Raw genomic sequence first — 72,089 nt, forward strand, 5'->3', positions numbered from 1 at the left:
AACCTACGCCTAACTTGTGTTCTTATTCTTCCGTCCTCACACTCCTTGCCCAAAGGGCATCCAGTTTGGGAATTCCGGAGCCACAAAGCAGCACTCTGCCTGCCCTCCAGAAGAAAGACGTTGCCCTTGGGGCAACCCAGAAACGCTAAATGAGGATCAAGCTGCACGGCACTCCACTCTCCCCCAATTATACAATATACCCTGTAAACTTATGCCTGGTCTGACGCAGCCTAGGCCTGAACCTCCCGACCAACACTCAGCGAGCTGGCTCCACACTGAGCACGTCGGACCTGACATGGACTTAAGTCGCCATCTCTTCCCAAGCTCGGTTTTCAGACTACACAACCTAGACCTTAACTCCAATCACGGCCCAGCGGTGAAAGAGATGAAAAAATCCGATATACTACTTCCCCATTGCAAGAATACATGGGATTGGCATGGAGCCCAACGTTCAGTGTAGGAGCAACAGTGTGGACCATGATTCCCGCCCATGCTTGAGCACCTAGGAAGCATAAACACACATTGTGATCCTCAGCGTGAGTTCTGTCCTCAAGGAAGGCCTCTCAGTGGCTGGAACTAACCATAGTTCGGTTTGTCCATTCGCCCCTCCCCAGGGCTCTGCTTTGAAATCTCTCTTTTGGTGGGACACCTGAGGTAACCAAACAGAAATAACTCCTCCCATCCCCAAGATGGACCCAAAACAATTGGGTTCGTGCCAAATCCACAGAGAGGAAGACTCATCCATGGCCCTTGAGGCCTCCTTGACATTCCACGGCCATTGTTGACACAAAATCCAGAGACAAAAGCCTGAATAAATGCCTCACACTCACTCTTTCTTCATATCCCGAAGAGTTCACACGGTCTGTAGATCGGGCCTGCCATACTTATGTCCCCAAACGTAAGCCGAGTTAGTGTTTTCAGATCTATCCCCAGTCCTGGCACACACACCCTCCAGGCGGGGCCCCTGGAGCCACACATCAGGTCTGTGCCTGCCCACTCCACTGGAATTCTGCCCATTCACTTGACCACATGCCTCCAAATTAGGAGAAACCTCCACAGTCCCTGAAACCATCGCAATTGTGTAGGCCGCCCGGGACAAACAAGGGCGTCTGGCAACAGCTGAGCATCTACCTCCACTCATACCGTAGTTGGATGTCACCAGGGTAGTAGATTGAACCTCACAGGTCCCTAGGCCGTAATCGGATCCATTCCTTTGGTTTCCAGGCATCTCTCCTCAGAGGCATGTTTTCAAATACCAGCATGCGTGGGTTTCCGGAGGCAAATCTCGTCTCGACATGGGAAAATAGCAGGCTGGAACTCTGTCAAAACTTCCGGTTAGGAGAATCCTTCAGGGCCCAGTGCCACCACCCCTTTCCAAGGTCTCCATGGACACAAAACCACATTAGGATCCATCCGCAGGAGAGTCCATTTCAACTCTGGCTTCTCGGATGCTCCCCCAGAGCCAGCAGATAGAACCTGTCTTGTCACTAGGAGACAATTGAGATGTGAGGCGGGTTGCCCAGGGCTCCGCCCTTAGAACCCTGCTCTGGCGTCATTCCATATGCAACGTCCTGGACCCATCCAAAAGGTCTCACATGTCCTGCAGAGGGAATCCTTGCGTTTTGGAGCATCTCACAACACCCAACGTGGGAAAACCGTGATGGTTTTCTGAAGTGCCCACCCCATTTCTGAAGGGGAAATCATGGACAGGAACTCCAACCTGAGCCATAGTCTGATCCTCACCCTGAATTCAGATGCACGGCATCTCGATTCAGCTCTGCAGAGTATGCCGGCCTTGCCCACACCCTTAAACCTATGTGAAACTTCTGTTCTCCAATGTCCGTCCTCACACTCCTGGCCCCCAAGACCTCACGTTTGGCAATTCTGGACCCACAAGCAGCACTCTGCCTGCCCTCCAGAAAAAAAACAAAATGTTGCCCTATGGAGCTTCCCAGACACCCCAAATGAGGATAGACCTACATGGCCCCCTTCTGTACACAAATTATATCGAGAAATCTGGGCACTAATAAAATGTCTGACATAGCCTGAGCACGGACTTCCTGACCAACACCCAGATAGCTGACCGTACACTGAGCACAACAGACTCGCCATGGCATAGCTCGTCATCTATTCCCAACCTAGCTTCTCAGGCTTCAGAACATAGACCTTAACACCACACGCCGCCAAGTGGTGAATGTGATGTAGTAATCAGAACACCTCCTTCCCTATTGCAAGAAACCTTGTGTTTGGCATGTTGTCCCACGTTCAGTGTAGGAGAAACCAGCATCACCATGAGGCCCCGCCCATCCTTGAGTACGAAGAGGGCACAAACACGCATTGTGACCCTCAGCGTGAGTCCTGTCCTCTAGTAAGACCATTAGACGTCATAATGGGCTTGCCATGCCCCTCGGCCCCAAGTTTTAACCAGATTTCTGGTTGTCCAGTCGCCCCTCCCCAGGGCTCTGCTCTGGAAACTCTCTTTTGGTGGGACACCTGAGGTAAAAACAAAACCAAACGGACTCCTCCCATCTCAAAGAATAGCCCCAAACTCTTGGGATTGGGCCAAATGCCCAGAGAGGAAGACTCGTCCATGGCCCATGAGGCCACCCGGACATTCCACGGCCATCAGTGACACAATATCCAGAGACAAAATCTTGAGCAAGTGTCTAACACTCGCCGCCTTGTTCAAACCCTGAAGAGTTCTCCTCACGGTCTGTAGATCAGTCCTGCAATACCTATGACCCGAAACCTAAGCCGAGTTTGTGTTTTCAGACAACTATTCCCACAGCCCTGGCCCACAAAACCTACAGGCACAGGTTCTTAGAGCCAAACCTGAGGACTGTACCTGGGAATTCTGCTCATTCCATTGGCCACAAACCTAGAAAGAGGATGATAAACCTCCAAGTGCCCGGGGCCATCCCAATAGTGTTGACCAGCCAGGGAAAACAAGGGCGGTCTGACACCAGCTGAGCCTCTACCTGCACTTAGACCCGTGGACAGATGTCCCCTGAGGTAAATTGGAATAAGCAGGCCCCTAGATCCTAATCGGATCCATTGCTTTGTTGTCCAGGCATCTCTCCTCAGCGGCCTGGAAACCAATAGCAGAATATGGCTGTTTCTTGAGGCACCCATCAGAACAAATCTCGTCTCCACGTCTGTATCTTGCACGGTGGAGCTGTGTCAAAGCCTCTGGTTAGGAGAACCATTCAGGGACCCTGTGCCACTGTCTCATTCCAAGTTCTCCATGGACACAAACCCACATTAGGACCCATCCACAAGAGAGTCCATTTCAAATCAACCCTCTTGGTTTCTCCCCCAGATCCGACAGATCTAACCTGTCTTGTCACTAGGACACAAGAGGAATGAGAGTCGGGCTTCCCAGCCATCCATCCATAGAACCCTGCTCGGAATCGATCTGTATGGGAAGTCCTGGAGCCAACCAACAGGTCTCAATAGTCCTGCAGAAGAATCTTTACGGTTTGGAGAATCTCACAACTCCCATCATGGGAAAAAATTCCATGGCCTCGTGATCCACCACCTCTTCATGAAGAGGGACATAAGGGACAGAAACTCCAACCTGAGCGTTCGTCAGATCCTCACCTGATTTCAGATGCACGAGATCTCGATTCAGCTCTGCAGAGCGTACCTGCCATGCCCTCGCCCAGAAACCTAAGGTTGCTTGTGTTCTCAGACTTCTGTCCTCAACTCCTGGCCCACAAGCCCTCCAGTCTGGCAATTCCAGAACTATAATGCAGCCCTCTGCCAGCCCTCCATAAGAAAAACCATTGCCTTCTGGGGTAACCAGAAACCCCAAATGAGGATCAACCTTTTTGCCACTTGACTGTACCCCAATTCTGCAGGATGCCCTGGGCACTCATGCCCTTTCTGTATCAGCCAAGCCTGGACCTCCCGACCCACCCCCTCCAGCTGGACACACACTGAACTTATCGGACCTGCCAAAGCCTTAGGTTGTCATCTCTTCCCAACTTCGGTTTTCAGCTTCAGAACCTAGACGTTTTCTCCAATCACTCCAGGGTTGAACATGAGGCAGAAATCAGAAATCCTTCCCCATGGCAAGAAATCTTGTGGTTGGCGTGTTGCCCAACGTTCAGTGTAGTTGATAGCAGTGTGGCCCTTTGACCCCGCCATGCTTGAGGGCCTCGTTGGTCACAAATACGCATTGTGACCCTCAGCGTGAGCCCAGTCCCCAAGTAAGGTCTCTCAGAGGCTGGACCAAGAGACAGAATATTGGGCTTGCCATGCACCTAGGCCCCAATTTTTAACCATAGTTCGTGTTGTCCATTCGCCCCTCCCCAGTGCTCTGCTTTAGAATGAAGTAACCAAACTGAAAGGACTCCTCCCATCCCACAGATTGGCCCCCAAATTGGGATCGGGCCAAATCCACAGAGAGGAAGACTCATCCATGGTCCAGGAGGCCTCCCCGACATTCCACGCCCATCGTTGACACAAAATCCTGAGACAAAAGCCTGAATAAGCGCCTCACACTCGCTCTTTCTTCATATCCCAAAGAGTTCCCCTCACGGTCTGTAGATCGGGACTGCCATACCAACGTCCCCAAACAAGCCGAGTGTGTGTTTTCAGACTTCTATCCCCACATTCCTGGCTTCCATACCCTCCAGCCTGGGGACCCTGGAGCCACACATCAGGTCTGTGCCTCTCAACTCCACGGGAATTCTGCCCCTTCCATTGACCACAATCATACAAACTAGGAGAAACCTCTAAAGTCCCCAAGGCCATCCCAATAGTATAGAACGCCCAGGACAAAAAAGGGCTGCCTGGAACCAGCTGAGCATCCATCTCCACTCATACTGTAGATGGATGTTCCCAGAGAAGGAGATTGAACGGGACAGGGCCCTAGGCCCTAAGGGGTCCATTGATTTGGTTTCCTGCTATCTCTCATCAGAGGCCTGGTTTCCAATATCAGCATGTGGGGCTTTCCTGAGGCACCAATCAGATCAAATCTAGTCTCCACATGGGAAACTTGTCTTTTGGAGATGACGCAAATCCTCTGGTTAGGAGAAGCATTCAGGGTCCGTGTGCCACCGCCCCGTGCCAAGGTCTCCATGCACACAAAACCACATTAGGACCCATCCGCAGGAGAGTCCATTTCAACTCAGCCCCCTCCGTTGCTCCCCTAGAGCTAGCATGTCAAAAATGTCTTTAACTAGGAGACAGTTAGAATCGAGTCAGTCTGCCCAGGGTTCCATCCTTCGATCCCTGCTTTGCTGTCGTTCCGTATGAAACATCCTGGAGCGATCCAACAGATCTCAATGGTTGATCAGAAAAAATCCTTGTGGCTTGGAGCATATCCCAACTCCCCTCCTGGGTAAACCTCCATGGCCTCGAGATGCTGCCCCCTTCAAGAAAGGGCCATAATGGACAGAAACTCCAACCTGAGCCTAGGTCTGAACCTCTCCCTGACTTCAGATGCACGAAGTCCCGATTCAGATCTGCAGAGAGTGCCTGCCGTGCCCTCGTCACGAAACCTACGCCTAACTTGTGTTCTTATTCTTCCGTCCTCACACTCCTTGCCCAAAGGGCATCCAGTTTGGGAATTCCGGAGCCACAAAGCAGCACTCTGCCTGCCCTCCAGAAGAAAGACCTTGCCCTTGGGGCAACCCAGAAACGCTAAATGAGGATCAAGCTGCACGGCACTCGACTCTCCCCCAATTATACAATATACCCTGTAAACTTATGCCTGGTCTGACGCAGCCTAGGCCTGAACCTCCCGACCAACACTCAGCGAGCTGGCTCCACACTGAGCACGTCGGACCTGACATGGACTTAAGTCGCCATCTCTTCCCAAGCTCGGTTTTCAGACTACACAACCTAGACCTTAACTCCAATCACGGCCCAGCGGTGAAAGAGATGAAAAAATCCGATATACTACTTCCCCATTGCAAGAATACATGGGATTGGCATGGAGCCCAACGTTCAGTGTAGGAGCAACAGTGTGGACCATGATTCCCGCCCATGCTTGAGCACCTAGAAAGCATAAACACACATTGTGATCCTCAGCGTGAGTTCTGTCCTCAAGGAAGGCCTCTCAGTGGCTGGAACTAACCATAGTTCGGTTTGTCCATTCGCCCCTCCCCAGGGCTCTGCTTTGAAATCTCTCTTTTGGTGGGACACCTGAGGTAACCAAACAGAAATAACTCCTCCCATCCCCAAGATGGACCCAAAACAATTGGGTTTGTGCCAAATCCACAGAGAGGAAGACTCATCCATGGCCCTTGAGGCCTCCTTGACATTCCACGGCCATTGTTGACACAAAATCCAGAGACAAAAGCCTGAATAAATGCCTCACACTCACTCTTTCTTCATATCCCGAAGAGTTCACACGGTCTGTAGATCGGGCCTGCCATACTTATATCCCCAAACGTAAGCCGAGTTAGTGTTTTCAGATCTATCCCCAGTCCTGGCCCACACACCCTCCAGGCTGGGGCCCCTGGAGCCACACATCAGGTCTGTGCCTGCCCACTCCACTGGAATTCTGCCCATTCACTTGACCACATGCCTCCAAATTAGGAGAAACCTCCACAGTCCCTGAAACCATCGCAATTGTGTAGGCCGCCCGGGACAAACAAGGGCGTCTGGCAACAGCTGAGCATCTACCTCCACTCATACCGTAGTTGGATGTCACCAGGGTAGTAGATTGAACCTCACAGGTCCCTAGGCCGTAATCGGATCCATTCCTTTGGTTTCCAGGCATCTCTCCTCAGAGGCATGTTTTCAAATACCAGCATGCGTGGGTTTCCGGAGGCAAATCTCGTCTCGACATGGGAAAATAGCAGGCTGGAACTCTGTCAAAACTTCCGGTTAGGAGAATCCTTCAGGGCCCAGTGCCACCACCCCTTTCCAAGGTCTCCATGGACACAAACCCACATTAGGATCCATCCGCAGGAGAGTCCATTTCAACTCTGGCTTCTCGGATGCTCCCCCAGAGCCAGCAGATAGAACCTGTCTTGTCACTAGGAGACAATTGAGATGTGAGGCGGGTTGCCCAGGGCTCCGCCCTTAGAACCCTGCTCTGGCGTCATTCCATATGCAACGTCCTGGACCCATCCAAAAGGTCTCACATGTCCTGCAGAGGGAATCCTTGTGTTTTGGAGCATCTCACAACACCCAACGTGGGAAAACCGTGATGGTTTTCTGAAGTGCCCACCCCATTTCTGAAGGGGAAATCATGGACAGGAACTCCAACCTGAGCCAAAGTCTGATCCTCACCCTGAATTCAGATGCACGGCATCTCGATTCAGCTCTGCAGAGTATGCCGGCCTTGCCCACACCCTTAAACCTATGTGAAACTTCTGTTCTCCAATGTCCGTCCTCACACTCCTGGCCCCCAAGACCTCACGTTTGGCAATTCTGGACCCACAAGCAGCACTCTGCCTGCCCTCCAGAAAGAAAACAAAATGTTGCCCTATGGAGCTTCCCAGACACCCCAAATGAGGATAGACCTACATGGCCCCCTTCTGTACACAAATTATATCGAGAAATCTGGGCACTAATAAAATGTCTGACATAGCCTGAGCCCGGACTTCCTGACCAACACCCAGATAGCTGACCGTACACTGAGCACAACAGACTCGCCATGGCCTTCGCTCGTCATCTATTCCCAACCTAGCTTCTCAGGCTTCAGAACATAGACCTTAACTCCACACGCCGCCAAGTGGTGAATGTGATGCAGAAATCAGAACACCTCCTTCCCTATTGCAAGAAACCTTGTGGTTGGCATGTTGTCCCACGTTCAGTGTAGGAGAAACCAGCATCACCATGAGGCCCCGCCCATGCTTGAGTACGAAGAGGGCACAAACACGCATTGTGACCCTCAGCGTGAGTCCTGTCCTCTAGTAAGACCATTAGACGTCATAATGGGCTTGCCATGCCCCTCGGCCCCAAGTTTTAACCAGATTTCTGGTTGTCCAGTCGCCCCTCCCCAGGGCTCTGCTCTGGAAACTCTCTTTTGGTGGGACACCTGAGGTAAAAACAAAACCAAACGGACTCCTCCCATCTCAAAGAATAGCCCCAAACTCTTGGGATTGGGCCAAATGCCCAGAGAGGAAGACTCGTCCATGGCCCATGAGGCCAACCGGACATTCCACGGCCATCAGTGACACAATATCCAGAGACAAAATCTTGAGCAAGTGTCTAACACTCGCCGCCTTGTTCAAACCCTGAAGAGTTCTCCTCACGGTCTGTAGATCAGTCCTGCAATACCTATGACCCGAAACCTAAGCCGAGTTTGTGTTTTCAGACAACTGTTCCCACAGCCCTGGCCCAGAAAACCTACAGGCACAGGTTCTTGGAGCCAAACCTGAGGACTGTACCTGGGAATTCTGCTCATTCCATTGGCCACAAACCTAGAAAGAGGATGATAAACCTCCAAGTGCCCGGGGCCATCCCAATAGTGTTGACCAGCCAGGAAAAACAGGGGCGGTCTGACACCAGCTGAGCATCTACCTGCACTTAGAACCGTGGACAGATGTCCCCTGAGGTAAATTGGAATAAGCAGGCCCCTAGATCCTAATCGGATCCATTGCTTTGTTGTCCAGGCATCTCTCCTCAGCGGCCTGGATTCCAATAGCAGAATATGGCTGTTTCTTGAGGCACCCATCAGTGCAAATCTCGTCTCCACGTGTGAATCTTGCAAGGTGGAGCTGTGTCAAAGCCTCTGGTTAGGAGAACCCTTCAGGGACCCTGTGCCACTGTCTCATTCCAAGTTCTCCATGGACACAAACCCACATTAGGACCCATCCACAAAAGAGTCCATTTCAACTCAACCCTCTTGGTTTCTCCCCCAGATCCAGTAGATCTAACCTGTCTTGTCACTAGGACACAAGAGGAATGAGAGTCGGGCTTCCCAGCCATCCATCCTTAGAACCCTACTCGGAATCGATCTGTATGGGAAGTCCTGGAGCCAAACAACAGGTCTCAATAGTCCTGCAGAAGAATCTTTACGGTTTGGAGAATCTCACAACTCCCATCATGGGAAAAAATTCCATGGCCTCGTGATCCACCACCTCTTCATGAAGAGGGACATAAGGGACAGAAACTCCAACCTGAGCGTTCGTCAGATCCTCACCTGATTTCAGATGCACGAGATCTCGATTCAGCTCTGCAGAGCGTACCTGCCATGCCCTCGCCCAGAAACCTAAGGTTGCTTGTGTTCTCAGACTTCTGTCCTCAACTCCTGGCCCACAAGCCCTCCAGTCTGGCAATTCCAGAACTATAATGCAGCCCTCTGCCTGCCCTCCATAAGAAAAACCATTGCCTTCTGGGGTAACCAGAAACCCCAAATGAGGATCAACCTTTTTGCCACTTGACTGTACCCCAATTCTGCAGGATGCCCTGGGCACTCATGCCCTTTCTGTATCAGCCAAGCCTGGACCTCCCGACCCACCCCCTCCAGCTGGACACACACTGAACTTATCGGACCTGCCAAAGCCTTAGGTTGTCATCTCTTCCCAACTTCGCTTTTCAGGCTTCAGAACCTAGACGTTTTCTCCAATCACTCCAGGGTTGAACATGAGGCAGAAATCAGAAATCCTTCCCCATGGCAAGAAATCTTGTGGTTGGCGTGTTGCCCAACGTTCAGTGTAGTTGATAGCAGTCTGGCCCTTTGACCCCGCCATGCTTGAGGGCCGCGTTGGTCACAAATACGCATTGTGACCCTCAGCGTGAGCCCAGTCCCCAAGTAAGGTCTCTCAGAGGCTGGACCAAGAGATAGAATATTGGGCTTGCCATGCACCTAGGCCCCAATTTTTAACCATAGTTCGTGTTGTCCATTCGCCCCTCCCCAGTGCTCTGCTTTAGAATGAGGTAACCAAACTGAAAGGACTCCTCCCATCCCACAGATTGGCCCCCAAATTGGGATCGGGCCAAATCCACAGAGAGGAAGACTCATCCATGGTCCAGGAGGCCTCCCCGACATTCCACGCCCATCGTTGACACAAAATCCAGAGACAAAAGCCTGAATAAGCGCCTCACACTCGCTCTTTCTTCATATCCCAAAGAGTTCCCCTCACGGTCTGTAGATCGGGACTGCCATACCAACGTCCCCAAAACAAGCCGAGTGTGTGTTTTCAGACTTCTATCCCCACATTCCTGGCTTCCATACCCTCCAGCCTGGGGACCCTGGAGCCACACATCAGGTCTGTGCCTCTCAACTCCACGGGAATTCTGCCCCTTCCATTGACCACAATCATACAAACTAGGAGAAACCTCTAAAGTCCCCAAGGCCATCCCAATAGTATAGAACGCCCAGGACAAAAAAGGGCTGCCTGGAACCAGCTGAGCATCCATCTCCACTCATACTGTAGATGGATGTTCCCAGAGAAGGAGATTGAACGGGACAGGGCCCTAGGCCCTAAGGGGTCCATTGATTTGGTTTCCTGCTATCTCTCATCAGAGGCCTGGTTTCCAATATCAGCATGTGGGGCTTTCCTGAGGCACCAATCAGATCAAATCTAGTCTCCACATGGGAAACTTGTCTTTTGGAGATGACGCAAATCCTCTGGTTAGGAGAAGCATTCAGGGTCCGTGTGCCACCGCCCCGTGCCAAGGTCTCCATGCACACATAACCACTTTAGGACCCATCCGCAGGAGAGTCCATTTCAACTCAGCCCCCTCCGTTGCTCCCCTAGAGCTAGCATATCAAAAATGTCTTTAACTAGGAGACAGTTAGAATCGAGTCAGTCTGCCCAGGGTTCCATCCTTCGATCCCTGCTTTGCTGTCGTTCCGTATGAAACATCCTGGAGCGATCCAACAGATCTCAATGGTTGATCAGAAAAAATCCTTGTGGCTTGGAGCATATCCCAACTCCCCTCCTGGGTAAACCTCCATGGCCTCGAGATGCTGCCCCCTTCAAGAAAGGGCCATAATGGACAGAAACTCCAACCTGAGCCTAGGTCTGAACCTCTCCCTGACTTCAGATGCACGAAGTCCCGATTCAGATCTGCAGAGAGTGCCTGCCGTGCCCTCGTCACGAAACCTACGCCTAACTTGTGTTCTTATTCTTCCGTCCTCACACTCCTTGCCCAAAGGGCATCCAGTTTGGGAATTCCGGAGCCACAAAGCAGCACTCTGCCTGCCCTCCAGAAGAATGACGTTGCCCTTGGGGCAACCCAGAAACGCTAAATGAGGATCAAGCTGCACGGCACTCGACTCTCCCCCAATTATACAATATACCCTGTAAACTTATGCCTGGTCTGACGCAGCCTAGGCCTGAACCTCCCGACCAACACTCAGCGAGCTGGCTCCACACTGAGCACGTCGGACCTGACATGGACTTAAGTCGCCATCTCTTCCCAAGCTCGGTTTTCAGACTACACAACCTAGACCTTAACTCCAATCACGGCCCAGCGGTGAAAGAGATGAAAAAATCCGATATACTACTTCCCCATTGCAAGAATACATGGGATTGGCATGGAGCCCAACGTTCAGTGTAGGAGCAACAGTGTGGACCATGATTCCCGCCCATGCTTGAGCACCTAGAAAGCATAAACACACATTGTGATCCTCAGCGTGAGTTCTGTCCTCAAGGAAGGCCTCTCAGTGGCTGGAACTAACCATAGTTCGGTTTGTCCATTCGCCCCTCCCCAGGGCTCTGCTTTGAAATCTCTCTTTTGGTGGGACACCTGAGGTAACCAAACTGAAATAACTCCTCCCATCCCCAAGATGGACCCAAAACAATTGGGTTCGTGCCAAATCCACAGAGAGGAAGACTCATCCATGGCCCTTGAGGCCTCCTTGACATTCCACGGCCATTGTTGACACAAAATCCAGAGACAAAAGCCTGAATAAATGCCTCACACTCACTCTTTCTTCATATCCCGAAGAGTTCACACGGTCTGTAGATCGGGCCTGCCATACTTATGTCCCCAAACGTAAGCCGAGTTAGTGTTTTCAGATCTATCCCCAGACCTAGCCCACACACCCTCCAGGCTGGGGCCCCTGGAGCCACACATCAGGTCTGTGCCTGCCCACTCCACTGGAATTCTGCCCATTCACTTGACCACATGCCTCCAAATTAGGAGAAACCTCCACAGTCCCTGAAACCATCGCAATTGTGTAGGCCGCCCGGGACAAACAAGGGCGTCTGGCAACAGCTGAGCATCTACCTCCACTCATACCGTAGTTGGATGTCACCAGGGTAGTAGATTGAACCTCACAGGTCCCTAGGCCGTAATCGGATCCATTCCTTTGGTTTCCAGGCATCTCTCCTCAGAGGCATGTTTTCAAAAACCAGCATGCGTGGGTTTCCGGAGGCAAATCTCGTCTCGACATGGGAAAATAGCAGGCTGGAACTCTGTCAAAACTTCCGGTTAGGAGAATCCTTCAGGGCCCAGTGCCACCACCCCTTTCCAAGGTCTCCATGGACACAAAACCACATTAGGATCCATCCGCAGGAAAGTCCATTTCAACTCTGGCTTCTCGGATGCTCCCCCAGAGCCAGCAGATAGAACCTGTCTTGTCACTAGGAGACAATTGAGATGTGAGGCGGGTTGACCAGGGCTCCGCCCTTAGAACCCTGCTCTGGCGTCATTCCATTTGCAACGTCCTGGACCCATCCAAAAGGTCTCACATGTCCTGCAGAGGGAATCCTTGCGTTTTGGAGCATCTCACAACACCCAACGTGGGAAAACCGTGATGGTTTTCTGAAGTGCCCACCCCATTTCTGAAGGGGAAATCATGGACAGGAACTCCAACCTGAGCCAAAGTCTGATCCTCAGCCTGAATTCAGATGCACGGCATCTCGATTCAGCTCTGCAGAGTATGCCGGCCTTGCCCACACCCTTAAACCTATGTGAAACTTCTGTTCTCCAATGTCCGTCCTCATACTCCTTGCCCCCAAGACCTCACGTTTGGCAATTCTGGACCCACAAGCAGCACTCTGCCTGCCCTCCAGAAAAAAAACAAAATGTTGCCCTATGGAGCTTCCCAGACACCCCAAATGAGGATAGACCTACATGGCCCCCTTCTGTACACAAATCATATCGACAAATCTGGGCACTAATAAAATGTCTGACATAGCCTGAGCCCGGACTTCCTGACCAACACCCAGATAGCTGACCGTACACTGAGCACAACAGACTCGCCATGGCCTTAGCTCGTCATCTATTCCCAACCTAGCTTCTCAGGCTTCAGAACATAGACCTTAACTCCACACGCCGCCAAGTGGTGAATGTGATGCAGAAATCAGAACACCTCCTTCCCTATTGCAAGACACCTTGTGGTTGGCATGTTGTCCCACGTTCAGTGTAGGAGAAACCAGCATCACCATGAGGCCCCGCCCATGCTTGAGTACGAAGAGGGCACAAACACGCATTGTGACCCTCAGCGTGAGTCCTGTCCTCTAGTAAGACCATTAGACGTCATAATGGGCTTGCCATGCCCCTCGGCCCCAAGTTTTAACCAGATTTCTGGTTGTCCAGTCGCCCCTCCCCAGGGCTCTGCTCTGGAAACTCTCTTTGGTGGGACACCTGAGGTAAAAACAAAACCAAACAGACTCCTCCCATCTCAAAGAATAGCCCCAAACTCTTGGGATTGGGCCAAATGCCCAGAGAGGAAGACTCGTCCATGGCCCATGAGGCCACCCGGACATTCCACGGCCATCAGTGACACAATATCCAGAGACAAAATCTTGAGCAAGTGTCTCACACTCGCCGCCTTGTTCAAACCCTGAAGAGTTCTCCTCACGGTCTGTAGATCAGTCCTGCAATACCTACGACCCGAAACCTAAGCCGAGTTTGTGTTTTCAGACAACTGTCCCCACAGCCCTAGCCCACAAAACCTACAGGCACAGGTTCTTGGAGCCAAACCTGAGGACTGTACCTGGGAATTCTGCTCATTCCATTGGCCACAAACCTAGAAAGAGGATGATAAACCTCCAAGTGCCCGGGGCCATCCCAATAGTGTTGACCAGCCAGGAAAAACAGGGGCGGTCTGACACCAGCTGAGCATCTGCCTGCACTTAGACCCGTGGACAGATGTCCCCTGAGGTAAATTGGAATAAGCAGGCCCCTAGATCCTAATCGGATCCATTGCTTTGTTGTCCAGGCATCTCTCCTCAGAGGCCTGGATTCCAATAGCAGAATATGGCTGTTTCTTGAGGCACCCATCAGAACAAATCTCGTCTCCACGTGTGAATCTTGCACGGTGGAGCTGTGTCAAAGCCTCTGGTTAGGAGAACCCTTCAGGGACCCGGTGCCACTGTCTCATTCCAAGTTCTCCATGGACACAAACCCACATTAGGACCCATCCAAAAGAGAGTCCATTTCAACTCAACCCTCTTGGTTTCTCCCCCAGATCCAGTAGATCTAACCTGTCTTGTCACTAGGACACAAGAGGAATGAGAGTCGGGCTTCCCAGCCATCCATCCTTAGAACCCTACTCGGAATCAATCTGTATGGGAAGTCCTGGAGCCAAACAACAGGTCTCAATAGTCCTGCAGAAGAATCTTTAAGGTTTGGAGAATCTCACAACTCCCATCGTCGGAAAAAATTCCATGGCCTCGTGATCCACCACCTCTTCATGAAGAGGGACATAAGGGACAGAAACTCCAACCTGAGCGTTCGTCAGATCCTCACCTGATTTCAGATGCACGAGATCTCGATTCAGCTCTGCAGAGCGTACCTGCCATGCCCTCGCCCAAAAACCTAAGGTTGCTTGTGTTCTCAGACTTCTGTCCTCAACTCCTGGCCCACAAGCCCTCCAGTCTGGCAATTCCAGAACTATAATGCAGCCCTCTGCCTGCCCTCCATAAGAAAAACCATTGCCTTCTGGGGTAACCAGAAACCCCAAATGAGGATCAACCTTTTTGCCACTTGACTGTACCCCAATTCTGCAGGATGCCCTGGGCACTCATGCCCTTTCTGTCACAGCCAAGACTGGACCTCCCAACCCACCCCCTCCAGCTGGACACACACTGAACTTATCGGACCTGCCAAAGCCTTAGGTTGTCATCTCTTCCCAACTTCGGTTTTCAGGCTTCAGAACCTAGACGTTTTCTCCAATCACTCCAGGGTTGAACATGAGGCAGAAATCAGAAATCCTTCCCCATGGCAAGAAATCTTTTGGTTGGCGTGTTGCCCAACGTTCAGTGTAGTTGATAGCAGTGTGGCCCTTTGACCCCGCCATGCTTGAGGGCCGCGTTGGTCACAAATACGCATTGTGACCCTCAGCGTGAGCCCAGTCCCCAAGTAAGGTCTCTCAGAGGCTGGACCAAGAGACAGAATATTGGGCTTGCCATGCACGTAGGCCCCAATTTTTAACCATAGTTCGTGTTGTTCATTCGCCCCTCCCCAGTGCTCTGCTTTAGAATGAGGTAACCAAACTGAAAGGACTCCTCCCATCCCACAGATTGGCCCCCAAATTGGGATCGGGCCAAATCCACAGAGAGGAAGACTCATCCATGGTCCAGGAGGCCTCCCCGACATTCCACGCCCATCGTTGACACAAAATCCAGAGACAAAAGCCTGAATAAGCGCCTCACACTCGCTCTTTCTTCATATCCCAAAGAGTTCCCCTCACGGTCTGTAGATCGGGACTGCCATACCAACGTCCCCAAAACAAGCCGAGTGTGTGTTTTCAGACTTCTATCCCCACATTCCTGGCTTCCATACCCTCCAGCCTGGGGACCCTGGAGCCACACATCAGGTCTGTGCCTCTCAACTCCACGGGAATTCTGCCCCTTCCATTGACCACAATCATACAAACTAGGAGAAACCTCTAAAGTCCCCAAGGCCATCCCAATAGTATAGAACGCCCAGGACAAAAAAGGGCTGCCTGGAACCAGCTGAGCATCCATCTCCACTCATACTGTAGATGGATGTTCCCAGAGAAGGAGATTGAACGGGACAGGGCCCTAGGCCCTAAGGGGTCCATTGATTTGGTTTCCTGCTATCTCTCATCAGAGGCCTGGTTTCCAATATCAGCATGTGGGGCTTTCCTGAGGCACCAATCAGATCAAATCTAGTCTCCACATGGGAAACTTGTCTTTTGGAGATGACGCAAATCCTCTGGTTAGGAGAAGCATTCAGGGTCCGTGTGCCACCGCCCCGTGCCAAGGTCTCCATGCACACAAAACCACATTAGGACCCATCCGCAGGAGAGTCCATTTCAACTCAGCCCCCTCCGTTGCTCCCCTAGAGCTAGCATGTCAAAAATGTCTTTAACTAGGAGACAGTTAGAATCGAGTCAGTCTGCCCAGGGTTCCATCCTTCGATCCCTGCTTTGCTGTCGTTCCGTATGAAACATCCTGGAGCGATCCAACAGATCTCAATGGTTGATCAGAAAAAATCCTTGTGGCTTGGAGCATATCCCAACTCCCCTCCTGGGTAAACCTCCATGGCCTCGAGATGCTGCCCCCTTCAAGAAAGGGCCATAATGGACAGAAACTCCAACCTGAGCCTAGGTCTGAACCTCTCCCTGACTTTAGATGCACGAAGTCCCGATTCAGATCTGCAGAGAGTGCCTGCCGTGCCCTCGTCACGAAACCTACGCCTAACTTGTGTTCTTATTCTTCCGTCCTCACACTCCTTGCCCAAAGGGCATCCAGTTTGGGAATTCCGGAGCCACAAAGCAGCACTCTTGCCTGCCCTGCAGAAGAAAGACGTTGCCCTTGGGGCAACCCAGAAACGCTAAATGAGGATCAAGCTGCACGGCACTCGACTCTCCCCCAATTATACAATATACCCTGTAAACTTATGCCTGGTCTGACGCAGCCTAGGCCTGAACCTCCCGACCAACACTCAGCGAGCTGGCTCCACACTGAGCACGTCGGACCTGACATGGACTTAAGTCGCCATCTCTTCCCAAGCTCGGTTTTCAGACTACACAACCTAGACCTTAACTCCAATCACGGCCCAGCGGTGAAAGAGATGAAAAAATCCGATATACTACTTCCCCATTGCAAGAATACATGGGATTGGCATGGAGCCCAACGTTCAGTGTAGGAGCAACAGTGTGGACCATGATTCCCGCCCATGCTTGAGCACCTAGAAAGCATAAACACACATTGTGATCCTCAGCGTGAGTTCTGTCCTCAAGGAAGGCCTCTCAGTGGCTGGAACTAACCATAGTTCGGTTTGTCCATTCGCCCCTCCCCAGGGCTCTGCTTTGAAATCTCTCTTTTGGTGGGACACCTGAGGTAACCAAACTGAAATAACTACTCCCATCCCCAAGATGGACCCAAAACAATTGGGTTCGTGCCAAATCCACAGAGAGGAAGACTCATCCATGGCCCTTGAGGCCTCCTTGACATTCCACGGCCATTGTTGACACAAAATCCAGAGACAAAAGCCTGAATAAATGCCTCACACTCACTCTTTCTTCATATCCCGAAGAGTTCACACGGTCTGTAGATCGGGCCTGCCATACTTATGTCCCCAAACGTAAGCCGAGTTAGTGTTTTCAGATCTATCCCCAGTCCTGGCCCACACACCCTCCAGGCTGGGGCCCCTGGAGCCACACATCAGGTCTGTGCCTGCCCACTCCACTGGAATTCTGCCCATTCACTTGACCACATGCCTCCAAATTAGGAGAAACCTCCACAGTCCCTGAAACCATCGCAATTGTGTAGGCCGCCCGGGACAAACAAGGGCGTCTGGCAACAGCTGAGCATCTACCTCCACTCATACCGTAGTTGGATGTCACCAGGGTAGTAGATTGAACCTCACAGGTCCCTAGGCCGTAATCGGATCCATTCCTTTGGTTTCCAGGCATCTCTCCTCAGAGGCATGTTTTCAAATACCAGCATGCGTGGGTTTCCGGAGGCAAATCTCGTCTCGACATGGGAAAATAGCAGGCTGGAACTCTGTCAAAACTTCCGGTTAGGAGAATCCTTCAGGGCCCAGTGCCACCACCCCTTTCCAAGGTCTCCATGGACACAAAACCACATTAGGATCCATCCGCAGGAGAGTCCATTTCAACTCTGGCTTCTCGGATGCTCCCCCAGAGCCAGCAGATAGAACCTGTCTTGTCACTAGGAGACAATTGAGATGTGAGGCGGGTTGACCAGGGCTCCGCCCTTAGAACCCTGCTCTGGCGTCATTCCATTTGCAACGTCCTGGACCCATCCAAAAGGTCTCACATGTCCTGCAGAGGGAATCCTTGCGTTTTGGAGCATCTCACAACACCCAACGTGGGAAAACCGTGATGGTTTTCTGAAGTGCCCACCCCATTTCTGAAGGGGAAATCATGGACAGGAACTCCAACCTGAGCCAAAGTCTGATCCTCAGCCTGAATTCAGATGCACGGCATCTCGATTCAGCTCTGCAGAGTATGCCGGCCTTGCCCACACCCTTAAACCTATGTGAAACTTCTGTTCTCCAATGTCCGTCCTCATACTCCTTGCCCCCAAGACCTCACGTTTGGCAATTCTGGACCCACAAGCAGCACTCTGCCTGCCCTCCAGAAAAAAAACAAAATGTTGCCCTATGGAGCTTCCCAGACACCCCAAATGAGGATAGACCTACATGGCCCCCTTCTGTACACAAATCATATCGACAAATCTGGGCACTAATAAAATGTCTGACATAGCCTGAGCCCGGACTTCCTGACCAACACCCAGATAGCTGACCGTACACTGAGCACAACAGACTCGCCATGGCCTTAGCTCGTCATCTATTCCCAACCTAGCTTCTCAGGCTTCAGAACATAGACCTTAACTCCACACGCCGCCAAGTGGTGAATGTGATGCAGAAATCAGAACACCTCCTTCCCTATTGCAAGACACCTTGTGGTTGGCATGTTGTCCCACGTTCAGTGTAGGAGAAACCAGCATCACCATGAGGCCCCGCCCATGCTTGAGTACGAAGAGGGCACAAACACGCATTGTGACCCTCAGCGTGAGTCCTGTCCTCTAGTAAGACCATTAGACGTCATAATGGGCTTGCCATGCCCCTCGGCCCCAAGTTTTAACCAGATTTCTGGTTGTCCAGTCGCCCCTCCCCAGGGCTCTGCTCTGGAAACTCTCTTTGGTGGGACACCTGAGGTAAAAACAAAACCAAACAGACTCCTCCCATCTCAAAGAATAGCCCCAAACTCTTGGGATTGGGCCAAATGCCCAGAGAGGAAGACTCGTCCATGGCCCATGAGGCCACCCGGACATTCCACGGCCATCAGTGACACAATATCCAGAGACAAAATCTTGAGCAAGTGTCTCACACTCGCCGCCTTGTTCAAACCCTGAAGAGTTCTCCTCACGGTCTGTAGATCAGTCCTGCAATACCTACGACCCGAAACCTAAGCCGAGTTTGTGTTTTCAGACAACTGTCCCCACAGCCCTAGCCCACAAAACCTACAGGCACAGGTTCTTGGAGCCAAACCTGAGGACTGTACCTGGGAATTCTGCTCATTCCATTGGCCACAAACCTAGAAAGAGGATGATAAACCTCCAAGTGCCCGGGGCCATCCCAATAGTGTTGACCAGCCAGGAAAAACAGGGGCGGTCTGACACCAGCTGAGCATCTGCCTGCACTTAGACCCGTGGACAGATGTCCCCTGAGGTAAATTGGAATAAGCAGGCCCCTAGATCCTAATCGGATCCATTGCTTTGTTGTCCAGGCATCTCTCCTCAGAGGCCTGGATTCCAATAGCAGAATATGGCTGTTTCTTGAGGCACCCATCAGAACAAATCTCGTCTCCACGTGTGAATCTTGCACGGTGGAGCTGTGTCAAAGCCTCTGGTTAGGAGAACCCTTCAGGGACCCGGTGCCACTGTCTCATTCCAAGTTCTCCATGGACACAAACCCACATTAGGACCCATCCAAAAGAGAGTCCATTTCAACTCAACCCTCTTGGTTTCTCCCCCAGATCCAGTAGATCTAACCTGTCTTGTCACTAGGACACAAGAGGAATGAGAGTCGGGCTTCCCAGCCATCCATCCTTAGAACCCTACTCGGAATCAATCTGTATGGGAAGTCCTGGAGCCAAACAACAGGTCTCAATAGTCCTGCAGAAGAATCTTTAAGGTTTGGAGAATCTCACAACTCCCATCGTCGGAAAAAATTCCATGGCCTCGTGATCCACCACCTCTTCATGAAGAGGGACATAAGGGACAGAAACTCCAACCTGAGCGTTCGTCAGATCCTCACCTGATTTCAGATGCACGAGATCTCGATTCAGCTCTGCAGAGCGTACCTGCCATGCCCTCGCCCAAAAACCTAAGGTTGCTTGTGTTCTCAGACTTCTGTCCTCAACTCCTGGCCCACAAGCCCTCCAGTCTGGCAATTCCAGAACTATAATGCAGCCCTCTGCCTGCCCTCCATAAGAAAAACCATTGCCTTCTGGGGTAACCAGAAACCCCAAATGAGGATCAACCTTTTTGCCACTTGACTGTACCCCAATTCTGCAGGATGCCCTGGGCACTCATGCCCTTTCTGTCACAGCCAAGACTGGACCTCCCAACCCACCCCCTCCAGCTGGACACACACTGAACTTATCGGACCTGCCAAAGCCTTAGGTTGTCATCTCTTCCCAACTTCGGTTTTCAGGCTTCAGAACCTAGACGTTTTCTCCAATCACTCCAGGGTTGAACATGAGGCAGAAATCAGAAATCCTTCCCCATGGCAAGAAATCTTTTGGTTGGCGTGTTGCCCAACGTTCAGTGTAGTTGATAGCAGTGTGGCCCTTTGACCCCGCCATGCTTGAGGGCCGCGTTGGTCACAAATACGCATTGTGACCCTCAGCGTGAGCCCAGTCCCCAAGTAAGGTCTCTCAGAGGCTGGACCAAGAGACAGAATATTGGGCTTGCCATGCACGTAGGCCCCAATTTTTAACCATAGTTCGTGTTGTTCATTCGCCCCTCCCCAGTGCTCTGCTTTAGAATGAGGTAACCAAACTGAAAGGACTCCTCCCATCCCACAGATTGGCCCCCAAATTGGGATCGGGCCAAATCCACAGAGAGGAAGACTCATCCATGGTCCAGGAGGCCTCCCCGACATTCCACGCCCATCGTTGACACAAAATCCAGAGACAAAAGCCTGAATAAGCGCCTCACACTCGCTCTTTCTTCATATCCCAAAGAGTTCCCCTCACGGTCTGTAGATCGGGACTGCCATACCAACGTCCCCAAAACAAGCCGAGTGTGTGTTTTCAGACTTCTATCCCCACATTCCTGGCTTCCATACCCTCCAGCCTGGGGACCCTGGAGCCACACATCAGGTCTGTGCCTCTCAACTCCACGGGAATTCTGCCCCTTCCATTGACCACAATCATACAAACTAGGAGAAACCTCTAAAGTCCCCAAGGCCATCCCAATAGTATAGAACGCCCAGAACAAAAAAGGGCTGCCTGGAACCAGCTGAGCATCCATCTCCACTCATACTGTAGATGGATGTTCCCAGAGAAGGAGATTGAACGGGACAGGGCCCTAGGCCCTAAGGGGTCCATTGATTTGGTTTCCTGCTATCTCTCATCAGAGGCCTGGTTTCCAATATCAGCATGTGGGGCTTTCCTGAGGCACCAATCAGATCAAATCTAGTCTCCACATGGGAAACTTGTCTTTTGGAGATGACGCAAATCCTCTGGTTAGGAGAAGCATTCAGGGTCCGTGTGCCACCGCCCCGTGCCAAGGTCTCCATGCACACAAAACCACATTAGGACCCATCCGCAGGAGAGTCCATTTCAACTCAGCCCCCTCCGTTGCTCCCCTAGAGCTAGCATGTCAAAAATGTCTTTAACTAGGAGACAGTTAGAATCGAGTCAGTCTGCCCAGGGTTCCATCCTTCGATCCCTGCTTTGCTGTCGTTCCGTATGAAACATCCTGGAGCGATCCAACAGATCTCAATGGTTGATCAGAAAAAATCCTTGTGGCTTGGAGCATATCCCAACTCCCCTCCTGGGTAAACCTCCATGGCCTCGAGATGCTGCCCCCTTCAAGAAAGGGCCATAATGGACAGAAACTCCAACCTGAGCCTAGGTCTGAACCTCTCCCTGACTTTAGATGCACGAAGTCCCGATTCAGATCTGCAGAGAGTGCCTGCCGTGCCCTCGTCACGAAACCTACGCCTAACTTGTGTTCTTATTCTTCCGTCCTCACACTCCTTGCCCAAAGGGCATCCAGTTTGGGAATTCCGGAGCCACAAAGCAGCACTCTTGCCTGCCCTGCAGAAGAAAGACGTTGCCCTTGGGGCAACCCAGAAACGCTAAATGAGGATCAAGCTGCACGGCACTCGACTCTCCCCCAATTATACAATATACCCTGTAAACTTATGCCTGGTCTGACGCAGCCTAGGCCTGAACCTCCCGACCAACACTCAGCGAGCTGGCTCCACACTGAGCACGTCGGACCTGACATGGACTTAAGTCGCCATCTCTTCCCAAGCTCGGTTTTCAGACTACACAACCTAGACCTTAACTCCAATCACGGCCCAGCGGTGAAAGAGATGAAAAAATCCGATATACTACTTCCCCATTGCAAGAATACATGGGATTGGCATGGAGCCCAACGTTCAGTGTAGGAGCAACAGTGTGGACCATGATTCCCGCCCATGCTTGAGCACCTAGAAAGCATAAACACACATTGTGATCCTCAGCGTGAGTTCTGTCCTCAAGGAAGGCCTCTCAGTGGCTGGAACTAACCATAGTTCGGTTTGTCCATTCGCCCCTCCCCAGGGCTCTGCTTTGAAATCTCTCTTTTGGTGGGACACCTGAGGTAACCAAACTGAAAAAACTACTCCCATCCCCAAGATGGACCCAAAACAATTGGGTTCGTGCCAAATCCACAGAGAGGAAGACTCATCCATGGCCCTTGAGGCCTCCTTGACATTCCACGGCCATTGTTGACACAAAATCCAGAGACAAAAGCCTGAATAAATGCCTCACACTCACTCTTTCTTCATATCCCGAAGAGTTCACACGGTCTGTAGATCGGGCCTGCCATACTTATGTCCCCAAACGTAAGCCGAGTTAGTGTTTTCAGATCTATCCCCAGTCCTGGCCCACACACCCTCCAGGCTGGGGCCCCTGGAGCCACACATCAGGTCTGTGCCTGCCCACTCCACTGGAATTCTGCCCATTCACTTGACCACATGCCTCCAAATTAGGAGAAACCTCCACAGTCCCTGAAACCATCGCAATTGTGTAGGCCGCCCGGGACAAACAAGGGCGTCTGGCAACAGCTGAGCATCTACCTCCACTCATACCGTAGTTGGATGTCACCAGGGTAGTAGATTGAACCTCACAGGTCCCTAGGCCGTAATCGGATCCATTCCTTTGGTTTCCAGGCATCTCTCCTCAGAGGCATGTTTTCAAATACCAGCATGCGTGGGTTTCCGGAGGCAAATCTCGTCTCGACATGGGAAAATAGCAGGCTGGAACTCTGTCAAAACTTCCGGTTAGGAGAATCCTTCAGGGCCCAGTGCCACCACCCCTTTCCAAGGTCTCCATGGACACAAAACCACATTAGGATCCATCCGCAGGAGAGTCCATTTCAACTCTGGCTTCTCGGATGCTCCCCCAGAGCCAGCAGATAGAACCTGTCTTGTCACTAGGAGACAATTGAGATGTGAGGCGGGTTGACCAGGGCTCCGCCCTTAGAACCCTGCTCTGGCGTCATTCCATATGCAACGTCCTGGACCCATCCAAAAGGTCTCACATGTCCTGCAGAGGGAATCCTTGCGTTTTGGAGCATCTCACAACACCCTACGTGGGAAAACCGTGATGGTTTTCTGAAGTGCCCACCCCATTTCTGAAGGGGAAATCATGGACAGGAACTCCAACCTGAGCCAAAGTCTGATCCTCACCCTGAATTCAGATGCACGGCATCTCGATTCAGCTCTGCAGAGTATGCCGGCCTTGCCCACACCCTTAAACCTATGTGAAACTTCTGTTCTCCAATGTCCGTCCTCACACTCCTGGCCCCCAAGACCTCACGTTTGGCAATTCTGGACCCACAAGCAGCACTCTGCCTGCCCTCCAGAAAAAAAACAAAATGTTGCCCTATGGAGCTTCCCAGACACCCCAAATGAGGATAGACCTACATGGCCCTTTTCTGTACACAAATTATATCGAGAAATCTGGGCACTAATAAAATGTCTGACATAGCCTGAGCCCGGACTTCCTGACCAACACCCAGATAGCTGACCGTTCACTGAGCACAACAGACTCGCCATGGACTTAGCTCGTCATCTATTCCCAACCTAGCTTCTCAGGCTTCAGAACATAGACCTTAACTCCACACGCCGCCAAGTGGTGAATGTGATGCAGAAATCAGAACACCTCCTTCCCTATTGCAAGACACCTTGTGGTTGGCATGTTGTCCCACGTTCAGTGTAGGAGAAACCAGCATCACCATGAGGCCCCGCCCATGCTTGAGTACGAAGAGGGCACAAACACGCATTGTGACCCTCAGCGTGAGTCCTGTCCTCTAGTAAGACCATTAGACGTCATAATGGGCTTGCCATGCCCCTCGGCCCCAAGTTTTAACCAGATTTCTGGTTGTCCAGTCGCCCCTCCCCAGGGCTCTGCTCTGGAAACTCTCTTTTGGTGGGACACCTGAGGTAAAAACAAAACCAAACAGACTCCTCCCATCTCAAAGAATAGCCCCAAACTCTTGGGATTGGGCCAAATGCCCAGAGAGGAAGACTCGTCCATGGCCCATGAGGCCACCCGGACATTCCACGGCCATCAGTGACACAATATCCAGAGACAAAATCTTGAGCAAGTGTCTCACACTCGCCGCCTTGTTCATACCCTGAAGACTTCTCCTCACGGTCTGTAGATCAGTCCTGCAATACCTACGACCCGAAACCTAAGCCAAGTTTGTGTTTTCAGACAACTGTCCCCACAGCCCTGGCCCACAAAACCTACAGGCACAGGTTCTTGGAGCCAAACCTGAGGACTGTACCTGGGAATTCTGCTCATTCCATTGGCCACAAACCTAGAAAGAGGATGATAAACCTCCAAGTGCCCGGGGCCATCCCAATAGTGTTGACCAGCCAGGAAAAACAGGGGCGGTCTGACACCAGCTGAGCCTCTACCTGCACTTAGACCCGTGGACAGATGTCCCCTGAGGTTAATTGGAATAAACAGGCCCCTAGATTCTAATCGAATCCATTGCTTTGTTGTCCAGGCATCACTCCTCAGAGGCCTGGATTCCAATAGCAGAATATGGCTGTTTCTTGAGGCACCCATCAGAACAAATCTCGTCTCCACGTGTGAATCTTGCACGGTGGAGCTGTGTCAAAGCCTCTGGTTAGGAGAACCCTTCAGGAACCCTGTCCCACTGTCTCATTCCTAGGTCTCCATGGACACAAACCCACATTAGGACCCATCCACAAGAGAGTCCATTTCAACTCAACCCTCTTGGTTTCTCCCCCAGATCCAGCAGATCTAACCTGTCTTGTCACTAGGAAACAAGAGGAATGAGAGTCGGGCTTCCCAGCCATCCATCCTTAGAACCCTACTCGGAATCGATCTGTATGGGAAGTCCTGGAGCCAACCAACGGGTCTCTATAGTCCTGCAGAAGAATCTTTACGGTTTGGAGAATCTCACAACTCTCATCGTGGGAAAAAATTTTATGGCCTCGTGATCCACCACCTCTTCATGAAGAGGGACATAAGGGACAGAAACTCCAACCTGAGCGTTCGTCAGATCCTCACCTGATTTCAGATGCACGAGATCTCGATTCAGCTCTGCAGAGCGTACCTGCCATGCCCTCGCCCAGAAACCTAAGGTTGCTTGTGTTCTCAGACTTCTGTCCTAAACTCCTGGACCACAAGCCCTCCAGTCTGGCAATTCCAGAACTAAAATGCAGCCCTCTGCCTGCTTTCCATAAGAAAAACCATTGCCTTCTGGGGTAACCAGAAACCCCAAATGAGGATCAACCTTTTTGCCACTTGACTGTACCCCAATTCTGCTGGATGCCCTGGGCACTCATGCCCTTTCTGTCACAGCCTGAGCCTGGACCTCCCGACCCACCCCCTCCAGCGGGACACACACTGAACATATCGGACCTGCCAAAGCCTTAGGTTGTCATCTCTTCCCAACTTCGGTTTTCAGGCTTCAGAACCTAGACGTTTTCTCCAATCACTCCAGGGTTGAACATGAGGCAGAAATCAGAAATCCTTCCCCATGGCAAGAAATCTTGTGGTTGGCGTGTTGCCCAACGTTCAGTGTAGTTGATAGCAGTGTGGCCCTTTGACCCCGCCATGCTTGAGGGCCGCGTTGGTCACATATACGCATTGTGACCCTCAGCGTGAGCCCAGTCCCCAAGTAAGGTCTCTCAGTGGCTGGACCAAGAGACAGCATATTGGGCTTGCCAAGCCCCTAGGCCCCAATTTTTAACCATAGTTCGTGTTGTCCATTCGCCCCTCCCCAGTGCTCTGCTTTAGAATGAGGTAACCAAACTGAAAGGACTCCTCCCATCCCACAGATTGGCCCCCAAATTGGGATCGGGCCAAACCAAAGAGAGGAAGACTCATCCATGGCCCATGAGGCCTCCCCGACATTCCACGCCCATCGTTGACACAAAATCCTGAGACAAAAGCCTGAATAAGTGCCTCACACTCGCTCTTTCTTCATATCCCAAAGAGTTCCCCTCACAGTCTGTAGATCGGGACTGCCATACCAACATCCCCAAAACAAGCCGAGTGTGTGTTTTCAGACTTCTATCCCCACATTCCTGGCTTCCATACCCTCCAGCCTGGGGACCCTGGAGCCACACATCAGGTCTGTGCCTCTCAACTCCACGGGAATTCTGCCCCTTCCATTGACCACAATCATACAAACTAGGAGAAACCTCTAAAGTCCCCAAGGCCATCCCAATAGTATAGAATGCCCAGGACAAACAAGGGCTGCCTGGAACCAGCTGAGCATCCATCTCCACTCATACTGTAGATGGATGTTCCCAGAGAAGGAGATTGAACGGGACAGGGCCCTAGGCCCTAATGGGGTCCATTGTTTTGGTTTCCTGCTATCTCTCATCAGAGGCCTGGTTTCCAATATCAGCATGTGGGGCTTTCCTGAGGCACCAATCAGATCAAATCTAGTCTCCACATGGGAAACTTGTCTTTTGGAGATGACGCAAAACCTCTGGTTAGGAGAAGCATTCAGGGTCCGTGTGCCACCGCCCCGTGCCAAGGTCTCCATGCACACAAAACCACATTAGGACCCATCCGCAGGAGGATCCATTTCAACTCAGCCCCCTCCGTTGCTCCCCTAGAGCTAGCATATCAAAAATGTCTTTAACTAGGAGACAGTTAGAATCGAGTCAGTCTGCCCAGGGTTCCATCCTTCGATCCCTGCTTTGCTGTCCTTCCGTATGAAACATCCTGGAGCGATCCAACAGATCTCAATGGTTGATCAGAAAAAGTCCTTGTGGCTTGGAGCATATCCCAACTCCCCTCCTGGGTAAACCTCCATGGCCTCGAGATGCTGCCCCCTTCAAGAAAGGGCCATAATGGACAGAAACTCCAACCTGAGCCTAGGTCTGAACCTCTCCCTGACTTCAGATGCACGAAGTCCCGATTCAGATCTGCAGAGAGTGCCTGCCGTGCCCTCGTCACGAAACCTACGCCTAACTTGTGTTCTTATTCTTCCGTCCTCACACTCCTTGCCCAAAGGGCATCCAGTTTGGGAATTCCGGAGCCACAAAGCAGCACTCTGCCTGCCCTCCAGAAGAAAGACGTTGCCCTTGGGGCAACCCAGAAACGCTAAATGAGGATCAAGCTGCACGGCACTCGACTCTCCCCCAATTATACAATATACCCTGTAAACTTATGCCTGGTCTGACGCAGCCTAGGCCTGAACCTCCCGACCAACACTCAGCGAGCTGGCTCCACACTGAGCACGTCGGACCTGACATGGACTTAAGTCGCCATCTCTTCCCAAGCTCGGTTTTCAGACTACACAACCTAGACCTTAACTCCAATCACGGCCCAGCGGTGAAAGAGATGAAAAAATCCGATATACTACTTCCCCATTGCAAGAATACATGGGATTGGCATGGAGCCCAACGTTCAGTGTAGGAGCAACAGTGTGGACCATGATTCCCGCCCATGCTTGAGCACCTAGAAAGCATAAACACACATTGTGATCCTCAGCATGAGTTCTGTCCTCAAGGAAGGCCTCTCAGTGGCTGGAACTAACCATAGTTCGGTTTGTCCATTCGCCCCTCCCCAGGGCTCTGCTTTGAAATCTCTCTTTTGGTGGGACACCTGAGGTAACCAAACTGAAATAACTCCTCCCATCCCCAAGATGGACCCAAAACAATTGGGTTCGTGCCAAATCCACAGAGAGGAAGACTCATCCATGGCCCTTGAGGCCTCCTTGACATTCCACGGCCATTGTTGACACAAAATCCAGAGACAAAAGCCTGAATAAATGCCTCACTCTCACTCTTTCTTCATATCCCGAAGAGTTCACACGGTCTGTAGATCGGGCCTGCCATACTTATGTCCCCAAACGTAAGCCGAGTTAGTGTTTTCAGATCTATCCCCAGTCCTGGCCCACACACCCTCCAGGCTGGGGCCCCTGGAGCCACACATCAGGTCTGTGCCTGCCCACTCCACTGGAATTCTGCCCATTCACTTGACCACATGCCTCCAAATTAGGAGAAACCTCCACAGTCCCTGAAACCATCGCAATTGTGTAGGCCGCCCGGGACAAACAAGGGCGTCTGACAACAGCTGAGCATCTACCTCCACTCATACCGTAGTTGGATGTCACCAGGGTAGTAGATTGAACCTCACAGGTCCCTAGGCCGTAATCGAATCCATTCCTTTGGTTTCCAGGCATCTCTCCTCAGAGGCATGTTTTCAAATAGCAGCATGCGTGGGTTTCCGGAGGCAAATCTCATCTCTACATGGGAAAATAGCAGGCTGGAACTCTGTCAAAACTTCCGGTTAGGAGAATCCTTCAGGGCCCGGTGCCACCACCCCTTTCCAAGGTCTCCATGGACACAAACCCACATTAGGATCCATCCGCAGGAGAGTCCATTTCAACTCTGGATTCTCGGTTGCTCCCCCAGAGCCAGCAGATAGAACCTGTCTTGTCGCTAGGAGACAATTGAGATGTGAGGCGGGTTGCCCAGGTCTCCGCCTTAGAACCCTGCTCTGGCGTCATTCCATATGCAACGTCCTGGACCCATCCAAAAGTTCTCACATGTCCTGCAGAGGGAATCCTTGCGTTTTGGAGCATCTCACAACACCCAACGTGGGAAAACCGTGATGGCTTTCTAAAGTGCCCACCCCATTTCTGAAGGGGAAATCATGGACAGGAACTCCAACCTGAGCCAAAGTCTGATCCTCAGCCTGAATTCAGATGCACGGCATCTCGATTCAGCTCTGCAGAGTATGCCGGCCTTGCCCACGCCCTTAAACCTATGTGAAACTTCTGTTCTCCAATGTCCGTCCTCACACACCTGGCCCCCAAGACCTCACGTTTGGCAATTCTGGACCCACAAGCAGCACTCTGCCTGCCCTCCAGAAAAAAAACAAAATGTTGCCCTATGGAGCTTCCCAGACACCCCAAATGAGGATAGACCTACATGGCCCCCTTCTGTACACAAATCATATCGACAAATCTGGGCACTAATAAAATGTCTGACATAGCCTGAGCCCGGACTTCCTGACCAACACCCAGATAGCTGACCGTACACTGAGCACAACAGACTCGCCATGGCCTTAGCTCGTCATCTATTCCCAACCTAGCTTCTCAGGCGTCAGAACATAGACCTTAACTCCACACGCCGCCAAGTGGTGAATGTGATGCAGAAATCAGAACACCTCCTTCCCTATTGCAAGACACCTTGTGGTTGGCATGTTGTCCCACGTTCAGTGTAGGAGAAACCAGCATCACCATGAGGCCCCGCCCATGCTTGAGTACGAAGAGGGCACAAACACGCATTGTGACCCTCAGCGTGAGTCCTGTCCTCTAGTAAGTCCATTAGACGTCATAATGCGCTTGCCATGCCCCTCGGCCCCAAGTTTTAACCAGATTTCTGGTTGTCCAGTCGCCCCTCCCCAGGGCTCTGCTCTGGAAACTCTCTTTTGGTGGGACACCTGAGGTAAAAACAAAACCAAACGGACTCCTCCCATCTCAAAGAATAGCCCCAAACTCTTGGGATTGGGCCAAATGCCCAGAGAGGAAGACTCGTCCATGGCCCATGAGGCCACCCGGACATTCCACGGCCATCAGTGACACAATATCCAGAGACAAAATCTTGAGCAAGTGTCTCACACTCGCCGCCTTGTTCATACCCTGAAGACTTCTCCACACGGTCTGTAGATCAGTCCTGCAATACCTACGACCCGAAACCTAAGCCGAGTTTGTGTTTTCAGACAACTGTCCCCACAGCCCTGGCCCACAAAACCTACAGGCACAGGTTCTTGGAGCCAAACCTGAGGACTGTACCTGGGAATTCTGCTCATTCCATTGGCCACAAACCTAGAAAGAGGATGATAAACCTCCAAGTGCCCGGGGCCATCCCAATAGTGTTGACCAGCCAGGAAAAACAGGGGCGGTCTGACATCAGCTGAGCCTCTACCTGCACTTAGACCCGTGGACAGATGTCCCCTGAGGTAAATTGGAATAAGCAGGCCCCTAGATCCTAATCGGATCCTTTGCTTTGTTGTCCAGGCATCTCTCCTCAGAGGCCTGGATTCCAATAGCAGAATATGGCTGTTTCTTGAGGCACCCATCAGAACAAATCTCGTCTCCACGTGTGAATCTTGCACGGTGGAGCTGTGTCAAAGCCTCTGGTTAGGAGAACCCTTCAGGGACCCTGTGCCACTGTCTCATTCCAAGGTCTCCATGGACACAAACCCACATTAGGACCCATCCACAAGAGAGTCCATTTCAACTCAACCCTCTTGGTTTCTCCCCCAGATCCAGCAGATCTAACCTGTCTTGTCACTAGGACACAAGAGGAATGAGAGTCGGGCTTCCCAGCCATCCATCCTTAGAACCCTACTCGGAATCGATCTGTATGGGAAGTCCTGGAGCCAACCAACAGGTCTCAATAGTCCTGCAGAAGAATCTTTACGGTTTGGAGAATCTCACAACTCCCATCGTCGGAAAAAATTCCATGGCCTCGTGATCCACCACCTCTTCATGAAGAGGGACATAAGGGACAGAAACTCCAACCTGAGCGTTCGTCAGATCCTCACCTGATTTCAGATGCACGAGATCTCGATTCAGCTCTGCAGAGCGTACCTGCCATGCCCTCGCCCAGAAACCTAAGGTTGCTTGTGTTCTCAGACTTCTGTCCTCAACTCCTGGACCACAAGCCCTCCAGTCTGGCAATTCCAGAACTAAAATGCAGTCCTCTGCCTGCCCTCCATAAGAAAAACCATTGCCTTCTGGGGTAACCAGAAACCCCAAATGAGGATCAACCTTTTTGCCACTTGACTGTACCCCAATTCTGCTGGATGCCCTGGGCACTCATGCCCTTTCTGTCACAGCCTGAGCCTGAGCCTGGACCTCCCGACCCACCCCCTCCAGCGGGACACACACTGAACATATCGGACCTGCCAAAGCCTAAGGTTGTCATCTCTTCCCAAATTCGGTGTTCAGGCTTCAGAACCTAGACGTTTTCTCCAATCACTCCAGGGTTGAACATGAGGCAGAAATCAGAAATCCTTCCCCATGGCAAGAAATCGTGTGGTTGGCGTGTTGCCCAACGTTCAGTGTAGTTGATAGCAGTGTGGCCCTTTGACCCCGCCATGCTTGAGGGCCGCGTTGGTCACAAATACGCATTGTGACCCTCAGCGTGAGCCCAGTTCCCAAGTAAGGTCTCTCAGTGGCTGGACCAAGAGACAGCATATTGGGCTTGCCATGACCCTAGGCCCCAATTTTTAACCATAGTTCGTGTTGTCCATTCGCCCCTCCCCAGTGCTCTGCTTTAGAATGAGGTAACCAAACTGAAAGGACTCCTCCCATCCCACAGATTGGCCCCCAAATTGGGATCCGGCCAAATCCACAGAGAGGAAGAATCATCCATGGCCCACGAGGCCTCCCCGACATTCCACGACCATCGTTGACACAAAATCCAGAGACAAAAGCCTGAATAAGCGCCTCACACTCGCTCTTTCTTCATATCCCAAAGAGTTCCCCTCACGGTCTGTAGATCGGGACTGCCATACCAACGTCCCCAAAACAAGCCGAGTGTGTGTTTTCAGACTTCTATCCCCACATTCCTGGCTTCCATACCCTCCAGCCTGGGGACCCTGGAGCCACACATCAGGTCTGTGCCTCTCAACTCCACGGGAATTCTGCCCCTTCCATTGACCACAATCATACAAACTAGGAGAAACCTCTAAAGTCCCCAAGGCCATCCCAATAGTATAGAACGCCCAGGACAAACAAGGGCTGCCTGGAACCAGCTGAGCATCCATCTCCACTCATACTGTAGATGGATGTTCCCAGAGAAGGAGATTGAACGGGACAGGGCCCTAGGCCCTAATGGGGTCCATTGTTTTGGTTTCCTGCTATCTCTCATCAGAGGCCTGGTTTCCAATATCAGCATGTGGGGCTTTCCTGAGGCACCAATCAGATCAAATCTAGTCTCCACATGGGAAACTTGTCTTTTGGAGATGACGCAAAACCTCTGGTTAGGAGAAGCATTCAGGGTCCGAATGCCACCGCCCCGTGCCAAGGTCTCCATGCACACAAAACCACATTAGGCCCCTCCGCAGGAGGATCCATTTCAAGTCAGCCCCCTCCGTTGCTCCCCTAGAGCTAGCATATCAAAAATGTCTTTAACTAGGAGACAGTTAGAATCGAGTCAGTCTGCCCAGGGTTCCATCCTTCGATCCCTGCTTTGCTGTCCTTCCGTATGAAACATCCTGGAGCGATCCAACAGATCTCAATGGTTGATCAGAAAAAATCCTTGTGGCTTGGAGCATATCCCAACTCCCCTCCTGGGTAAACCTCCATGGCCTCGAGATGCTGCCCCCTTCAAGAAAGGGCCATAATGGACAGAAACTCCAACCTGAGCCTAGGTCTGAACCTCTCCCTGACTTCAGATGCACGAAGTCCCGATTCAGATCTGCAGAGAGTGCCTGCCGTGCCCTCGTCACGAAACCTACGCCTAACTTGTGTTCTTATTCTTCCGTCCTCACACTCCTTGCCCAAAGGGCATCCAGTTTGGGAATTCCGGAGCCACAAAGCAGCACTCTGCCTGCCCTCCAGAAGAATGACGTTGCCCTTGGGGCAACCCAGAAACGCTAAATGAGGATCAAGCTGCACGGCACTCGACTCTCCCCCAATTATACAATATACCCTGTAAACTTATGCCTGGTCTGACGCAGCCTAGGCCTGAACCTCCCGACCAACACTCAGCGAGCTGGCTCCACACTGAGCACGTCGGACCTGACATGGACTTAAGTCGCCATCTCTTCCCAAGCTCGGTTTTCAGACTACACAACCTAGACCTTAACTCCAATCACGGCCCAGCGGTGAAAGAGATGAAAAAATCCGATATACTACTTCCCCATTGCAAGAATACATGGGATTGGCATGGAGCCCAACGTTCAGTGTAGGAGCAACAGTGTGGACCATGATTCCCGCCCATGCTTGAGCACCTAGAAAGCATAAACACACATTGTGATCCTCAGCGTGAGTTCTGTCCTCAAGGAAGGCCTCTCAGTGGCTGGAACTAACCATAGTTCGGTTTGTCCATTCGCCCCTCCCCAGGGCTCTGCTTTGAAATCTCTCTTTTGGTGGGACACCTGAGGTAACCAAACTGAAATAACTACTCCCATCCCCAAGATGGACCCAAAACAATTGGGTTCGTGCCAAATCCACAGAGAGGAAGACTCATCCATGGCCCTTGAGGCCTCCTTGACATTCCACGGCCATTGTTGACACAAAATCCAGAGACAAAAGCCTGAATAAATGCCTCACACTCACTCTTTCTTCATATCCCGAAGAGTTCACACGGTCTGTAGATCGGGCCTGCCATACTTATGTCCCCAAACGTAAGCCGAGTTAGTGTTTTCAGATCTATCCCCAGTCCTGGCCCACACACCCTCCAGGCTGGGGCCCCTGGAGGGACACATCAGGTCTGTGCCTGCCCACTCCACTGGAATTCTGCCCATTCACTTGACCACATGCCTCCAAATTAGGAGAAACCTCCACAGTCCCTGAAACCATCGCAATTGTGTAGGCCGCCCGGGACAAACAAGGGCGTCTGACAACAGCTGAGCATCTACCTCCACTCATACCGTAGTTGGATGTCACCAGGGTAGTAGATTGAACCTCACAGGTCCCTAGGCCGTAATCGAATCCATTCCTTTGGTTTCCAGGCATCTCTCCTCAGAGGCATGTTTTCAAATACCAGCATGCGTGGGTTTCCGGAGGCAAATCTCGTCTCGACATGGGAAAATAGCAGGCTGGAACTCTGTCAAAACTTCCGGTTAGGAGAATCCGTCAGGGCCCGGTGCCACCACCCCTTGCCAAGGTCTCCATGGACACAAACCCACATTAGGATCCATCCGCAGGAGAGTCCATTTCAACTCTGGCTTCTCGGTTGCTCCCCCAGAGCCAGCAGATAGAACCTGTCTTGTCGCTAGGAGACAATTGAGATGTGAGGCGGGTTGCCCAGGGCTCCGCCCTTAGAACCCTGCTCTGGCGTCATTCCATATGCAACGTCCTGGACCCATCCAAAAGGTCTCACATGTCCTGCAGAGGGAATCCTTGCGTTTTGGAGCATCTCACAACACCCAACGTGGGAAAACCGTGATGGCTTTCTGAAGTGCCCACCCCATTTCTGAAGGGGAAATCATGGACAGGAACTCCAACCTGAGCCAAAGTCTGATCCTCACCCTGAATTCAGATGCACGGCATCTCGATTCAGCTCTGCAGAGTATGCCGGCCTTGCCCACGCCCTTAAACCTATGTGAAACTTCTGTTCTCCAATGTCCGTCCTCAAACACCTGGCCCCCAAGACCTCACGTTTGGCAATTCTGGACCCACAAGCAGCACTCTGCCTGCCCTCCAGAAAAAAAACAAAATGTTGCCCTATGGAGCTTCCCAGACACCCCAAATGAGGATAGACCTACATGGCCCCCTTCTGTACACAAATCATATCGACAAATCTGGGCACTAATAAAATGTCTGACATAGCCTGAGCCCGGACTTCCTGACCAACACCCAGATAGCTGACCGTACACTGAGCACAACAGACTCGCCATGGCCTTAGCTCGTCATCTATTCCCAACCTAGCTTCTCAGGCGTCAGAACTAGACCTTAACTCCACACGCCGCCAAGTGGTGAATGTGATGCAGAAATCAGAACACCTCCTTCCCTATTGCAAGACACCTTGTGGTTGGCATGTTGTCCCACGTTCAGTGTAGGAGAAACCAGCATCACCATGAGGCCCCGCCCATGCTTGAGTACGAAGAGGGCACAAACACGCATTGTGACCCTCAGCGTGAGTTCTGTCCTCTAGTAAGACCATTAGACGTCATAATGGGCTTGCCATGCCCCTCGGCCCCAAGTTTTAACCAGATTTCTGGTTGTCCAGTCGCCCCTCCCCAGGGCTCTGCTCTGGAAACTCTCTTTTGGTGGGACACCTGAGGTAAAAACAAAACCAATCGGACTCCTCCCATCTCAAAGAATAGCCCCAAACTCTTGTGATTGGGCCAAATGCCCAGAGAGGAAGACTCGTCCATGGCCCATGAGGCCAACCGGACATTCCACGGCCATCAGTGACACAATATCCAGAGACAAAATCTTGAGCAAGTGTCTCACACTCGCCGCCTTGTTCATACCCTGAAGACTTCTCCACACGGTCTGTAGATCAGTCCTGCAATACCTACGACCCGAAACCTAAGCCGAGTTTGTGTTTTCAGACAACTGTCCCCACAGCCCTGGCCCACAAAACCTACAAGCACAGGTTCTTGGAGCCAAACCTGAGGACTGTACCTGGGAATTCTGCTCATTCCATTGGCCACAAACCTAGAAAGAGGATGATAAACCTCCAAGTGCCCGGGGCCATCCCAATAGTGTTGACCAGCCAGGAAAAACAGGGGCGGTCTGACATCAGCTGAGCCTCTACCTGCACTTAGACCCGTGGACAGATGTCCTCTGAGGTAAATTGGAATAAGCAGGCCCCTAGATCCTAATCGGATCCATTGCTTTGTTGTCCAGGCATCTCTCCTCAGAGGCCTGGATTCCAATAGCAGAATATGGCTGTTTCTTGAGGCACCCATCAGAACAAATCTCGTCTCCACGTGTGAATCTTGCACGGTGGAGCTGTGTCAAAGCCTCTGGTTAGGAGAACCCTTCAGGGACCCTGTGCCACTGTCTCATTCCAAGGTCTCCATGGACACAAACCCACATTAGGACCCATCCACAAGAGAGTCCATTTCAACTCAACCCTCTTGGTTTCTCCCCCAGATCCAGCAGATCTAACCTGTCTTGTCACTAGGACACAAGAGGAATGAGAGTCGGGCTTCCCAGCCATCCATCCTTAGAACCCTACTCGGAATCGATCTGTATGGGAAGTCCTGGAGCCAACCAACAGGTCTCAATAGTCCTGCAGAAGAATCTTTACGGTTTGGAGAATCTCACAACTCCCATCGTCGGAAAAAATTCCATGGCCTCGTGATCCACCACCTCTTCATGAAGAGGGACATAAGGGACAGAAACTCCAACCTGAGCGTTCGTCAGATCCTCACCTGTTTTCAGATGCACGAGATCTCGATTCAGCTCTGCAGAGCGTACCTGCCATGCCCTCGCCCAGAAACGTAAGGTTGCTTGTGTTCTCAGACTTCTGTCCTCAACTCCTGGACCACAAGCCCTCCAGTCTGGCAATTCCAGAACTAAAATGCAGCCCTCTGCCTGCCCTCCATAAGAAAAACCATTGCCATCTGGGGTAACCAGAAACCCCAAATGAAGATCAACCTTTTTGCCACTTGACTGTACCCCAATTCTGCTGGATGCCCTGGGCACTCATGCCCTTTCTGTCACAGCCTGAGCCTGGACCTCCCGACCCACCCCCTCCAGCGGGACACACACTGAACATATCAGACCTGCCAAAGCCTTAGGTTGTCATCTCTTCCCAACTTCGGTGTTCAGGCTTCAGAACCTAGACGTTTTCTCCAATCACTCCAGGGTTGAACATGAGGCAGAAATCAGAAATCCTTCCCCATGGCAAGAAATCTTTTGGTTGGCGTGTTGCCCAACGTTCAGTGTAGTTGATAGCAGTGTGGCCCTTTGACCCCGCCCTGCTTGAGGGCCGCGTTGGTCACAAATACGCATTGTGACCCTCAGCGTGAGCCCAGTTCCCCAGTAAGGTCTCTCAGTGGCTGGACCAAGAGACAGCATATTGGGCTTGCCATGACCCTAGGCCCCAATTTTTAACCATAGTTCGTGTTGTCCATTCGCCCCTCCCCAGTGCTCTGCTTTAGAATGAGGTAACCAAACTGAAAGGACTCCTCCCATCCCACAGATTGGCCCCCAAATTGGGATCGGGCCAAATCCACAGAGAGGAAGACTCATCCATGGCCCAGGAGGCCTCCCCGACATTCCACGACCATCGTTGACACAAAATCCAGAGACAAAAGCCTGAATCAGCGCCTCACACTCGCTCTTTCTTCATATCCCAAAGAGTTCCCCTCACGGTCTGTAGATCGGGACTGCCATACCAAAGTCCCCAAAACAAGCCGAGTGTGTGTTTTCAGACTTCTATCCCCACATTCCTGGCTTCCATACCCTCCAGCCTGGGGACCCTGGAGCCACACATCAGGTCTGTGCCTCTCAACTCCACGGGAATTCTGCCCCTTCCATTGACCACAATCATACAAACTAGGAGAAACCTCTAAAGTCCCCAAGGCCATCCCAATAGTATAGAACGCCCAGGACAAACAAGGGCTGCCTGGAACCAGCTGAGCATCCATCTCCACTCATACTGTAGATGGATGTTCCCAGAGAAGGAGATTGAACGGGACAGGGCCCTAGGCCCTAATGGGGTCCATTGTTTTGGTTTCCTGCTATCTCTCATCAGAGGCCTGGTTTCCAATATCAGCATGTGGGGCTTTCCTGAGGCACCAATCAGATCAAATCTAGTCTCCACATGGGAAACTTGTCTTTTGGAGATGACGCAAAACCTCTGGTTAGGAGAAGCATTCAGGGTCCGTGTGCCACCGCCCCGTGCCAAGGTCTCCATGCACACAAAACCACATAGGACCCATCCGCAGGAGGATCCATTTCAACTCAGCCCCCTCCATTGCTCCCCTAGAATTAGCATATCAAAAATGTCTTTAACTAGGAGACAGTTAGAATCGAGTCAGTCTGCCCAGGGTTCCATCCTTCGATCCCTGCTTTGCTTTCGTTCCGTATGAAACATCCTGGAGCGATCCAACAGATCTCAATGGTTGATCAGAAAAAGTCCTTGTGGCTTGGAGCATATCCCAACTCCCCTCCTGGGTAAACCTCCATGGCCTCGAGATGCTGCCCCCTTCAAGAAAGGGCCATAATGGACAGAAACTCCAACCTGAGCCTAGGTCTGAACCTCTCCCTGACTTCAGATGCACGAAGTCCCGATTCAGATCTGCAGAGAGTGCCTGCCGTGCCCTCGTCACGAAACCTACGCCTAACTTGTGTTCTTATTCTTCCGTCCTCACACTCCTTGCCCAAAGGGCATCCAGTTTGGGAATTCCGGAGCCACAAAGCAGCACTCTGCCTGCCCTCCAGAAGAATGACGTTGCCCTTGGGGCAACCCAGAAACGCTAAATGAGGATCAAGCTGCACGGCACTCGACTCTCCCCCAATTATACAATATACCCTGTAAACTTATGCCTGGTCTGACGCAGCCTAGGCCTGAACCTCCCGACCAACACTCAGCGAGCTGGCTCCACACTGAGCACGTCGGACCTGACATGGACTTAAGTCGCCATCTCTTCCCAAGCTCGGTTTTCAGACTACACAACCTAGACCTTAACTCCAATCACGGCCCAGCGGTGAAAGAGATGAAAAAATCCGATATACTACTTCCCCATTGCAAGAATACATGGGATTGGCATGGAGCCCAACGTTCAGTGTAGGAGCAACAGTGTGGACCATGATTCCCGCCCATGCTTGAGCACCTAGAAAGCATAAACACACATTGTGATCCTCAGCGTGAGTTCTGTCCTCAAGGAAGGCCTCTCAGTGGCTGGAACTAACCATAGTTCGGTTTGTCCATTCGCCCCTCCCCAGGGCTCTGCTTTGAAATCTCTCTTTTGGTGGGACACCTGAGGTAACCAAACTGAAATAACTACTCCCATCCCCAAGATGGACCCAAAACAATTGGGTTCGTGCCAAATCCACAGAGAGGAAGACTCATCCATGGCCCTTGAGGCCTCCTTGACATTCCACGGCCATTGTTGACACAAAATCCAGAGACAAAAGCCTGAATAAATGCCTCACACTCACTCTTTCTTCATATCCCGAAGAGTTCACACGGTCTGTAGATCGGGCCTGCCATACTTATGTCCCCAAACGTAAGCCGAGTTAGTGTTTTCAGATCTATCCCCAGTCCTGGCCCACACACCCTCCAGGCTGGGGCCCCTGGAGGGACACATCAGGTCTGTGCCTGCCCACTCCACTGGAATTCTGCCCATTCACTTGACCACATGCCTCCAAATTAGGAGAAACCTCCACAGTCCCTGAAACCATCGCAATTGTGTAGGCCGCCCGGGACAAACAAGGGCGTCTGACAACAGCTGAGCATCTACCTCCACTCATACCGTAGTTGGATGTCACCAGGGTAGTAGATTGAACCTCACAGGTCCCTAGGCCGTAATCGAATCCATTCCTTTGGTTTCCAGGCATCTCTCCTCAGAGGCATGTTTTCAAATACCAGCATGCGTGGGTTTCCGGAGGCAAATCTCGTCTCGACATGGGAAAATAGCAGGCTGGAACTCTGTCAAAACTTCCGGTTAGGAGAATCCGTCAGGGCCCGGTGCCACCACCCCTTGCCAAGGTCTCCATGGACACAAACCCACATTAGGATCCATCCGCAGGAGAGTCCATTTCAACTCTGGCTTCTCGGTTGCTCCCCCAGAGCCAGCAGATAGAACCTGTCTTGTCGCTAGGAGACAATTGAGATGTGAGGCGGGTTGCCCAGGGCTCCGCCCTTAGAACCCTGCTCTGGCGTCATTCCATATGCAACGTCCTGGACCCATCCAAAAGGTCTCACATGTCCTGCAGAGGGAATCCTTGCGTTTTGGAGCATCTCACAACACCCAACGTGGGAAAACCGTGATGGCTTTCTGAAGTGCCCACCCCATTTCTGAAGGGGAAATCATGGACAGGAACTCCAACCTGAGCCAAAGTCTGATCCTCACCCTGAATTCAGATGCACGGCATCTCGATTCAGCTCTGCAGAGTATGCCGGCCTTGCCCACGCCCTTAAACCTATGTGAAACTTCTGTTCTCCAATGTCCGTCCTCAAACACCTGGCCCCCAAGACCTCACGTTTGGCAATTCTGGACCCACAAGCAGCACTCTGCCTGCCCTCCAGAAAAAAAACAAAATGTTGCCCTATGGAGCTTCCCAGACACCCCAAATGAGGATAGACCTACATGGCCCCCTTCTGTACACAAATCATATCGACAAATCTGGGCACTAATAAAATGTCTGACATAGCCTGAGCCCGGACTTCCTGACCAACACCCAGATAGCTGACCGTACACTGAGCACAACAGACTCGCCATGGCCTTAGCTCGTCATCTATTCCCAACCTAGCTTCTCAGGCGTCAGAACTAGACCTTAACTCCACACGCCGCCAAGTGGTGAATGTGATGCAGAAATCAGAACACCTCCTTCCCTATTGCAAGACACCTTGTGGTTGGCATGTTGTCCCACGTTCAGTGTAGGAGAAACCAGCATCACCATGAGGCCCCGCCCATGCTTGAGTACGAAGAGGGCACAAACACGCATTGTGACCCTCAGCGTGAGTTCTGTCCTCTAGTAAGACCATTAGACGTCATAATGGGCTTGCCATGCCCCTCGGCCCCAAGTTTTAACCAGATTTCTGGTTGTCCAGTCGCCCCTCCCCAGGGCTCTGCTCTGGAAACTCTCTTTTGGTGGGACACCTGAGGTAAAAACAAAACCAATCGGACTCCTCCCATCTCAAAGAATAGCCCCAAACTCTTGTGATTGGGCCAAATGCCCAGAGAGGAAGACTCGTCCATGGCCCATGAGGCCACCCGGACATTCCACGGCCATCAGTGACACAATATCCAGAGACAAAATCTTGAGCAAGTGTCTCACACTCGCCGCCTTGTTCATACCCTGAAGACTTCTCCACACGGTCTGTAGATCAGTCCTGCAATACCTACGACCCGAAACCTAAGCCGAGTTTGTGTTTTCAGACAACTGTCCCCACAGCCCTGGCCCACAAAACCTACAAGCACAGGTTCTTGGAGCCAAACCTGAGGACTGTACCTGGGAATTCTGCTCATTCCATTGGCCACAAACCTAGAAAGAGGATGATAAACCTCCAAGTGCCCGGGGCCATCCCAATAGTGTTGACCAGCCAGGAAAAACAGGGGCGGTCTGACATCAGCTGAGCCTCTACCTGCACTTAGACCCGTGGACAGATGTCCTCTGAGGTAAATTGGAATAAGCAGGCCCCTAGATCCTAATCGGATCCATTGCTTTGTTGTCCAGGCATCTCTCCTCAGAGGCCTGGATTCCAATAGCAGAATATGGCTGTTTCTTGAGGCACCCATCAGAACAAATCTCGTCTCCACGTGTGAATCTTGCACGGTGGAGCTGTGTCAAAGCCTCTGGTTAGGAGAACCCTTCAGGGACCCTGTGCCACTGTCTCATTCCAAGGTCTCCATGGACACAAACCCACATTAGGACCCATCCACAAGAGAGTCCATTTCAACTCAACCCTCTTGGTTTCTCCCCCAGATCCAGCAGATCTAACCTGTCTTGTCACTAGGACACAAGAGGAATGAGAGTCGGGGTTCCCAGCCATCCATCCTTAGAACCCTACTCGGAATCGATCTGTATGGGAAGTCCTGGAGCCAACCAACAGGTCTCAATAGTCCTGCAGAAGAATCTTTACGGTTTGGAGAATCTCACAACTCCCATCGTCGGAAAAAATTCCATGGCCTCGTGATCCACCACCTCTTCATGAAGAGGGACATAAGGGACAGAAACTCCAACCTGAGCGTTCGTCAGATCCTCACCTGTTTTCAGATGCACGAGATCTCGATTCAGCTCTGCAGAGCGTACCTGCCATGCCCTCGCCCAGAAACCTAAGGTTGCTTGTGTTCTCAGACTTCTGTCCTCAACTCCTGGACCACAAGCCCTCCAGTCTGGCAATTCCAGAACTAAAATGCAGCCCTCTGCCTGCCCTCCATAAGAAAAACCATTGCCATCTGGGGTAACCAGAAACCCCAAATAAAGATCAACCTTTTTGCCACTTGACTGTACCCCAATTCTGCTGGATGCCCTGGGCACTCATGCCCTTCTGTCACAGCCTGAGCCTGGACCTCCCGACCCACCCCCTCCAGCGGGACACACACTGAACATATCAGACCTGCCAAAGCCTTAGGTTGTCATCTCTTCCCAACTTCGGTGTTCAGGCTTCAGAACCTAGACGTTTTCTCCAATCACTCCAGGGTTGAACATGAGGCAGAAATGAGAAATCCTTCCCCATGGCAAGAAATCTTTTGGTTGGCGTGTTGCCCAACGTTCAGTGTAGTTGATAGCAGTGTGGCCCTTTGACCCCGCCATGCTTGAGGGCCGCGTTGGTCACAAATACGCATTGTGACCCTCAGCGTGAGCCCAGTTCCCCAGTAAGGTCTCTCAGTGGCTGGACCAAGAGACAGCATATTGGGCTTGCCATGACCCTAGGCCCCAATTTTTAACCATAGTTCGTGTTGTCCATTCGCCCCTCCCCAGTGCTCTGCTTTAGAATGAGGTAACCAAACTGAAAGGACTCCTCCCATCCCACAGATTGGCCCCCAAATTGGGATCGGGCCAAATCCACAGAGAGGAAGACTCATCCATGGCCCAGGAGGCCTCCCCGACATTCCACGACCATCGTTGACACAAAATCCAGAGACAAAAGCCTGAATCAGCGCCTCACACTCGCTCTTTCTTCATATCCCAAAGAGTTCCCCTCACGGTCTGTAGATCGGGACTGCCATACCAAAGTCCCCAAAACAAGCCGAGTGTGTGTTTTCAGACTTCTATCCCCACATTCCTGGCTTCCATACCCTCCAGCCTGGGGACCCTGGAGCCACACATCAGGTCTGTGCCTCTCAACTCCACGGGAATTCTGCCCCTTCCATTGACCACAATCATACAAACTAGGAGAAACCTCTAAAGTCCCCAAGGCCATCCCAATAGTATAGAACGCCCAGGACAAACAAGGGCTGCCTGGAACCAGCTGAGCATCCATCTCCACTCATACTGTAGATGGATGTTCCCAGAGAAGGAGATTGAACGGGACAGGGCCCTAGGCCCTAATGGGGTCCATTGTTTTGGTTTCCTGCTATCTCTCATCAGAGGCCTGGTTTCCAATATCAGCATGTGGGGCTTTCCTGAGGCACCAATCAGATCAAATCTAGTCTCCACATGGGAAACTTGTCTTTTGGAGATGACGCAAAACCTCTGGTTAGGAGAAGCATTCAGGGTCCGTGTGCCACCGCCCCGTGCCAAGGTCTCCATGCACACAAAACCACATAGGACCCATCCGCAGGAGGATCCATTTCAACTCAGCCCCCTCCATTGCTCCCCTAGAATTAGCATATCAAAAATGTCTTTAACTAGGAGACAGTTAGAATCGAGTCAGTCTGCCCAGGGTTCCATCCTTCGATCCCTGCTTTGCTTTCGTTCCGTATGAAACATCCTGGAGCGATCCAACAGATCTCAATGGTTGATCAGAAAAAGTCCTTGTGGCTTGGAGCATATCCCAACTGCCCTCCTGGGTAAACCTCCATGGCCTCGAGATGCTGCCCCCTTCAAGAAAGGGCCATAATGGACAGAAACTCCAACCTGAGCCTAGGTCTGAACCTCTCCCTGACTTCAGATGCACGAAGTCCCGATTCAGATCTGCAGAGAGTGCCTGCCGTGCCCTCGTCACGAAACCTACGCCTAACTTGTGTTCTTATTCTTCCGTCCTCACACTCCTTGCCCAAAGGGCATCCAGTTTGGGAATTCCGGAGCCACAAAGCAGCACTCTGCCTGCCCTCCAGAAGAAAGACGTTGCCCTTGGGGCAACCCAGAAACGCTAAATGAGGATCAAGCTGCACGGCACTCGACTCTCCCCCAATTATACAATATACCCTGTAAACTTATGCCTGGTCTGACGCAGCCTAGGCCTGAACCTCCCGACCAACACTCAGCGAGCTGGCTCCACACTGAGCACGTCGGACCTGACATGGACTTAAGTCGCCATCTCTTCCCAAGCTCGGTTTTCAGACTACACAACCTAGACCTTAACTCCAATCACGGCCCAGCGGTGAAAGAGATGAAAAAATCCGATATACTACTTCCCCATTGCAAGAATACATGGGATTGGCATGGAGCCCAACGTTCAGTGTAGGAGCAACAGTGTGGACCATGATTCCCGCCCATGCTTGAGCACCTAGAAAGCATAAACACACATTGTGATCCTCAGCGTGAGTTCTGTCCTCAAGGAAGGCCTCTCAGTGGCTGGAACTAACCATAGTTCGGTTTGTCCATTCGCCCCTCCCCAGGGCTCTGCTTTGAAATCTCTCTTTTGGTGGGACACCTGAGGTAACCAAACTGAAATAACTCCTCCCATCCCCAAGATGGACCCAAAACAATTGTGTTCGTGCCAAATCCACAGAGAGGAAGACTCATCCATGACCCTTGAGGACTCCTTGACATTCCATGGCCATTGTTGACACAAAATCCAGAGACAAAAGCCTGAATAAATGCCTCACACTCACTCTTTCTTCATATCCCGAAGAGTTCACACGGTCTGTAGATCGGGCCTGCCATACTTATGTCCCCAAACGTAAGCCGAGTTAGTGTTTTCAGATCTATCCCCAGTCCTGGCCCACACACCCTCCAGGCTGGGGCCCCTGGAGCCACACATCAGGTCTGTGCCTGCCCACTCCACTGGAATTCTGCCCATTCACTTGACCACATGCCTCCAAATTAGGAGAAACCTCCACAGTCCCTGAAACCATCGCAATTGTGTAGGCCGCCCGGGACAAACAAGGGCGTCTGACAACAGCTGAGCATCTACCTCCACTCATACCGTAGTTGGATGTCACCAGGGTAGTAGATTGAACCTCACAGGTCCCTAGGCCGTAATCGGATCCATTCCTTTGGTTTCCAGGCATCTCTCCTCAGAGGCATGTTTTCAAATACCAGCATGCGTGGGTTTCCGGAGGCAAATCTCATCTCGACATGGGAAAATAGCAGGCTGGAACTTTGTCCAAACTTCCGGTTAGGAGAATCCTTCAGGGCCCGGTGCCACCACCCCTTTCCAAGGTCTCCATGGACACAAACCCACATTAGGATCCATCCGCAGGAGAGTCCATTTCAACTCTGGCTTCTCGGTTGCTCCCCCAGAGCCAGTAGATAGAACCTGTCTTGTCGCTAGGAGACAATTGAGATGTGAGGCGGGTTGCCCAGGGCTCCGCCCTTAGAACCCTGCTCTGGCGTCATTCCATATGCAACGTCCTGGACCCATCCAAAAGGTCTCACATGTCCTGCAGAGGGAATCCTTGCGTTTTGGAGCATCTCACAACACCCAACGTGGGAAAACCGTGATGGCTTTCTGAAGTGCCCACCCCATTTCTGAAGGGGAAATCATGGACAGGAACTCCAACCTGAGCCAAAGTCTGATCCTCACCCTGAATTCAGATGCACGGCATCTCTACTCAGCTCTGCAGAGTATGCCGGCCTTGCCCACGCCCTTAAACCTATGTGAAACTTCTGTTCTCCAATGTCCGTCCTCACACTCCTGGCCCCCAAGACCTCACGTTTGGCAATTCTGGACCCACAAGCAGCACTCTGCCTGCCCTCCAGAAAAAAAACAAAATGTTGCCCTATGGAGCTTCCCAGACACCCCAAATGAGGATAGACCTACATGGCCCCCTTCTGTACACAAATCATATCGACAAATCTGGGCACTAATAAAATGTCTGACATAGCCTGAGCCCGGATTTCCTGACCAACACCCAGATAGCTGACCGTACACTGAGCACAACAGACTCGCCATGGCCTTAGCTCGTCATCTATTCCCAACCTAGCTTCTCAGGCTTCAGAACATAGACCTTAACTCCACACGCCGCCAAGTGGTGAATGTGATGCAGAAATCAGAACACCTCCTTCCCTATTGCAAGACACCTTGTGGTTGGCATGTTGTCCCACGTTCAGTGTAGGAGAAACCAGCATCACCATGAGGCCCCGCCCATGCTTGAGTACGAAGAGGGCACAAACACGCATTGTGACCCTCAGCGTGAGTCCTGTCCTCTAGTAAGACCATTAGACGTCATAATGGGCTTGCCATGCCCCTCGGCCCCAAGTTTTAACCAGATTTCTGGTTGTCCAGTCGCCCCTCCCCAGGGCTCTGCTCTGGAAACTCTCTTTTGGTGGGACACCTGAGGTAAAAACAAAACCAAAGGGACTCTTCCCATCTCAAAGAATAGCCCCAAACTCTTGGGATTGGGCCAAATGCCCAGAGAGGAAGACTCGTCCATGGCCCATGAGGCCACCCGGACATTCCACGGCCATCAGTGACACAATATCCAGAGACAAAATCTTGAGCAAGTGTCTTACACTTGCCGCCTTGTTCATACCCTGAAGACTTCTCCTCACGGTCTGTAGATCAGTCCTGCAATACCTACGACCCGAAACCTAAGCCGAGTTTGTGTTTTCAGACAACTGTCCCCACAGCCCTGGCCCACAAAACCTACAGGCACAGGTTCTTGGAGCCAAACCTGAGGACTGTACCTGGGAATTCTGCTCATTCCATTGGCCACAAACCTAGAAAGAGGATGATAAACCTCCAAGTGCCCGGGGCCATCCCAATAGTGTTGACCAGTCAGGAAAAACAGGGGCGGTCTGACACCAGCTGAGCCTCTACCTGCACTTAGACCCGTGGACAGATGTCCCCTGAGGTAAATTGGAATAAACAGGCCCCTAGATCCTAATCGGATCCATTGCTTTGTTGTCCAGGCATCTCTCCTCAGAGGCCTGGATTCCAATAGCAGAATATGGCTGTTTCTTGAGGCACCCATCAGAACAAATCTCGTCTCCACGTGTGAATCTTGCACGGTGGAGCTGTGTCAAAGCCTCTGGTTAGGAGAACCCTTCAGGAACCCTGTCCCACTGTCTCATTCCTGGGTCTCCATGGACACAAATCCACATTAGGACCCATCCACAAGAGAGTCCATTTCAACTCAACCCTCTTGGTTTCTCCCCCAGATCCAGCAGATCTAACCTGTCTTGTCACTAGGACACAAGAGGAATGAGAGTCGGGCTTCCCAGCCATCCATCCTTAGAACCCTACTCGGAATCGATCTGTATGGGAAGTCCTGGAGCCAACCAACAGGTCTCAATAGTCCTGCAGAAGAATCTTTACGGTTTGGAGAATCTCACAACTCCCATCGTCGGAAAAAATTCCATGGCCTCGTGATCCACCACCTCTTCATGAAGAGGGACATAAGGGACAGAAACTCCAACCTGAGCGTTCGTCAGATCCTCACCTGATTTCAGATGCACGAGATCTCGATTCAGCTCTGCAGAGCGTACCTGCCATGCCCTCGCCCAGAAACCTAAGGTTGCTTGTGTTCTCAGACTTCTGTCCTCAACTCCTGGCCCACAAGCCCTCCAGTCTGGCAATTCCAGAACTAAAATGCAGCCCTCTGCCTGCCCTCCATAAGAAAAACCATTGCCTTCTGGGGTAACCAGAAACCCCAAATGAGGATCAACCTTTTTGCCACTTGACTGTACCCCAATTCTGCTGGATGCCCTGGGCACTCATGCCCTTTCTGTCACAGCCTGAGCCTGGACCTCCCGACCCACCCCCTCCAGCTGGACACACACTGAACATATCGGACCTGCCAAAGCCTTAGGTTGTCATCTCTTCCCAACTTCGGTGTTCAGGCTTCAGAACCTAGACGTTTTCTCCAATCACTCCAGGGTTGAACATGAGGCAGAAATCAGAAATCCTTCCCCATGGCAAGAAATCTTGTGGTTGGCGTGTTGCCCAACGTTCAGTGTAGTTGATAGCAGTGTGGCCCTTTGACCCCGCCATGCTTGAGGGCCGCGTTGGTCACATATACGCATTGTGACCCTCAGCGTGAGCCCAGTCCCCAAGTAAGGTCTCTCAGTGGCTGGACCAAGAGACAGCATATTGTGCTTGCCATGCCCCTAGGCCCCAATTTTTAACCATAGTTCGTGTTGTCCATTCGCCCCTCCCCAGTGCTCTGCTTTAGAATGAGGTAACCAAACTGAAAGGACTCCTCCCATCCCACAGATTGGCCCCCAAATTGGGATCGGGCCAAACCAAAGAGAGGAAGACTCATCCATGGCCCATGAGGCCTCCCCGACATTCCACGGCCATCGTTGACACAAAATCCTGAGACAAAAGCCTGAATAAGCGCCTCACACTCGCTCTTTCTTCATATCCCAAAGAGTTCCCCTCACGGTCTGTAGATCGGGACTGCCATACCAACATCCCCAAAACAAGCCGAGTGTGTGTTTTCAGACTTCTATCCCCACATTCCTGGCTTCCATACCCTCCAGCCTGGGGACCCTGGAGCCACACATCAGGTCTGTGCCTCTCAACTCCACGGGAATTCTGCCCCTTCCATTGACCACAATCATACAAACTAGGAGAAACCTCTAAAGTCCCCAAGGCCATCCCAATAGTATAGAACGCCCAGGACAAACAAGGGCTGCCTGGAACCAGCTGAGCATCCATCTCCACTCATACTGTAGATGGATGTTCCCAGAGAAGGAGATTGAACGGGACATGGCCCTAGGCCCTAATGGGGTCCATTGTTTTGGTTTCCTGCTATCTCTCATCAGAGGCCTGGTTTCCAATATCAGCATGTGGGGCTTTCCTGAGGCACCAATCAGATCAAATCTAGTCTCCACATGGGAAACTTGTCTTTTGGAGATGACGCAAAACCTCTGGTTAGGAGAAGCATTCAGGGTCCGTGTGCCACCGCCCCGTGCCAAGGTCTCCATGCACACAAAACCACATTAGGACCCATCCGCAGGAGGATCCATTTCAACTCAGCCCCCTCCGTTGCTCCCCTAGAGCTAGCATATCAAAAATGTCTTTAACTAGGAGACAGTTAGAATCGAGTCAGTCTGCCCAGGGTTCCATCCTTCGATCCCTGCTTTGCTGTCATTCCGTATGAAACATCCTGGAGCGATCCAACAGATCTCAATGGTTGATCAGAAAAAATCCTTGTGGCTTGGAGCATATCCCAACTCCCCTCCTGGGTAAACCTCCATGGCCTCGAGATGCTGCCCCCTTCAAGAAAGGGCCATAATGGACAGAAACTCCAACCTGAGCCTAGGTCTGAACCTCTCCCTGACTTCAGATGCACGAAGTCCCGATTCAGATCTGCAGAGAGTGCCTGCCGTGCCCTCGTCACGAAACCTACGCCTAACTTGTGTTCTTATTCTTCCGTCCTCACACTCCTTGCCCAAAGGGCATCCAGTTTGGGAATTCCGGAGCCACAAAGCAGCACTCTGCCTGCCCTCCAGAAGAAAGACGTTGCCCTTGGGGCAACCCAGAAACGCTAAATGAGGATCAAGCTGCACGGCACTCGACTCTCCCCCAATTATACAATATACCCTGTAAACTTATGCCTGGTCTGACGCAGCCTAGGCCTGAACCTCCCGACCAACACTCAGCGAGCTGGCTCCACACTGAGCACGTCGGACCTGACATGGACTTAAGTCGCCATCTCTTCCCAAGCTCGGTTTTCAGACTACACAACCTAGACCTTAACTCCAATCACGGCCCAGCGGTGAAAGAGATGAAAAAATCCGATATACTACTTCCCTATTGCAAGAATACATGGGATTGGCATGGAGCCCAACGTTCAGTGTAGGAGCAACAGTGTGGACCATGATTCCCGCCCATGCTTGAGCACCTAGAAAGCATAAACACACATTGTGATCCTCAGCGTGAGTTCTGTCCTCAAGGAAGGCCTCTCAGTGGCTGGAACTAACCATAGTTCGGTTTGTCCATTCGCCTCTCCCCAGGGCTCTGCTTTGAAATCTCTCTTTTGGTGGGACACCTGAGGTAACCAAACTGAAATAACTCCTCCCATCCCCAAGATGGACCCAAAACAATTGGGTTCGTGCCAAATCCACAGAGAGGAAGACTCATCCATGGCCCTTGAAGCCTCCTTGACATTCCACGGCCATTGTTGACACAAAATCCAGAGACAAAAGCCTGAATAAATGCCTCACTCTCACTCTTTCTTCATATCCTGAAAAGTTCACACGGTCTGTAGATCGGGCCTGCCATACTTATGTCCCCAAACGTAAGCCGAGTTAGTGTTTTCAGATCTATCCCCAGTCCTGGCCCACACAACCTCCAGGCTGGGGCCCCTGGAGCCACACATCAGGTCTGTGCCTGCCCACTCCACTGGAATTCTGCCCATTCACTTGACCACATGCCTCCAAATTAGGAGAAACCTCCACAGTCCCTGAAACCATCGCAATTGTGTAGGCCGCCCGGGACAAACAAGGGCGTCTGACAACAGCTGAGCATCTACCTCCACTCATACCGTAGTTGGATGTCACCAGGGTAGTAGATTGAACCTCACAGGTCCCATGGCCGTAATCGAATCCATTCCTTTGGTTTCCAGGCATCTCTCCTCAGAGGCATGTTTTCAAATACCAGCATGCGTGGGTTTCCGGAGGCAAATCTCATCTCGACATGGGAAAATAGCAGGCTGGAACTCTGTCAAAACTTCCGGTTAGGAGAATCCTTCAGGGCCCGGTGCCACCACCCCTTTCCAAGGTCTCCATGGACACAAACCCACATTAGGATCCATCCGCAGGAGAGTCCATTTCAACTCTGGCTTCTCGGTTGCTCCCCCAGAGCCAGCAGATAGAACCTGTCTTGTCGCTAGGAGACAATTGAGATGTGAGGCGGGTTGCCCAGGGCTCCGCCCTTAGAACCCTGCTCTGGCGTCATTCCATATGCAACGTCCTGGACCCATCCAAAAGGTCTCACATGTCCTGCAGAGGGAATCCTTGCGTTTTGGAGCATCTCACAACACCCAACGTGGGAAAACCGTGATGGCTTTCTGAAGTGCCCACCCCATTTCTGAAGGGGAAATCATGGACAGGAACTCCAACCTGAGCCAAAGTCTGATCCTCACCCTGAATTCAGATGCACGGCATCTCGATTCAGCTCTGCAGAGTATGCCGGCCTTGCCCACGCCCTTAAACCTATGTGAAACTTCTGTTCTTCAATGTCCGTCCTCACACTCCTGGCCCCCAAGACCTCACGTTTGGCAATTCTGGACCCACAAGCAGCACTCTGCCTGCCCTCCAGAAAAAAAACAAAATGTTGCCCTATGGAGCTTCCCAGACACCCCAAATGAGGATAGACCTACATGGCCCCCTTCTGTACACAAATCATATCGACAAATCTGGGCACTAATAAAATGTCTGACATAGCCTGAGCCCGGACTTCCTGACCAACACCCAGATAGCTGACCGTACACTGAGCACAACAGACTCGCCATGGCCTTAGCTCGTCATCTATTCCCAACCTAGCTTCTCAGGCGTCAGAACATAGACCTTAACTCCACACGCCGCCAAGTGGTGAATGTGATGCAGAAATCAGAACACCTCCTTCCCTATTGCAAGACACCTTGTGGTTGGCATGTTGTCCCACGTTCAGTGTAGGAGAAACCAGCATCACCATGAGGCCCCGCCCATGCTTGAGTACGAAGAGGGCACAAACACGCTTTGTGACCCTCAGCGTGAGTTCTGTCCTCTAGTAAGACCATTAGACGTCATAATGGGCTTGCCATGCCCCTCGGCCCCAAGTTTTAACCAGATTTCTGGTTGTCCAGTCGCCCCTCCCCAGGGCTCTGCTCTGGAAACTCTCTTTTGGTGGGACACCTGAGGTAAAAACAAAACCAAACGGACTCCTCCCATCTCAAAGAATAGCCCCAAACTCTTGGGATTGGGCCAAATGCCCAGAGAGGAAGACTCGTCCATGGCCCATGAGGCCACCCGGACATTCCACGGCCATCAGTGACACAATATCCAGAGACAAAATCTTGAGCAAGTGTCTCACACTCGCCGCCTTGTTCATACCCTGAAGACTTCTCCACACGGTCTGTAGATCAGTCCTGCAATACCTACGACCCGAAACCTAAGCCGAGTTTGTGTTTTCAGACAACTGTCCCAACAGCCCTGGCCCACAAAACCTACAGGCACAGGTTCTTGGAGCCAAACCTGAGGACTGTACCTGGGAATTCTGCTCATTCCATTGGCCACAAACCTAGAAAGAGGATGATAAACCTCCAAGTGCCCGGGGCCATCCCAATAGTGTTGACCAGCCAGGAAAAACAGGGGCGGTCTGACACCAGCTGAGCCTCTACCTGCACTTAGACCCGTGGACAGATGTCCCCTGAGGTAAATTGGAATAAGCAGGCCCCTAGATCCTAATCGGATCCATTGCTTTGTTGTCCAGGCATCTCTCCTCAGAGGCCTGGATTCCAATAGCAGAATATGGCTGTTTCTTGAGGCACCCATCAGAACAAATCTCGTCTCCACGTGTGAATCTTGCACGGTGGAGCTGTGTCAAAGCCTCTGGTTAGGAGAACCCTTCAGGGACCCTGTGCCACTGTCTCATTCCAAGGTCTCCATGGACACAAACCCACATTAGGACCCATCCACAAGAGAGTCCATTTCAACTCAACCCTCTTGGTTTCTCCCCCAGATCCAGCAGATCTAACCTGTCTTGTCACTAGGACACAAGAGGAATGAGAGTCGGGCTTCCCAGCCATCCATCCTTAGAACCCTACTCGGAATCGATCTGTATAGGAAGTCCTGGAGCCAACCAACAGGTCTCAATAGTCCTGCAGAAGAATCTTTACGATTTGGAGAATCTCACTACTCCCATCGTCGGAAAAAATTCCATGGCCTCGTGATCCACCACCTCTTCATGAAGAGGGACATAAGGGACAGAAACTCCAACCTGAGCGTTCGTCAGATCCTCACCTGATTTCAGATGCACGAGATCTCGATTCAGCTCTGCAGAGCGTACCTGCCATGCCCTCGCCCAGAAACCTAAGGTTGCTTGTGTTCTCAGACTTCTGTCCTCAACTCCTGGCCCACAAGCCCTCCAGTCTGGCAATTCCAGAACTAAAATGCAGCCCTCTGCCTGCCCTCCATAAGAAAAACCATTGCCTTCTGGGGTAACCAGAAACCCCAAATGAGGATCAACCTTTTTGCCACTTGACTGTACCCCAATTCTGCTGGATGCCCTGGGCACTCATGCCCTTTCTGTCACAGCCTGAGCCTGGACCTCCCGACCCACCCCCTCCAGCTGGACACACACTGAACATATCGGACCTGCCAAAGCCTTAGGTTGTCATCTCTTCCCAACTTCGGTGTTCAGGCTTCAGAACCTAGACGTTTTCTCCAATCACTCCAGGGTTGAACATGAGGCAGAAATCAGAAATCCTTCCCCATGGCAAGAAATCTTGTGGTTGGCGTGTTGCCCAACGTTCAGTGTAGTTGATAGCAGTGTGGCCGTTTGACCCCGCCATGCTTGAGGGCCGCGTTGGTCACATATACGCATTGTGACCCTCAGCGTGAGCCCAGTCCCCAAGTAAGGTCTCTCAGTGGCTGGACCAAGAGACAGCATATTGTGCTTGCCATGCCCCTAGGCCCCAATTTTTAACCATAGTTCGTGTTGTCCATTCGCCCCTCCCCAGTGCTCTGCTTTAGAATGAGGTAACCAAACTGAAAGGACTCCTCCCATCCCACAGATTGGCCCCCAAATTGGGATCGGGCCAAACCAAAGAGAGGAAGACTCATCCATGGCCCATGAGGCCTCCCCGACATTCCACGGCCATCGTTGACACAAAATCCTGAGACAAAAGCCTGAATAAGCGCCTCACACTCGCTCTTTCTTCATATCCCAAAGAGTTCCCCTCACGGTCTGTAGATCGGGACTGCCATACCAACATCCCCAAAACAAGCCGAGTGTGTGTTTTCAGACTTCTATCCCCACATTCCTGGCTTCCATACCCTCCAGCCTGGGGACCCTGGAGCCACACATCAGGTCTGTGCCTCTCAACTCCACGGGAATTCTGCCCCTTCCATTGACCACAATCATACAAACTAGGAGAAACCTCTAAAGTCCCCAAGGCCATCCCAATAGTATAGAACGCCCAGGACAAACAAGGGCTGCCTGGAACCAGCTGAGCATCCATCTCCACTCATACTGTAGATGGATGTTCCCAGAGAAGGAGATTGAACGGGACAGGGCCCTAGGCCCTAATGGGGTCCATTGTTTTGGTTTCCTGCTATCTCTCATCAGAGGCCTGGTTTCCAATATCAGCATGTGGGGCTTTCCTGAGGCACCAATCAGATCAAATCTAGTCTCCACATGGGAAACTTGTCTTTTGGAGATGACGCAAAACCTCTGGTTAGGAGAAGCATTCAGGGTCCGTGTGCCACCGCCCCGTGCCAAGGTCTCCATGCACACAAAACCACATTAGGACCCATCCGCAGGAGGATCCATTTCAACTCAGCCCCCTCCGTTGCTCCCCTAGAGCTAGCATATCAAAAATGTCTTTAACTAGGAGACAGTTAGAATCGAGTCAGTCTGCCCAGGGTTCCATCCTTCGATCCCTGCTTTGCTGTCATTCCGTATGAAACATCCTGGAGCGATCCAACAGATCTCAATGGTTGATCAGAAAAAGTCCTTGTGGCTTGGAGCATATCCCAACTGCCCTCCTGGGTAAACCTCCATGGCCTCGAGATGCTGCCCCCTTCAAGAAAGGGCCATAATGGACAGAAACTCCAACCTGAGCCTAGGTCTGAACCTCTCCCTGACTTCAGATGCACGAAGTCCCGATTCAGATCTGCAGAGAGTGCCTGCCGTGCCCTCGTCACGAAACCTACGCCTAACTTGTGTTCTTATTCTTCCGTCCTCACACTCCTTGCCCAAAGGGCATCCAGTTTGGGAATTCCGGAGCCACAAAGCAGCACTCTGCCTGCCCTCCAGAAGAAAGACGTTGCCCTTGGGGCAACCCAGAAACGCTAAATGAGGATCAAGCTGCACGGCACTCGACTCTCCCCCAATTATACAATATACCCTGTAAACTTATGCCTGGTCTGACGCAGCCTAGGCCTGAACCTCCCGACCAACACTCAGCGAGCTGGCTCCACACTGAGCACGTCGGACCTGACATGGACTTAAGTCGCCATCTCTTCCCAAGCTCGGTTTTCAGACTACACAACCTACACCTTAACTCCAATCACGGCCCAGCGGTGAAAGAGATGAAAAAATCCGATATACTACTTCCCTATTGCAAGAATACATGGGATTGGCATGGAGCCCAACGTTCAGTGTAGGAGCAACAGTGTGGACCATGATTCCCGCCCATGCTTGAGCACCTAGAAAGCATAAACACACATTGTGATCCTCAGCGTGAGTTCTGTCCTCCAGGAAGGCCTCTCAGTGGCTGGAACTAACCATAGTTCGGTTTGTCCATTCGCCCCTCCCCAGGGCTCTGCTTTGAAATCTCTCTTTTGGTGGGACACCTGAGGTAACCAAACTGAAATAACTCCTCCCATCCCCAAGATGGACCCAAAACAATTGTGTTCGTGCCAAATCCACAGAGAGGAAGACTCATCCATGGCCCTTGAGGCCTCCTTGACATTCCACGGCCATTGTTGACACAAAATCCAGAGACAAAAGCCTGAATAAATGCCTCACTCTCACTCTTTCTTCATATCCTGAAGAGTTCACACGGTCTGTAGATCGGGCCTGCCATACTTATGTCCCCAAACGTAAGCCGAGTTAGTGTTTTCAGATCTATCCCCAGTCCTGGCCCACACACCCTCCAGGCTGGGGCCCCTGGAGCCACACATCAGGTCTGTGCCTGCCCACTCCACTGGAATTCTGCCCATTCACTTGACCACATGCCTCCAAATTAGGAGAAACCTCCACAGTCCCTGAAACCATCGCAATTGTGTAGGCCGCCCGGGACAAACAAGGGCGTCTGACAACAGCTGAGCATCTACCTCCACTCATACCATAGTTGGATGTCACCAGGGTAGTAGATTGAACCTCACAGGTCCCTAGGCCGTAATCGAATCCATTCCTTTGGTTTCCAGGCATCTCTCCTCAGAGGCATGTTTTCAAATACCAGCATGCGTGGGTTTCCGGAGGCAAATCTCGTCTCGACATGGGAAAATAGCAGGCTGGAACTCTGTCAAAACTTCCGGTTAGGAGAATCCTTCAGGGCCCGGTGCCACCACCCCTTTCCAAGGTCTCCATGGACACAAACCCACATTAGGATCCATCCGCAGGAGAGTCCATTTCAACTCTGGATTCTCGGTTGCTCCCCCAGAGCCAGCAGATAGAACCTGTCTTGTCGCTAGGAGACAATTGAGATGTGAGGCGGGTTGCCCAGGGCTCCGCCCTTAGAACCCTGCTCTGGCGTCATTCCATATGCAACGTCCTGGACCCATCCAAAAGGTCTCACATGTCCTGCAGAGGGAATCCTTGCGTTTTGGAGCATCTCACAACACCCAACGTGGGAAAACCGTGATGGCTTTCTGAAGTGCCCACCCCATTTCTGAAGGGGAAATCATGGACAGGAACTCCAACCTGAGCCAAAGTCTGATCCTCACCCTGAATTCAGATGCACGGCATCTCGATTCAGCTCTGCAGAGTATGCCGGCCTTGCCCACGCCCTTAAACCTATGTGAAACTTGTGTTCTCCAATGTCCGTCCTCACACACCTGGCCCCCAAGACCTCACGTTTGGCAATTCTGGACCCACAAGCAGCACTCTGCCTGCCCTCCAGAAAAAAAACAAAATGTTGCCCTATGGAGCTTCCCAGACACCCCAATGAGGATAGACCTACATGGCCCCCTTCTGTACACAAATCATATCGACAAATCTGGGCACTAATTAAATGTCTGACATAGCCTGAGCCCGGACTTCCTGACCAACACCCAGATAGCTGACCGTACACTGAGCACAACAGACTCGCCATGGCCTTAGCTCGTCATCTATTCCCAACCTAGCTTCTCAGGCGTCAGAACATAGACCTTAACTCCACACGCCGCCAAGTGGTGAATGTGATGCAGAAATCAGAACACCTCCTTCCCTATTGCAAGACACCTTGTGGTTGGCATGTTGTCCCACGTTCAGTGTAGGAGAAACCAGCATCACCATGAGGCCCCGCCCATGCTTGAGTACGAAGAGGGCACAAACACGCATTGTGACCCTCAGCGTGAGTTCTGTCCTCTAGTAAGACCATTAGACGTCATAATGGGCTTGCCATGCCCCTCGGCCCCAAGTTTTAACCAGATTTCTGGTTGTCCAGTCGCCCCTCCCCAGGGCTCTGCTCTGGAAACTCTCTTTTGGTGGGACACCTGAGGTAAAAACAAAACCAAACGGACTCCTCCCATCTCAAAGAATAGCCCCAAACTCTTGGGATTGGGCCAAATGCCCAGAGAGGAAGACTCGTCCATGGCCCATGAGGCCACCCGGACATTCCACGGCCATCAGTGACACAATATCCAGAGACAAAATCTTGAGCAAGTGTCTCACACTCGCCGCCTTGTTCATACCCTGAAGAGTTCTCCTCATGGTCTGTAGATCAGTCCTGCAATACCTACGACCCGAAACCTAAGCCGAGTTTGTGTTTTCAGACAACTGTCCCCACAGCCCTGGCCCACAAAACCTACAGGCACAGGTTCTTGGAGCCAAACCTGAGGACTGTACCTGGGAATTCTGCTCATTCCATTGGCCACAAACCTAGAAAGAGGATGATAAACCTCCAAGTGCCCGGGGCCATCCCAATAGTGTTGACCAGCCAGGAAAAACAGGGGCGGTCTGACATCAGCTGAGCCTCTACCTGCACTTAGACCCGTGGACAGATGTCCCCTGAGGTAAATTGGAATAAGCAGGCCCCTAGATCCTAATCGGATCCATTGCTTTGTTGTCCAGGCATCTCTCCTCAGAGGCCTGGATTACAATAGCAGAATATGGCTGTTTCTTGAGGCACCCATCAGAACAAATCTCGTCTCCACGTGTGAATCTTGCACGGTGGAGCTGTGTCAAAGCCTCTGGTTAGGAGAACCATTCAGGGACCCTGTGCCACTGTCTCATTCCAAGGTCTCCATGGACACAAACCCACATTAGGACCCATCCACAAGAGTGTCCATTTCAACTCAACCCTCTTGGTTTCTCCCCCAGATCCAGCAGATCTAACCTGTCTTGTCACTAGGACACAAGAGGAATGAGAGTCGGGCTTCCCAGCCATCCATCCTTAGAACCCTACTCGGAATCGATCTGTATGGGAAGTCCTGGAGCCAACCAACAGGTCTCAATAGTCCTGCAGAAGAATCATTACGGTTTGGAGAATCTCACAACTCCCATCGTGGGAAAAAATTCCATGGCCTCGTGATCCACCACCTCTTCATGAAGAGGGACATAAGGGACAGAAACTCCAACCTGAGCGTTCGTCAGATCCTCACCTGATTTCAGATGCACGAGATCTCGATTCAGCTCTGCAGAGCGTACCTGCCATGCCCTCGCCCAGAAACCTAAGGTTGCTTGTGTTCTCAGACTTCTGTCCTCAACTCCTGGACCACAAGCCCTCCAGTCTGGCAATTCCAGAACTAAAATGCAGTCCTCTGCCTGCCCTCCATAAGAAAAACCATTGCCATCTGTGGTAACCAGAAACCCCAAATGAAGATCAACCTTTTTGCCACTTGACTGTACCCCAATTCTGCTGGATGCCCTGGGCACTCATGCCCTTTCTGTCACAGCCTGAGCCTGGACCTCCCGACCCACCCCCTCCAGCGGGACACACACTGAACATATCGGACCTGCCAAAGCCTTAGGTTGTCATCTCTTCCCAACTTCGGTGTTCAGGCTTCAGAACCTAGACGTTTTCTCCAATCACTCCAGGGTTGAACATGAGGCAGAAATCAGAAATCCTTCCCCATGGCAAGAAATCTTGTGGTTGGCGTGTTGCCCAACGTTCAGTGTAGTTGATAGCAGTGTGGCCCTTTGACCCCGCCATGCTTGAGGGCCGCGTTGGTCACAAATACGCATTGTGACCCTCAGCGTGAGCCCAGTCCCCAAGTAAGGTCTCTCAGTGGCTGGACCAAGAACAGCATATTGGGCTTGCCATGCCCCTAGGCCCCAATTTTTAACCATAGTTCGTGTTGTCCATTCGCCCCTCCCCAGTGCTCTGCTTTAGAATGAGGTAACCAAACTGAAAGGACTCCTCCCATCCCACAGATTGGCACCCAAATTGGGATAGGGCCAAATCCACAGAGAGGAAGACTCATCCATGGCCCAGGAGGCCTCCCCGACATTCCACGCCCATCGTTGACACAAAATCCAGAGACAAAAGCCTGAATCAGCGCCTCACACTCACTCTTTCTTCATATCCCAAAGAGTTCCCCTCACGGTCTGTAGATCGGGACTGCCATACCAACGTCCCCAAAACAAGCCGAGTGTGTGTTTTCAGACTTCTATCCCCACATTCCTGGCTTCCATACCCTCCAGCCTGGGGACCCTGGAGCCACACATCAGGTCTGTGCCTCTCAACTCCACGGGAATTCTGCCCCTTCCATTGACCACAATCATACAAACTAGGAGAAACCTCTAAAGTCCCCAAGGCCATCCCAATAGTATAGAACGTCCAGGACAAACAAGGGCTGCCTGGAACCAGCTGAGCATCCATCTCCACTCATACTGTAGATGGATGTTCCCAGAGAAGGAGATTGAACGGGACAGGGCCCTAGGCCCTAATGGGGTCCATTGTTTTGGTTTCCTGCTATCTCTCATCAGAGGCCTGGTTTCCAATATCAGCATGTGGGGCTTTCCTGAGGCACCAATCAGATCAAATCTAGTCTCCACATGGGAAACTTGTCTTTTGGAGATGACGCAAAACCTCTGGTTAGGAGAAGCATTCAGGGTCCGAGTGCCACCGCCCCGTGCCAAGGTCTCCATGCACACAAAACCACGTTAGGACCCATCCGCAGGAGGATCCATTTCAACTCAGCCGCCTCCGTGGCTCCCCTAGAGCTAGCATATCAAAAATGTCTTTAACTAGGAGACATTTAGAATCGAGTCAGTCTGCCCAGGGTTCCATCCTTCGATCCCTGCTTTGCTGTCGTTCCGTATGAAACATCCTGGAGCGATCCAACAGATCTCAATGGTTGATCAGAAAAAATCCTTGTGGCTTGGAGCATATCCCAACTCCCCTCCTGGGTAAACCTCCATGGCCTCGAGATGCTGCCCCCTTCAAGAAAGGGCCATAATGGACAGTAACTCCAACCTGAGCCTAGGTCTGAACCTCTCCCTGAATTCAGATGCACGAAGTCCGATTCAGATCTGCAGAGAGTGCCTGCCGTGCCCTCGTCACGAAACCTACGCCTAACTTGTGTTCTTATTCTTCCGTCCTCACACTCCTTGCCAAAAGGGCATCCAGTTTGGGAATTCCGGAGCCACAAAGCAGCTCTCTTGCCTGCCCTCCAGAAGAAAGACGTTGCCCTTGGGGCAACCCAGAAACGCTAAATGAGGATCAAGCTTCACGGCACTCGACTCTCCCCCAATTATACAATATACCCTGTAAACTTATGCCTGGTCTGACGCAGCCTAGGCCTGAACCTCCTGACCTACACTCAGCGAGCTGGCTCTACACTGAGCACGTCGGACCTGACATGGACGTAAGTCGCCATCTCTTCCCAAGCTCGGTTTTCAGACTACACAACCTAGACCTTAACTCCAATCACGGCCCAGCGGTGAAAGAGATGAAAAAATCCGATATACTACTTCCCCATTGCAAGAATACATGGGATTGGCATGGACCCAACGTTCAGTGTAGGATCAACAGTGCGGACCATGATTCCCGCCCATGCTTAAGCACCTAGAAAGCATAAACACACATTGTGATCCTCAGCGTGAGTTCTGTCCTCAAGGAAGGCCTCTCAGTGGCTGGAACTAACCATAGTTCGGTTTGTCCATTCGCCCCTCCCCAGGGCTCTGCTTTGAAATCTCTCTTTTGGTGGGACACCTGAGGTAACCAAACTGAAATAACTCCTCCCATCCCCAAGATGGACCCAAAACAATTGGGTTCGTGCCAAATCCACAGAGAGGAAAACTCATCCATGGCCCTTGAGGCCTCCTTGACATTCCACGGCCATTGTTGACACAAAATCCAGAGACAAGAGCCTCACTCTTTCTTCATATCCCGAAGAGTTCACACGGTCTGTAGATCGGGCCTGCCATACTTATGTCCCCAAAATGTAAGCCGAGTTAGGGTTTTCACATCTATCCCCAGTCCTGGCCCACACACCCTCCAGGCTGGGTCCCCTGGAGCCACACATCAGGTCTGTGCCTGCCCACTCCACTGGAATTCTGCCCATTCACTTGACCACATGCCTCCAAATTAGGAGAAACCTCCACAGTCCCTGAAACCATCGCAATTGTGTAGGCCGTCCGGGACAAACAAGGGCGTCTGACAACAGCTGAGCATCTACCTCCACTCATACCGTAGTTGGATGTCACCAGGGTAGTAGATTGAACCTCACAGGTCCCTAGGCCGTAATCGGATCCATTCCTTTGGTTTCCAGGCATCTCTCCTCAGAGGCATGTTTTCAAATACCAGCATGCGTGGGTTTCTGGAGGCAAATCTCGTCTCGACATGGGAAAATAGCAGGCTGGAACTCTGTCAAAACTTCCGGTTAGGAGAATCCTTCAGGGCCCGGTGCCACCACCCCTTTCCAAGGTCTCCATGGACACAAACCCACATTAGGATCCATCCGCAGGAGAGTCCATTTCAACTCTGGCTTCACGGTTGCTCCCCAGAGCCAGCAGATAGAACCTGTCTTGTCGCTAGGAGACAATTGAGATGTGAGGCGGGTTGCCCAGGGCTCCGCCCTTAGAACGCTACTCTGGCGTCATTCCATATGCAACGTCCTGGACCCATCCAAAAGGTCTCACATGTCCTGCAGAGGGAATCCTTGCATTTTGGAGCATCTCACAACACCCAACGTGGGAAAACCGTGATGGCTTTCTGAAGTGCCCACCCCATTTCTGAAGGGGAAATCATGCACAGGAACTCCAACCTGAGCCAAAGTGTGATCCTCACCCTGAATTCAGATGCACGGCATCTCGATTCAGCTCTGCAGAGTATGCCGGCCTTGCCCACGCCATTAAACCTATGTGAAACTTCTGTTCTCCAATGTCCGTCCTCACACTCCTGGCCCCCAAGACCTCACGTTTGGCAATTCTGGACCCACAAGCAGCACTCTGCCTGCCCTCCAGAAAAAAAACAAAATGTTGCCCTATGGAGCTTCCCAGACACCCCAAATGAGGATAGACCTACATGGCCCCCTTCTGTACACAAATCATATCGACAAATCTGGGCACTAATAAAATGTCTGACATAGCCTGAGCCCGGACTTCCTGACCAACACCCAGATAGCTGACCGTACACTGAGCACAACAGACTCGCCATGGCCTTAGCTCGTCATCTATTCCCAACCTAGCTTCTCAGGCTTCAGAACATAGACCTTAACTCCACACGCCGCCAAGTGGTGAATGTGATGCAGAAATCAGAACACCTCCTTCCCTATTGCAAGACACCTTGTGGTTGGCATGTTGTCCCACGTTCAGTGTAGGAGAAACCAGCATCACCATGAGGCCCCGCCCATGCTTGAGTACGAAGAGGGCACAAACACGCATTGTGACCCTCAGCATGAGTCCTGTCCTCTAGTAAGACCATTAGACGTCATAATGGGCTTGCCATGCCCCTCGGCCCCAAGTTTTAACCAGATTTCTGGTTGTCCAGTCGCCCCTCCCCAGGGCTCTGCTCTGGAAACTCTCTTTTGGTGGGACACCTGAGGTAAAAACAAAACCAAACGGACTCTTCCCATCTTAAAGAATAGCGCCAAACTCTAGGGTTTGGGCCAAATGCCCAGAGAGGAAGACTCGTCCATGGCCCATGAGGCCTCCCCGACATTCCACGGCCATCAGTGACACAATATCCAGAGACAAAATCTTGAGCAAGTGTCTCACACTCGCCGCCTTGTTCATACCCTGAAGAGTTCTCCTCACGGTCTGTAGATCAGTCCTGCAATACCTACGACCCGAAACCTAAGCCGAGTTTGTGTTTTCAGACAACTGTCCCCACAGCCCTGGCCCACAAAACCTACAGGCACAGGTTCTTGGAGCCAAACCTGAGGACTGTACCTGGGAATTCTGCTCATTCCATTGGCCACAAACCTAGAAAGAGGATGATAAACCTCCAAGTGCCCGGGGCCATCCCAATAGTGTTGACCAGCCAGGAAAAACAGGGGCGGTCTGACACCAGCTGAGACTCTACCTGCACTTAGACCCGTGGACAGATGTCCCCTGAGGTAAATTGGAATAAGCAGGCCCCTAGATCCTAATCAGATCCATTGCTTTGTTGTCCAGGCATCTCTCCTCGGAGGCCTGGATTCCAATAGCAGAATATGGCTGTTTCTTGAGGCACCCATCAGAACAAATCTCGTCTCCACGTGTGAATCTTGCACGGTGGAGCTGTGTCAAAGCCTCTGGTTAGGAGAACCCTTCAGGGACCCTGTGCCACTGTCTCATTCCAAGTTCTCCATGGACACAAACCCACATTAGGACCCATCCACAAGAGAGTCCATTTCAACTCAACCCTCTTGGTTTCTCCCCCAGATCCAGCAGATCTAACCTGTCTTGTCACTAGGACACAAGAGGAATGAGAGTCGGGCTTCCCAGCCATCCATCCTTAGAAACCTACTCGGAATCAATCTGTATGGGAAGTCCTGGAGCCAAACAACAGGTCTCAATTGTCCTGCAGAAGAATCTTTACGGTTTGGAGAATCTCACAACTCCCATCGTGGGAAAAAATTCCATGGCCTCGTGATCCACCACCTCTTCATGAAGAGGGTCATAAGGACAGAAACTCCAACCTGAGCGTTCGTCAGATCCTCACCTGATTTCAGATGCACGAGATCTCGATTCAGCTCTGCAGAGCGTACCTGCCATGCCCTCGCCCAGAAACCTAAGGTTGCTTGTGTTCTCAGACTTCTGTCCTCAACTCCTGGCCCACAAGCCCTGCAGTCTGGCAATTCCAGAACTATAATGCAGCCCTCTGCCTGCCCTCCATAAGAAATACCATTGCCTTCTGGGGTAACCAGAAACCCCAAATGAGGATCAACCTTTTTGCCACTTGACTGTACCCCAATTCTGCAGGATGCCCTGGGCACTCATGCCCTTTCTGTCACAGCCTGAGCCTGGACCTCCCGACCCACCCCCTCCAGCTGGACACACACTGAACATATCGGACCTGCCAAAGCCTTAGGTTGTCATCTCTTCCCAACTTCGGTTTTCAGGCTTCAGAACCTAGACGTTTTCTCCAATCACTCCAGGGTTGAACATGAGGCAGAAATCAGAAATCCTTCCCCATGGCAAGAAATCTTGTGGTTGGTGTGTTGCACAAAGTTCAGTGTAGTTGATAGCAGTGTGGCCCTTTGACCCCGCCATGCTTGAGGGCCGCGTTGGTCACATATACGCATTGTGACCCTCAGCGTGAGCCCAGTCCCCAAGTAAGGTCTCTCAGTGGCTGGACCAAGAGACAGCATATTGGGCTTGCCATGTCCCTAGGCCCCAGTTTTTACCATAGTTCGTGTTGTCCATTCGCCCCTCCCCAGTGCTCTGCTTTAGAATGAGGTAACCAAACTGAAAGTACTCCTCCCATCCCACAGATTGGCCCCCAAATTGGGATCGGGCCAAATCCACAGAGAGGAAGACTCATCCATGGCCCATGAGGCCTCCCCGACATTCCACGCCCATCGTTGACACAAAATCCAGAGACAAAAGCCTGAATAAGCGCCTCACACTCGCTCTTTCTTCATATCCCAAAGAGTTCCCCTCACGGTCTGTAGATCGGGACTGCCATACCAACGTCCCCAAAACAAGCCGAGTGTGTGTTTTCAGACTTCTATCCCCACATTCCTTGCTTCCATACCCTCCAGCCTGGGGACCCTGGAGCCACACATCAGGTCTGTGCCTCTCAACTCCACGGGAATTCTGCCCCTTCCATTGACCACAATCATACAAACTAGGAGAAACCTCTAAAGTCCCCAAGGCCATCCCAATAGTATAGAACGCCCAGGACAAACAAGGGCTGCCTGGAACCAGCTGAGCATCCATCTCCACTCATACTGTAGATGGATGTTCCCAGAGAAGGAGATTGAACGGGACAGTGCCCTAGGCCCTAATGGGGTCCATTGTTTTGGTTTCCTGCTATCTCTCATCAGAGGCCTGGTTTCCAATATCAGCATGTGGGGCTTTCCTGAGGCACCAATCAGATCAAATCTAGTCTCCACATGGGAAACTTGTCTTTTGGAGATGACGCAAAACCTCTGGTTAGGATAAGCATTCAGGGTCCGAGTGCCACCGCCCCGTGCCAAGGTCTCCATGCACACAAAACCACGTTAGGACCCATCCGCAGGAGGATCCATTTCAACTCAGCCCCCTCCGTGGCTCCCCTAGAGCTAGCATATCAAAAATGTCTTTAACTAGGAGACATTTAGAATCGAGTCAGTCTGCCCAGGGTTCCATCCTTCGATCCCTGCTTTGCTGTCGTTCCGTATGAAACATCCTGGAGCGATCCAACAGATCTCAATGGTTGATCAGAAAAAATCCTTGTGGCTTGGAGCATATCCCAACTCCCCTCCTGGGTAAACCTCCATGGCCTCGAGATGCTGCCCCCTTCAAGAAAGGGCCATAATGGACAGTAACTCCAACCTGAGCCTAGGTCTGAACCTCTCCCTGAATTCAGATGCACGAAGTCCGATTCAGATCTGCAGAGAGTGCCTGCCGTGCCCTCGTCACGAAACCTACGCCTAACTTGTGTTCTTATTCTTCCGTCCTCACACTCCTTGCCCAAAGGGCATCCAGTTTGGGAATTCCGGAGCCACAAAGCAGCTCTCTTGCCTGCCCTCCAGAAGAAAGACGTTGCCCTTGGGGCAACCCAGAAACGCTAAATGAGGATCAAGCTTCACGGCACTCGACTCTCCCCCAATTATACAATATACCCTGTAAACTTATGCCTGGTCTGACGCAGCCTAGGCCTGAACCTCCCGACCTACACTCAGCGAGCTGGCTCTACACTGAGCACGTCGGACCTGACATGGACTTAAGTCGCCATCTCTTCCCAAGCTCGGTTTTCAGACTACACAACCTAGACCTTAACTCCAATCACGGCCCAGCGGTGAAAGAGATGAAAAAATCCGATATACTACTTCCCCATTGCAAGAATACATGGGATTGGCATGGACCCAACGTTCAGTGTAGGATCAACAGTGCGGACCATGATTCCCGCCCATGCTTAAGCACCTAGAAAGCATAAACACACATTGTGATCCTCAGCGTGAGTTCTGTCCTCAAGGAAGGCCTCTCAGTGGCTGGAACTAACCATAGTTCGGTTTGTCCATTCGCCCCTCCCCAGGGCTCTGCTTTGAAATCTCTCTTTTGGTGGGACACCTGAGGTAACCAAACTGAAATAACTCCTCCCATCCCCAAGATGGACCCAAAACAATTGGGTTCGTGCCAAATCCACAGAGAGGAAGACTCATCCATGGCCCTTGAGGCCTCCTTGACATTCCACGGCCATTGTTGACACAAAATCCAGAGACAAGAGCCTCACTCTTTCTTCATATCCCGAAGAGTTCACACGGTCTGTAGATCGGGCCTGCCATACTTATGTCCCCAAATGTAAGCCGAGTAAGGGTTTTCACATCTATCCCCAGTCCTGGCCCACACACCCTCCAGGCTGGGTCCCCTGGAGCCACACATCAGGTCTGTGCCTGCCCACTCCACTGGAATTCTGCCCATTCACTTGACCACATGCCTCCAAATTAGGAGAAACCTCCACAGTCCCTGAAACCATCGCAATTGTGTAGGCCGCCCGGGACAAACAAGGGCGTCTGACAACAGCTGAGCATCTACCTCCACTCATACCGTAGTTGGATGTCACCAGGGTAGTAGATTGAACCTCACAGGTCCCTAGGCCGTAATCGGATCCATTCCTTTGGTTTCCAGGCATCTCTCCTCAGAGGCATGTTTTCAAATACCAGCATGCGTGGGTTTCTGGAGGCAAATCTCGTCTCGACATGGGAAAATAGCAGGCTGGAACTCTGTCAAAACTTCCGGTTAGGAGAATCCTTCAGGGCCCGGTGCCACCACCCCTTTCCAAGGTCTCCATGGACACAAACCCACATTAGGATCCATCCGCAGGAGAGTCCATTTCAACTCTGGCTTCACGGTTGCTCCCCCAGAGCCAGCAGATAGAACCTGTCTTGTCGCTAGGAGACAATTGAGATGTGAGGCGGGTTGCCCAGGGCTCCGCCCTTAGAACGCTACTCTGGCGTCATTCCATATGCAACGTCCTGGACCCATCCAAAAGGTCTCACATGTCCTGCAGAGGGAATCCTTGCATTTTGGAGCATCTCACAACACCCAACGTGGGAAAACCGTGATGGCTTTCTGAAGTGCCCACCCCATTTCTGAAGGGGAAATCATGGACAGGAACTCCAACCTGAGCCAAAGTGTGATCCTCACCCTGAATTCAGATGCACGGCATCTCGATTCAGCTCTGCAGAGTATGCCGGCCTTGCCCACGCCATTAAACCTATGTGAAACTTCTGTTCTCCAATGTCCGTCCTCACACTCCTGGCCCCCAAGACCTCACGTTTGGCAATTCTGGACCCACAAGCAGCACTCTGCCTGCCCTCCAGAAAAAAAACAAAATGTTGCCCTATGGAGCTTCCCAGACACCCCAAATGAGGATAGACCTACATGGCCCCCTTCTGTACACAAATCATATCGACAAATCTGGGCACTAATAAAATGTCTGACATAGCCTGAGCCCGGACTTCCTGACCAACACCCAGATAGCTGACCGTACACTGAGCACAACAGACTCGCCATGGCCTTAGCTCGTCATCTATTCCCAACCTAGCTTCTCAGGCTTCAGAACATAGACCTTAACTCCACACGCCGCCAAGTGGTGAATGTGATGCAGAAATCAGAACACCTCCTTCCCTATTGCAAGAAACCTTGTGGTTGGCATGTTGTCCCACGTTCAGTGTAGGAGAAACCAGCATCACCATGAGGCCCCGCCCATGCTTGAGTACGAAGAGGGCACAAACACGCATTGTGACCCTCAGCGTGAGTCCTGTCCTCTAGTAAGACCATTACACGTCATAATGGGCTTGCCATGCCCCTCGGCCCCAAGTTTTAACCAGATTTCTGGTTGTCCAGTCGCCCCTCCCCAGGGCTCTGCTCTGGAAACTCTCTTTTGGTGGGACACCTGAGGTAAAAACAAAACCAAACGGACTCTTCCCATCTTAAAGAATAGCCCCAAACTCTAGGGTTTGGGCCAAATGCCCAGAGAGGAAGACTCGTCCATGGCCCATGAGGCCTCCCCGACATTCCACGGCCATCAGTGACACAATATCCAGAGACAAAATCTTGAGCAAGTGTCTCACACTCGCCGCCTTGTTCATACCCTGAAGAGTTCTCCTCACGGTCTGTAGATCAGTCCTGCAATACCTACGACCCGAAACCTAAGCCGAGTTTGTGTTTTCAGACAACTGTCCCCACAGCCCTGGCCCACAAAACCTACAGGCACAGGTTCTTGGAGCCAAACCTGAGGACTGTACCTGGGAATTCTGCTCATTCCATTGGCCACAAACCTAGAAAGAGGATGATAAACCTCCAAGTGCCCGGGGCCATCCCAATAGTGTTGACCAGCCAGGAAAAACAGGGGCGGTCTGACACCAGCTGAGACTCTACCTGCACTTAGACCCGTGGACAGATGTCCCCTGAGGTAAATTGGAATAAGCAGGCCCCTAGATCCTAATCAGATCCATTGCTTTGTTGTCCAGGCATCTCTCCTCGGAGGCCTGGATTCCAATAGCAGAATATGGCTGTTTCTTGAGGCACCCATCAGAACAAATCTCGTCTCCACGTGTGAATCTTGCACGGTGGAGCTGTGTCAAAGCCTCTGGTTAGGAGAACCCTTCAGGGACCCTGTGCCACTGTCTCATTCCAAGTTCTCCATGGACACAAACCCACATTAGGACCCATCCACAAGAGAGTCCATTTCAACTCAACCCTCTTGGTTTCTCCCCCAGATCCAGCAGATCTAACCTGTCTTGTCACTAGGACACAAGAGGAATGAGAGTCGGGCTTCCCAGCCATCCATCCTTAGAAACCTACTCGGAATCAATCTGTATGGGAAGTCCTGGAGCCAACCAACAGGTCTCAATTGTCCTGCAGAAGAATCTTTACGGTTTGGAGAATCTCACAACTCCCATCGTGGGAAAAAATTCCATGGCCTCGTGATCCACCACCTCTTCATGAAGCGGGACATAAGGGACAGAAACTCCAACCTGAGCGTTCGTCAGATTTTCACCTGATTTCAGATGCCCGAGATCTCGATTCAGCTCTGCAGAGCGTACCTGCCATGCCCTCGCCCAGAAACCTAAGGTTGCTTGTGTTCTCAGACTTCTGTCCTCAACTCCTGGCCCACAAGCCCTCCAGTCTGGCAATTCCAGAACTATAATGCAGCCCTCTGCCTGCCCTCCATAAGAAAAAACATTGCCTTCTGGGGTAACCAGAAACCCCAAATGAGCATCAACCTTTTTGCCACTTGACTGTACCCCAATTCTGCAGGATGCCCTGGGCACTCATGCCCTTTCTGTCACAGCCTGAGCCTGGACCTCCCGACCCACCCCCTCCACCTGGACACACACTGAACATATCGGACCTGCCAAAGCCTTAGGTTGTCATCTCTTCCCAACTTCGGTTTTCAGGCTTCAGAACCTAGACGTTTTCTCCAATCACTCCAGGGTTGAACATGAGGCAGAAATCAGAAATCCTTCCCCATGAAAAGAAATCTTGTTGTTGGCGTGTTGCCCAACGTTCAGTGTAGTAGATAGCAGTGTGGCCCTTTGACCCCGCCATGCTTGAGGGCCACGTTGGTCACAAATACGCATTGTGACCCTCAGCGTGAGCCCAGTCCCCAAGTAAGGTCTCTCAGTTGCTGGACCAAGAGACAGCATTTTGGGCTTGCCATGCCCCTAGGCCCCAATTTTTAACCATAGTTCGTGTTGTCCATTCGCCCTTCCCCAGTGCTCTGCTTTAGAATGAGGTAACCAAACTGAAAGGACTCCTCCCATCCCACAGATTAGCCCCCAAATTGGGATCGGGCCAAATCCACAGAGAGGAAGACTCATCCATGGCCCAGGAGGCCTCCCCGACATTCCACGACCATCGTTGACACAAAATCCAGAGACAAAAGCCTGAATAAGCTCCTCACACTCGCTCGTTCTTCATATCCCAAAGAGTTCCCTTCACGTTCTGTAGATCGGGACTGCCATACCAACGTCCCCAAAACAAGCCGAGTGTGTGTTTTCAGACTTCTATCCCCACATTCCTGGGTTCCATACCCTCCAGCCTGGGGACCATGGAGCCACACATCAGGTCTGTGCCTCTCAACTCCACGGGAATTCTGCCCCTTCCATTGACCACAATCATACAAACTAGGAGAAACCTCTAAAGTCCCCAAGGCCATCCCAATAGTATAGAACGCCCAGGACAAACAAGGGCTGCCTGGAACTAGCTGAGCATCCATCTCCACTCATACTGTAGATGGATGTTCCCAGAGAAGGAGATTGAACGGGACAGTGCCCTAGGCCCTAATGGGGTCCATTGTTTTGGTTTCCTGCTATCTCTCATCAGAGGCCTGGTTTCCAATATCAGCATGTGGGGCTTTCCTGAGGCACCAATCAGATCAAATCTAGTCTCCACATGGGAAACTTGTCTTTTGGAGATGACGCAAAACCTCTGGTTAGGAGAAGCATTTAGGGTCCGAGTGCCACCGCCCCGTGCCAAGGTCTCCATGCACACAAAACCACATTAGGACCCATCCGCAGGAGGATCCATTTCAACTCAGCCCCCTCCGTGGCTCCCCTAGAGCTAGCATATCAAAAATGTCTTTAACTAGGAGACAGTTAGAATCGAGTCAGTCTGCCCAGGGTTCCATCCTTCGATCCCTGCTTTGCTGTCGTTCCGTATGAAACATCCTGGAGCGATCCAACAGATCTCAATGGTTGATCAGAAAAAGTCCTTGTGGCTTGGAGCATATCCCAACTCCCCTCCTGGGTAAACCTCCATGGCCTCGAGATGCTGCCCCCTTCAAGAAAGGGCCATAATGGACAGAAACTCCAACCTGAGACTAGGTCTGAACCTCTCCCTGACTTCAGATGCACGAAGTCCCGATTCAGATCTGCAGAGAGTGCCTGCCGTGCCCTCGTCACGAAACCTACGCCTAACTTGTGTTCTTATTCTTCCGTCCTCACACTCCTTGCCAAAAGGGCATCCAGTTTGGGAATTCCGGAGCCACAAAGCAGCACTCTGCCTGCCCTCCAGAAGAAAGACGTTGCCCTTGGGGCAACCCAGAAACGCTAAATGAGGATCAAGCTGCACGGCACTCGACTCTCCCCCAATTATACAATATACCCTGTAAACTTATGCCTGGTCTGACGCAGCCTAGGCCTGAACCTCCCGACCAACACTCAGCGAGCTGGCTCCACACTGAGCACGTCGGACCTGACATGGACTTAAGTCGCCATCTCTTCCCAAGCTCGGTTTTCAGACTACACAACCTAGACCTTAACTCCAATCACGGCCCAGCGGTGAAAGAGATGAAAAAATCCGATATACTACTTCCCCATTGCAAGAAAACATGGGATTGGCATGGAGCCCAACGTTCAGTGTAGGAGCAACAGTGTGGACCATGATTCCCGCCCATGCTTGAGCACCTAGAAAGCATAAAC

The sequence above is a fragment of the Mustela nivalis genome (genome assembly GCF_964662115.1).
Source record: "Mustela nivalis genome assembly, chromosome: 4".
Classification (NCBI taxonomy): Eukaryota; Metazoa; Chordata; class Mammalia; order Carnivora; family Mustelidae; genus Mustela; species Mustela nivalis.